Source organism: Aegilops tauschii, chromosome 2, assembly GCF_002575655.3.
Source record: "Aegilops tauschii subsp. strangulata cultivar AL8/78 chromosome 2, Aet v6.0, whole genome shotgun sequence".
NCBI classification, from domain to species: Eukaryota; Viridiplantae; Streptophyta; class Magnoliopsida; order Poales; family Poaceae; genus Aegilops; species Aegilops tauschii.
This window is the reverse complement of record NC_053036.3, coordinates 78170313-78241757: the sequence shown is the minus strand read 5'-3', so window position 1 is coordinate 78241757 and position 71445 is coordinate 78170313. Positions and strand designations below refer to the sequence as shown.

The window sequence follows — 71445 nt, the reverse complement described above, 5'->3', positions numbered from 1 at the left end:
TCGTGGAACATGTGGGAGCCAACATGGGTATCCAGATCCCGCTGTTGGTTATTGACCGGAGAGGCGTCTCGGTCATGTCTGCATGTCTCCCGAACCCGTAGGGTCTACACACTTAAGGTCCGGTGACGCTAGGGTTGTAGAGATATATGTATGCGGAAACCCGAAAGTTGTTCGGAGTCCCGGATGAGATCCCGGACGTCACGAGAGGTTCCGGAATGGTCCGGAGGTAAAGATTTATATATGGGAAGTCTCATTTTGGTCGCCGGAAAAGTTTCGCGCTTTATCGGTATTGTACCGGGAGTGCCGAAAGGGGTCCGGGGGTCCACCAAGGGGGTCCACCAGCCCCGGGGGGCCACATGGGCTGTAAGGGGTGCGCCTTGGCCTATATGGGCCAAGGGCACCAGCCCCAAGAGGCCCATGCGCAAGAGATAAGAAAGAAGGGAGAGTCCTAAAGGGGGAAGGCACCTCCGAGGTGCCTTGGGGGGGAAGGACTCCCCCCTGGCCGCACCCTTCCTTGAAGGAAGGGGCAAGGCTGCGCCCCCCCCTCTCCCTTGGCCCTATATATAGTGGGGGGAAGGGAGGGCAGCAACATCTAAGCCTTGGGCGCCTCCCTCCTCCCCTGCAACACCTCTCTCTCTCTCGCAGAAGCTCGGCGAAGCCCTGCCGGAGACCCGCTACATCCACCACCACGCCGTCGTGCTGTTGGATCTCCATCAACCTCTCCTTCCCCCTTGCTGGATCAAGAAGGAGGAGACGTGCTGCACCGTACGTGTGTTGAACGCGGAGGTGCCGTCCGTTCGGCACTCGGTCATCGGTGATTTGGATCACGGCGAGTACGACTCCGTCATCCACGTTCATTGGAACGCTTCCGCTCGCGATCTACAAGGGTATGTAGATCCACTCCTTTCCCCTCGTTGCTAGTAGACTCCATAGATGCATCTTGGTGAGCGTAGGAAAATTTTAAATTATGCTACGATTCCCAACAGCTCCATGGGCTGAAGTGGGAAGGGAACCAGCCCTTAGTGGGCTGGGACGCCCCCCTTGGGCCTCCCCCTGCGCCAAGGGTTGGAAACCCTAGGGGTGGGGGCGCCCCACTTGGCTTGGGGGGCAAGCCACCCCCCTTGGCCGCCGCCCCCCCTCAGATGGGATCTCCAGGGGGCCGGCGCTCCCAGGGCCCCTATAAATAGTGGGGGGAGGGAGGGCAGCAGGACCACAGCCCCTGGCGCCTCCCTCTCCCCCTGCAACACCTCTCCCTCCTACTTGCGCTTGGCGAAGCCCTGCCGGGATCCCCGCTACTTCCACCACCACGCCGTCGTGCTGCTGGATCTCCATCAACCTCTCCTTCCCCCTTGCTGGATCAAGAAGGAGGATACGTCGCTGCTCCGTACGTGTGTTGAACGCGGAGGTGCCGTCCGTTCGGCACTCGGTCATCGGTGATTTGGATCACGGCGAGTACGACTCCATCAACCCCGTTCACTTGAACGCTTCCGCTCGCGATCTACAAGGGTATGTAGATGCACTCCTTTCCCCTCGTTGCTAGTATACTCCATAGATGGATCTTGGTGATGCGTAGAAAATTTGAAAATTCTGCTACGATCCCCAACAGTGGCATCATGAGCCAGGCCTATGCGTAGTTACTATGCACGAGTAGAACACAAAGCAGTTGTGGGCGTAGATGTTGTCAATTTTTCTTGCCACTACTAGTCTTATCTTGTTTCGGCGGTATTGTGGGATGAAGCGGCCCGGACCGACCTTACACGTACGCTTACGTGAGACAGGTTCCACCGACTGACATGCACTAGTTGCATAAGGTGGCTAGCGGGTGTCTGTCTCTCCCACTTTAGTCGGAACGGATTCGATGAAAAGGGTCCTTATGAAGGGTAAATAGAAATTGGCATATCACGTTGTGGTTTTACGTAGGTAAGAAACGTTCTTGCTAGAAACCTATAGAAGCCACGTAAAAACTTGCAACAACAATTAGAGGACGTCTAACTTGTTTTTGCAGCATGTGCCTTGTGATGTGATATGGCCAGAAGATGTGATGAATGATATATGTGATGTATGAGATTGATCATATTCTTGTAATAGGAATCACGACTTGCATGTCGATGAGTATGACAACCGGCAGGAGCCATAGGAGTTGTCTTTATTTTTTGTATGACCTGCGTGTCATTGAATAACTCCATGTAAATTACTTTACTTTATTGCTAAACGCGTTAGCCATAGAAGTAGAAGTAATCGTTGGCGTGACAACTTCATGAAGACACAATGATGGAGATCATGATGATGGAGATCATGGTGTCATGCCGGTGACGAAGATGATCATGGCGCCCCGAAGATGGAGATCAAAGGAGCAAAATGATATTGGCCATATCATGTCACTATTTGATTACATGTGATGTTTATCATGTTTTGCATCTTATTTGCTTAGAACGATGGTAGTAAGTAAGATGATCCCTTATAATAATTTCAAGAAAGTGTTCCCCCTAACTGTGCACCGTTGCGAAGGTTCGTTGTTTCGAAGCACCACGTGATGATCGGGTGTGATAGATCCTAACGTTCGCATACAACGGGTGTTGACGAGCCTAGCATGTACAGACATGGCCTCGGAACACACGCAATACACTTAGGTTGACTTGACGAGCCTAGCATGTACAGACATGGCCTCGGAACACGGAAGACCGAAAGGTCGAGCATGAGTCGTATAGAAGATACGATCAACATGAAGATGTTCACCGATCTTGACTAGTCTGTCTCACGTGATGATCGGACATGGCCTAGTTAACTCGGATCATGTTTCACTTAGATGACTAGAGGGATGTCTATCTGAGTGGGAGTTCATTGAATAATTTGATTAGATGAACTTAATTATCATGAACTTAGTCTAAAATCTTTACAATATGTCTTGTAGATCAAATGGCCCACGTTGCCTTCAACTTCAACGCGTTCCTAGAGAAAACCAAGCTGAAAGATGATGGCAGCAACTATACGGACTGGGTCCGGAACCTGAGGATCATCCTCATAGCTGCCAAGAAAGATTATGTCCTAGAAGCACCGCTAGGTGATGCACCCATCCCAGAGAACCAAGACGTTATGAACGCTTGGCAATCACGTGCTGATGATTACTCCCTCGTTCAGTGCGGCATGCTTTACAGCTTAGAACCGGGGCTCCAAAAGCGTTTTGAGAAACATGGAGCATATGAGATTTTCGAAGAGCTGAAAATGGTTTTCCAAGCTCATGCCCGGGTCGAGAGATATGAAGTCTCCGACAAGTTCTTCAGTTGTAAAATGGAGGAAAATAGTTCTGTCAGTGAGCACATACTCAGAATGTCTGGGTTACACAACCGCTTGTCTCAGCTGGGAGTTAATCTCCCGGATGACGCGGTCATTGACAGAATCCTTCAGTCGCTTCCACCAAGCTACAAGAGCTTTGTGATGAACTTCAATATGCAGGGGATGGAAAAGACCATCCCTGAGGTATATTCAATGCTGAAATCAGCGGAGGTGGAGATCAGAAAAGAACATCAAGTGTTGATGGTGAATAAAACCACTAAGTTCAAGAAAGGCAACGGTAAGAAGAACTTCAAGAAAGACGGCAAGGGAGTTGCCGCGCCCGGTAAGCCAGTTGCCGGGAAGAAGCCAAGGAATGGACCCAAGCCTGAGACTGAGTGCTTTTATTGCAAGGGAAGTGGACACTGGAAGCGGAACTGCCCCAAATACTTAGCGGACAAGAAGGTCGGCAACACCAAAGGTATATGTGATATACATGTAATTGATGTGTACCTTACCAGTACTCGTAGTAGCTCCTGGGTATTTGATACCGGTGCGGTTGCTCATATTTGTAACTCAAAACAGGAGCTGTGGAATAAGTGGAGACAGGCGAAGGACGAGGTGACGATGCGCGTCGGGAATGGTTCCAAGGTCGATGTGATCGCCGTTGGCACGCTACCTCTGCATTTACCTACGGGATTAGTTTTAAACCTCAATAATTGTTATTTAGTGCCAGCTTTGAGCATGAACATTGTATCTGGATCTCGTTTAATTCGAGATGGCTACTCATTTAAATCCGAGAATAATGGTTGTTCTATTTATATGAGAGTTATGTTTTATGGTCATGCCCCGCTGGTCAATGGTTTATTCTTGATGAATCTCGAACGTGATGTCACACATATTCATAGTGTGAATACCAAAAGATGTAAAGTTGATAACGATAGTCCCACATACTTGTGGCACTGTCGCCTTAGTCACATTGGTGTCAAACGCATGAAGAAGCTCCATGCAGATGGACTTTTGGAGTCTCTTGATTACGAATCATTTGACACGTGCGAACCATGCCTCATGGGTAAGATGACCAAGACTCCGTTCTCCGGAACAATGGAGTGAGCAACCAACTTGTTGGAAATCATACATACTGATGTGTGCGGTCCAATGAGTGTTGAGGCTCGCGGCGGCTATCGTTATGTTCTCACTCTCACTGATGACTTAAGTAGATATGGGTATGTCTACCTAATGAAACACAAGTCTGAAACCTTTGAAAAGTTCAAGGAATTTCAGAGTGAGGTTGAGAATCAACGTGACAGAAAAATAAAGTTCCTGCGATCAGATCGTGGAGGGGAATATTTAAGTCACGAATTTGGCACACACTTAAGGAAATGTGGAATCGTTTCACAACTCACGCCGCCTGGAACACCTCAGCGAAATGGTGTATCCGAACGTCGTAATCGCACTCTATTGGATATGGTGCGATCTATGATGTCTCTTACCGATATACCGCTCTCATTTTGGGGCTATGCTTTAGAGACTGCCGCATTCACTTTAAACAGGGTTCCGTCGAAATCTGTTGAGACGACACCGTATGAATTATGGTTTGGGAAGAAACCTAAGCTGTCGTTTCTAAAAGTTTGGGGATGCGATGCTTATGTCAAGAAACTTCAACCTGAAAAGCTCGAACCCAAGTTGGAAAAATGCGTCTTCATAGGATACCCTAAGGAAACCATTGGGTATACCTTCTACCTCAGATCCGAAGGCAAGATCTTTGTTGCCAATAATGGGTCCTTTCTGGAGAAAGAGTTTCTCTCGAAAGAATTGAGTGGGAGGAAAGTGGAACTTGATGAGGTGATAGTCACCCCTTCTGAACCGGAAAGTAGCGCAGCGCGGGAAGATGTTCCTGTGGTGCCTACACCGACTGGGGAGGAAGTTAATGATGATGATCATGAAGCTTCGGATCAAGTTGCTGCTGAACTTCGTAGGTCCACAAGGACACGTTCCGCACCAGAGTGGTACGGCAACCCTGTCCTGGAAATCATGTTGTTAGACAACGGTGAACCTTCGAACTATGAAGAAGCGATGGCGGGCCCGGATTCCAACAAATGGCTTGAAGCCATGCAATCCGAGATAGGATCCATGTATGAAAACGAAGTATGGACTTTGACTAACTTGCCCGATGATCGGCGAGCCATAGAAAATAAATGGTTCTTTAAGAAGAAGACAGACGCGGATGGTAATGTGACCATCTATAAGGCTCGACTTGTCGCTAAGGGTTATCGACAAGTTCAAGGGGTTGACTACGATGAGACTTTCTCACCCGTAGAGAAGCTGAAGTCCGTCCGAATCATGTTAGCAATTGCCGCATTCTATGATTATGAGATATGGCAAATGGACGTCAAAACGACATTCCTTAATGGCTTTCTTAAGGAAGAATTGTATATGATGCAGCCGGAAGGTTTTGTCGATCCTAAGAATGCTAACAAGGTATGCAAGCTCCAGCGCTCCATCTATGGGCTGGTGCAAGCATCTCGGAGTTGGAACATTCGATTTGATGAGATGATCAAAGCGTTTGGGTTTACACAGACTTATGGAGAAGCCTGTGTTTACAAGAAAGTGGGTGGGAGCTCTGTAGCATTTCTCATATTATATGTGGATGACATACTATTGATGGGAAATGATATAAAATTCTTGGAAAGTATAAAGGCCTACTTGAATAAGTGTTTTTCAATGAAGGACCTTGGAGAAGCTGCTTATATATTAGGCATCAAGATCTATAGAGATAGATCAAGACGCCTCATTGGTCTTTCACAGAGTACGTACCTTTACAAGATATTGAAGAAGTTCAATATGGATCAGTCCAAGAAGGGGTTCTTGCCTGTATTGCAAGGTGTGCAATTGAGCACGGCTCAATGCCCGACCACGGCAGAAGATAGAGAAAAGATGAGTGTCATCCCCTATGCCTCGGCCATAGGGTCTATTATGTATGCCATGCTGTGTACCAGACCTGATGTAAACCTTGCCGTAAGTTTGGTAGGAAGGTACCAAAGTAATCCCGGCATGGAACACTGGACAGCGGTCAAGAATATCCTGAAGTACCTGAAAAGGACTAAGGATATGTTTCTCGTTTATGGAGGTGACGAAGAGCTCGTCGTAAAGGGTTACGTCGACGCTAGCTTCGACACAGATCTGGATGACTCGAAGTCACAAACCGGATACGTGTATATTTTGAATGGAGGGGCAGTAAGCTGGTGCAGTTGCAAGCAAAGCGTCGTGGCGGGATCTACATGTGAAGCGGAGTACATGGCGGCCTCAGAGGCAGCACAAGAAGCAATCTGGATGAAGGAGTTCATTACCGACCTAGGGGTGATTCCCAATGCGTCGAGCCCGATGACTCTCTTCTGTGACAACACTGGAGCTATTGCCCTTGCCAAGGAGCCCAGGTTTCACAGGAAGACCAGGCATATCAAGCGTCGCTTCAACTCCATTCGTGAAAGTGTTCAAAATGGAGACATAGATATTTGTAAAGTACATACGGACCTGAATGTAGCAAATCCGTTGACTAAACCTCTCCCTGGAGCAAAACATGATCAACACCAGAACTCTATGGGTGTTCGATTCATCACAATGTAACTAGATTATTGACTCTAGTGCAAGTGGGAGACTGTTGGAAATATGCCCTAGAGGCAATAATAAATGGTTATTATTATATTTCCTTGTTCATGATAATTGTCTATTGTTCATGCTATAATTGTGTTATCCGGAAATCGTAATACATGTGTGAATACATAGACCACAACATGTCCCTAGTGAGCCTCTAGTTGACTAGCTCGTTGATCAACGGATAGTCATGGTTTCCTGACTATGGACATTGGATGTCATTGATAACGGGATCACATCATTAGGAGAATGATGTGATGGACAAGACCCAATCATAAGCATAGCACAAAGATCGTGTAGTTCGTTTGCTAGAGATTTTTCAATGTCAAGTATCATTTCCTTAGACCATGAGATCGTGCAACTCCCGGATGCCGTAGGAGTGCTTTGGGTGTGCCAAACGTCACAACGTAACTGGGTGACTATAAAGGTGCACTACGGGTATCTCCGAAAGTGTTTGTTGGGTTGGCACGGATCGAGACTGGGATTTGTCACTCCGTATGACGGAGAGGTATCTCTGGGCCCACTCGGTAATGCATCATCATAATGAGCTCAATGTGACTAAGGAGTTATCCACGGGATCATGCATTACGGTACGAGTAAAGTGACTTGCCGGTAACGAGATTGAACAAGGTATTGGGATGCCGACAATCGAATCTCGGGCAAGTAACGTACCGATTGACAAAGGGAATTGTATACGGGATTGATTGAATCCTCGACATAGTGGTTCATCCGATGAGATCATTTTGGAACATGTAGGAGCCAACATGGGTATCCAGATCCCGCTGTTGGTTATTGACCGGAGAGGCGTCTCGGTCATGTCTGCATGTCTCCCGAACCCGTAGGGTCTACACACTTAAGGTTCGGTGACGCTAGGGTTGTAGAGATATTAGTATGCGTAAACCCGAAAGTTGTTCGGAGTCCCGGATGAGATCACGGACGTCACGAGGAGTTCTGGAATGGTCCGGAGGTGAAGAATTATATATAGGAAGTCCAGTTTCGGCCACCGGGAAAGTTTCGGGGGTTATCGGTATTGTACCGGGACCACCGGAAGGGTCCTGGGGGTCCACCAGGTGGGGCCAGCTATCCCGGAGGGCCCCATGGGCTGAAGTGGGAAGGGAACCAGCCCTTAGTGGGCTGGGGCGCCCCCCTTTGGCCTCCCCCTGCGCCTAGTGTCGGAGTAAATGGCCACGGGTAGCCTAACCGACTACCCCTGGTTCTTCAGAAAAAATTATCAGGCCTTTGGGCCTCCCAACGCTCCAAGCATTGGACCCCCTTCCCTGGCCGGCTACCTATGAAGCCGACTCACGGAAGGCGGCCCAGCCTCAAGCGACCTCCCTCCCCAAGACAACCGCGGGGTGGCCGACTCCAAGAAGCCGGCCTCAAAGAGCGCCGACTCCAAGAAGCCGGCCGAGACCACAACCACCAAAGCTACTCCCACATAACGGTGACAAGACGGGGTGTGGCCACAGTGCGGCCCACTACCCCCGAAGCCCGAGGCAGGCAAGGCTACAGGAGGCCGTACGAGACGGCCGTCTCCCGTGCGGCTCGGCACTGTAGCCATGCTAGCCTCAACGTCATCCACGACAGACTCCCGTACGGCCCACGGGCGGCGGGCCCCTTCAGCCAGAGAGAGGCGTGAAGGCGGCCCGGCCTTTCCCAGTCGGCCAAGGGCCTAGCCGGCCCCCAGAAGCCGGCTACTCCCTTCCTCGAAGCAGGAGCCCAATTAAGGAGACAAGACGAGGTAAGGCTACAGTGAGAGCCCCCGAGGCGGCCCACTGTAGCCACGCTTACCTCGACAAAGCCCTCGTCATCAGAGGCGAGGCTACAGTAAGCAGCCGCCGACAAGACCCTAGGCGGTGGGGCCGACCTGTCGACCAAGAAGCCGGCAGCCGGCGGGACCCACCAGTCGGCGGGGCCCAACAGCCGGCGCAGAAGCCGGCGAGCGTAGACACTGACGGCTGGGACCAGTGCCCAGCCGGATTACCATTGTACCCCCGGGGGGTAGGCCTATATAAACCCCCCGGAGCACCCATGCAAAGGGTTGGCTTCTAAGCTTAGCACACACACCATAGATAGAGAGAAGTAAGAGCTAGCCTTGTTCTTCTTCTCCCTTGAACCCAAACAGCTCTAGGAGCGATTGTAGCTACCTTTCCTGATCTAGTGATCATGCGGCGACCCCGCAGAGCAGGACTAGGGGTGTTATCTCCTCGGAGAGCCCCGAACCTGGGTAAGATCCGCCGGCGTGCATGTCTTCGCCTCATCCCGTTTCCAGGCACCGGCGATGTCTTATTGGCACCCACAATGATAAGCCATCCGTTGGCATATGTCGCACCAACCACCCGACACCTAGGGTTGGAAACCCTAGGGGTGGGGGCGCCCCACTTGGCTTGGGGGGCAAGCCACCCCCCTTGGCCGCCGCCCCCCCCCCCTCAGATGGGATCTCCAGGGGGCCGGCGCCCCCCCCCCCCCAGGAACCCTCTTCCTCCCCCGCGAGCGCAGCCAGCCTGCTGCGCCCGATGGCGTTTGCCCCGACGCGCTACAAGGCGTCGACGATGCCTGCGCTGCGAGCTGCCTCGCCGATCTGCTCGGCGAGACTCGCATCTCCGACGAGCCTGCGTCCGACGCAGGCACGGACTACCCCGAGAGCCGTCTCGTCAGCCTCCTCGACCAGCTTCACGTCTCCAGCGAGCCTGCTGCAGACATGGAGTCGGTCGGCTCCACCGACCCGATGCTTGTCGACTCCGACACTGCATCGCTTGACGCCTACCCCTCCGACGTGGTGGTCTTCGACGAACCCCTCCCTCGAGCTGACAGCGGCAGCAGCGCTGTCACCGAAGTGCTGGTCATCAGCCACGTCGCCAACTCGGGCAAGAACGCCCACGACGCCCTGCAAGCGGCAATGCACGACCTCTCCGTCCCCATCTCGGCCGATGCCGACGCCGAGACCCTGGAGGCACGCCGCCTCGCCCTCATCGCGGAGGGCCAGAAGATAGCCTCCATGAGACGCCTCACCGAGGCCCACCAGCGCGAAGTCGACCGCGCCGCCTTCGGTACACCGCCGCCTAGCGGCCCGAGCCGAGCCGGCTTCGTCCAGAAGCGCGGCGCGGCCGTCGCCAGCATGCTGGGGGCAGATCGCCCCGTCTACGCCACCCCGCTGGAGAATTTGCGAGCCGCCTAGGCGGCCGCAGAAGAGCTCAATGGGCTGGGAGCCGACGAGCTCCCCTACATGACAAGACGGATCCAGCAGCTGATCGACGCGGCTGCAGAACGGCACGAAGCCGGCGCCCGTGCTGATAGTCATCCCCCGCGCCGGGAGCACGCCGCGACGTCCCGCTCGCCGACTGCGAGCGGCACACGCCAGAAGAAAGACAAGGAGTCGGCTGCCAGCCGCAGCCGGACTCGCATCACCATCGAGCGCGACGCGGAGGGCCGCCCTCGAGCAGTAGAGCACCAAGGAAATCTGCCTCCTCCCCCGCCTCGAAGAGAAAGACGCCTCACTCCGCCGCCTATCACACAGCCGACTCTTGGCGACCGACTCGGCCGCCGAGAAGGAGTCGGCGAGAACGACGCCCGCCACAGGATCGACCGCCTTGCTCGATCCTTGGCCTTAGAAGAAGAAGACGATGTCGGCCCGCCATGCTTTGGCCCCCGCATCCGCGACGAGCCCTTCCCCAAAGGGTTCTCACTCCCCAGAGACACGCCCAAGTACAACGGCTCAGTGAAGCCGGAAGATTGGCTCATCGACTACTCCACGGCCGTCAGCATAGCCAACGGCAATCGGCGCGTCGCCGTGAAGTACGTCCCCCTCATGCTACAAGGCACGGCGTGCACATGGCTCAACAACCTCAAGCCTTACAGCATCAACAGCTGGCTGGACTTCACGGAAGTCTTTGTCCGCAACTTCACCAGCACCTACAAGCGGCCTCCCAAGCCTCGCCAGCTCTCCCTTTGCGTCCAAGGGCCTAACGAGTCGACCCGCGACTACCTCCCGCGGTGGGCCGAGCTCCGCAACTCCTGCGAGGGGGTGCACAAGGTCCAGGCCATCGAGTACTTCACCGCCGGGTGCCGAGAGGGCACCCTCCTCAAGCACCGACTCCTCTACGACGAGCCGGCTACCCTCGACGAGTTACTGGTCATTGCTGACAAGTACGCCACAGCCGACTCCTCTATGAAGACCGAGCTCCGAGTAGACGCCTCAGGGAAGCTGATTGCTCCGGCTCCCAAGACGCCGGCTAGCGACCCTAATCGGCGCCCCTACCAGAACGACCACAAGCGCAAGGCCCCCATGCCGACTTCCACCAGTCGGCAGGTGGCCACCGTTGAAGATGAGCAGCCCGAAGAACGGCCTGCTCCCAAGAAGAAGGGTGGCCGGCCGCCTTGGCAGCCGGCTTTCTCCTACGAACAGGCTCTTGATGCCCCCTGCAAATTCCACAGCGGCGCGAAGCCGTCCAACCACACAACCCGGAAATGCCATTGGCTCACCCGCATCACCAAGGGCGAGGGGATGTTGCCGCCTCCGCCTCCCGGCCCGCCGCCTCCAGCCCCCCAGCAGCCGGCGGCCCGGCCGGCAGTCGGCGCCATCCAAGACGAATTCCCCGAAGAGCATGCCGCCTACGTCATCTTCACCAGTCAAGCCAACGACAAACGCAACCGACGCCGACAGCATCAAGAAGTGAATGCAGTCGCCTCCAGCACCCCCGAGTTCATGCACTGGTCAGAAAAACCAATCAGCTGGAGCCAGGCCGACCACCCAGAGGTGATGCCATCTCCTGGCTCCTATGCGATGGTCTTGGACGTCACCCTCGCGACGGAGAGGCGAGCTGCCAGATTTCCCCGCGTCCTGATAGACGGCGGAAGCAGTATCAACATACTGTACCGTGATACTATGGAGAAGCTGAACATCAAAGAGAAGCAGCTCATGCCGAGCCGCACCGTCTTCCATGGTATCGTCCCCGGCCTGTCTTGCTCCCCAATCGGCAAGATCAAAATGGATGTTCTCTTCGGAGACAAAGATCATTTCCGCCGAGAAGCAATATGGTTCGAGGTAGTGGATTTGGAGAGCCCCTATCATGCACTGCTTGGCCGACCTGCTCTGGCCAAGTTCATGGTTGTGCCACACTACACCTACCTGAAGATGAAGATGCCGAGCTCGAAGGGGATCATCATGGTAGCCGGCGACTACAAGAAGTCCATCGAGTGCGCCATGGCCAGTAGCCGGCTGGCCGAGTCCCTCGTGGTGGCAGAAGAGAAGAAGATGTTGGAACGGGTTGTGGCCATGGCCGGCAAGCATCCGGCCCTCTCCCCCAACCCCAAGGATTGTGATGCGCAGGGCTCCTTCCAGCCTGCCAAAGAGACAAAGAAGATACCTCTGGACCCGGAGAACCCGGAGAGGTTCGCTGTCATTGGGGCGAACTTGGACAGTAAATAGGAAGGCGAGCTCGTCGACTTCCTCCGTGAGAATCGAGACATCTTTGCATGGTCCCCAAAGGACATGCCGGGTGTCCCGAAGGATTTCCCCGAGCACAAATTACATGTCCGAGCCGACGCGAAGCCGGTCAAGCAACCCCTCCGCCGACTGTCCGAAGAGAAGCGAAGAATCGTGGGAGAAGAGATAGCCCGGCTCCTTGCCGCTGGCTTTATCCTGGAAGTGTTCTTTCCAGAATGGCTGGCCAACCCAGTTCTGGTTCTGAAGAAGAATAACAAGTGGCGCATGTGTATAGACTACACCAGTTTGAACAAGGCCTGCCCAAAGGATCCGTTTGCTCTGCCACAAATTGACCAAGTAATAGACTCCACAGCCGGATGCGAGCTGTTAAGTTTTTTGGATGCGTACTCAGGGTACCATCAGATCAAGTTGGACCCAGCTGACCGCCTGAAGACTGCCTTCATCACACCCTTTGGAGCTTTCTGCTACCTGACTATGACATTCGGCTTGAGAAATGCCGGTGCCACTTTTCAGCGTTGCATGCAGAAATGCCTCTTGAAACAACTCGGCAGAAATGCCCACGTCTATGTAGACGACATTGTGGTGAAGACAGAGCAGCGCAGTACCTTGCTGGAGGACCTGAAAGAAACATTCGCCAACTTGCGCTGATTCCAAATCAAGCTCAACCCTGAGAAGTGCGTGTTCGGAGTGCCAGCCGGCCAGTTGCTAGGTTTCCTGGTCTCCGAACGCGGCATCGAATGCAACCCCGTCAAGATCAAGGCCATCGAGAGGATGGAGATTCCCACCAAGCTGTGAGATGTGCAGAAGTTCACCGGCTGCCTAGCCTCCCTGAATCGTTTTATTAGCCGACTAGGAGAGAAGGCTCTCCCCTTGTACCGACTCATGAAGAAGTCCACTCACTTCGAGTGGAATGATCAAGCCGACCAAGCCTTCCATGAGTTGAAGAAAATGTTGACCACTCCGCCTGTCCTGGCAGCGCCGACTGAGAAGGAGCCCATGCTCCTCTACATCACCGGACTAGCTGAGTTGTCAGCACTGTTGTTGTGGTCCAGCGCCCGGAGGAAGGCCTAGCCCAGCTAGTCCAGAGGCCGGTGTACTATCTCAGCGAAGTACTATCCAGCTCAAAGCAAAATTACCCGCACTACCAGAAGATGTGCTATGGGGTGTACTTCGCTGCCAAGAAACTGAAGCACTACTTCCAAGAGCACCCCATCACGGTCGTGTGCACTGCCCCGCTCGCCGAGATCATAGGCAGCCGGGATGCATCCGGCCTGGTGGCTAAATGGGCCATTGCATTGGCGCCCTACACAATCTTCTATCAACCCCGCACCGCCATCAAGTCGCAAGCATTGGCCGACTTCCTCGTCGACTGGGCCGAGACCCAGTACCTACTGCCGGCTCCCGACTCTACCCATTGGCGGATGCATTTTGACGGGTCCAAGATGCGCACCGGCTTGGGAGCCGGCATTGTCCTCACCTCTCCCAAAGGCGACAAGCTCAAGTACACGCTGCAGATCCACTTCGCCGCCTCCAACAACGTGGCCGAGTACGAGGCGCTCGTACACGGGCTCCGGCTAGCCAAAGAACTCGGCATACGCCGGATCCTGTGCTACGGCGACTCAGACTTGGTGGTCCAGCAATCGTCTGGCGACTGGGATGCCAAGGACGCGAACATGGCGAGCTATCGATTCCTCGTCCAGCAGATAAGCGGATACTTCGAAGGGTGCGAGTTCCTTCACGTGCCAAGGGCCGACAACGACCAAGAAAATGCCCTAGCACGGATCGGCTCCACCCGACAAGCCATACCGACTGGCTTCTCCCTCCAGCACCTCCTCAAGCCGTCCATCAAGCCGTCTCCAGAATCGGATTCCATCTTCATACCGCCTGCGCCAGATACAGCCGGATCCGACTGGAGAAACCCCGCAGGCGGCACGGGGACTTCGACAACTGGCCCGGGGACTGCAGTAGTCGCACCCGGCCCGGGGACTTCAGAACCCGGCCCGGGGACTGCAGCAGTCGGCCCGGGGACTGCAGCAGTCGGCCCGGGGACTGCTACGACACAAGAAGTGGTGGCCGACTCCAATTCAACGCCACCCAACCCACCCACCCGAGTCATGGTGGCCACATTAACAGAAGAAGTCACAGCTCCGTCATGGGCCCAGCCCATCCTCAAGTTCCTAGTCAGCAGAGAGCTGCCGGCTGATGAGATCTCAGCAAGACTAGTGCAACGACGAGCCGCAGCATACACAATAATCAACAGAGAGCTTGTGAAGCGCAGCGTCACTGGAGTCTTCCAGCATTGTGTCGAGCCAGAAAAAGGAGTGGCAATCCTCAAAGACATCCACCAAGGCAAATGCGGCCACCATGCAGCCTCAAGATCACTCGTGGCCAAGGCTTTCCACCATGGTTTCTTCTGGCCGACTGCCTTGGAGGATGCTAAAGAAATAGTCAAGAGCTGCAGAGGATGCCAAGTTTTTAGTTCCAAGCAACACTTGCCGGCTTCTGCCCTCAAGACCATTCCCCTCACCTGGCCTTTTGCCGTCTGGGGACTGGACATGGTGGGCCCTTTCAAGACAGCCCGCGGCGGCTTGACACATCTACTGGTCGTTGTGGACAAGTTCACAAAGTGGATCGAAGCAAAGCCGATCAAGAAGCTGAACGGGCCGACTGCCGTGACATTCATCACCGACATCACCACTCGGTACGGCGTGCCGCACAACATCATCACCGACAACGGCACGAACTTCGCCAAAGGAGCACTGGCACGTTTCTGCGCGACGCAGGGCATCCGACTGGACTTAGCGTCCATTGCCCACCCGCAGTCAAACGGCCAGGTCGAGTGAGCAAATGGACTCATCCTCTCCGACATCAAGCCTCGACTAGTTGTACCACTGGAGCGATCAGCCGGCTGCTGGCTCGAGGAGCTGCCGGCTGTCCTCTGGAGCCTGCGCACTACACCCAACAAGTCAACCGGCTTCACTCCATTTTTCCTCGTGTATGGTGCCGAGGCGGTCATCCCAACAGACATAGAGTTCGACTCGCCTCGGATCACCATGTACACGGAGGAGGAGGCCAAGGAAGCAAGAGAAGACGGTGTCGACCTCCTGGAAGAAGGCCGGCTGTTAGCACTCAGCCGGTCCGCTATCTACCAGCAATGGCTGCGCCGCTACTACAACCGCAAGGTCAAGCCAAGATCCTTCCAAGAGGGCGACCTTGTGCTCCGGCTGATCCAGCGAACAGCCGGCCAACACAAGCTCTCGGCCCCTTGGGAAGGCCCCTTCGTCGTCAGCAAGGCACTCGGCAACGACTCCTACTACTCGATCGACGCGCAAAAACCAAGAGCACGCAAGAGAGACGACTCCGGCAAGGAGTCGGAGCGACCATGGAACGCAAACCTCCTGAGACGATTTTACAGTTGAAAGCAGTATGTATCATGCTACCCCTTTTGTATTAAGTACAAACCAACAGGCCCCCCGAACAGTACTCGGGGACTGCCTTTGTTTATCTATGAATGACAAGTGTCATATCCATGAATGTATTATTACATTTGAATTCTTGTCTGGCACCGGGTTCGACTAGTCGGCCCGGGGACTGGCCGCCTTGAGCTATATTGAAAGTTCTACCTGAAGTCAGAAAAGTAGTGTGCCGGCTCCCGAGTCCTCTCTTGTTGAACGTCGCAGCTCGAAGAACCGACTGTCCGACTAGCAAGAGGCAAGGCAGAAAGGATGCCCACACGAAAAATGGCTAAGGACCAACGAACCTATATAGCAAAGAGACGGCCTCCAAACATGCCTGCCGGCTGTCAAAACAGTCGGCTGGCCGGCTTCCTAAACACTTAGCTCTAGTCCAGCAAAGCTAAAGTACTCCCCCCCAATTGGCCAAGTACTCCTCCAGCTACAGATTGCAGAGCAACTGTTGGACTGGGGAGGCGGCAACCAAGGGAGGGCGGCAAAGGAAACAGCAGAAGGACAAAAAGCAAAATTACAAGGAAAGGCCAAATGCATAAGTTATATATACACATAAAGCCCCCAACAGGCTGGCAACAGACATAAGTTCGAATACACCCAGTGGGTGGAATTGTGCAGACTTAACCAAACATTGTTCCAAAAGTAACTAGACAGGAAAACGAAAGATGGCAGACTAAGGCGTGGTGCGGAGGCCGAGCTGGTCGGTGAAGGCGGCCTCGCCGGCTGAAGGAGTGGCCGCCTAGCGGGTCTCGGCTTGATCACCACCTACGGCAGGCGACGCACTTGCGCGCGACGTGGGGCTGGAGGTGCGGTCAGGCTGAGGCTGGCCGGCTGCTCCACCAGCCGGCTCGGCGTCTTCACCCTCCTCCTCCTCTTCTTCACCTTCGACGCTGGAGTCGATCTCCTCCGCCGAGTCTTCGCCATCCGCCGGGTTCAGACCGAACCACTCCTCTGGCTGGGCGACACCGTTGTCGTCCACCTCGGGGGCGAAGATGCTGGTGTCGGTGTAGTCGGCGATTGCCGAAGCCCGCCGGATGATGGCCGGCCACGCCGGCTCCAGCTCCGTGTCGGCTTGCTGCCGCCAGGTAGCCAGCTGGTCCAGGCTCAGGCCGGGATACCAGGCCTTGATGAACTCCAGCGCCCGCCTGGCACCGGAGCGAGCCACCGAGGCCTTCCAAGCTTCGAAGCGGCCGACTGCCACCTCCAGCCAGTCGGCAGTCCGACTGGGGGTGCGAGGAACCACTTGGCCGGGCCAGAGGGCGGCCAAGACTTGCGCCCCGGCACGCTGAAGCCGGCGGAGCAGTCGGTGAGCCGGCTGGATGCGGGCCTGGATCGCCAGGAGCTGTTCCTCCAGCGAGCGGTCGGCGGTTGGCGAGATCTCAAAGCCAGCCTGCCTTCGCGCTTGGCGACGGGCCTCGATGGTCTGGTTGGCGGCAGTAGAATAGCCAGGGAAATACTCTGCGCAAGAAAGAAGAAGAAAGGAAGAAAAGAACACCAAAATCAGAAAACAAGCCAAAGTGGCAGATGGCAAGAAAGGACGAAGAGGTAGGCGGCTTACCGTCAACCAGATCTTCGATCTGGCCATAGCCAGAGATCAGAGTCTGCCTGGCCTCAGCCCAGCCAGCCACCTCCGTCTCGTACTCGGCCTGGAGAGTGGCTTCGCGGTCCTGCACAGCCTTCAGAGCCGCCTTGTGGCCTTCCTCCTGGTCGGCCAACTTCTTGGCCAGGCGGTCGCGTTCCTGCACCAAGGCGGCGAGCTCGGCGTCCTTGGCACGAAGGGCAGTCTAGGACTCCCCCAGCTGTGCCCTCAGACTGGCGTTGGCCGCTGCAGAGACGGCAGAAGAAGAAAGAATATTAAGAAGAAGTCGTCAAGGAAGATCCGACCCGACTGCTCAGCAGTCGGCCCGAATCTCGGGGACTACATCCAGTGGGTGCGCTGACGCGCCCCCACATGAGACAAAGAACTAAGCACGTACCTCGGTTCTCAGTAAGGTCGGCGGTCTTCTGGGTCAGATCCCGAGCCTGGGAGTTGAAGGCAGCCGCACGAAGATTGTGGTAGTCCTGCAAGATAGATAGAAGATCGGAGTAAGAACAAGAATAGCAAAGACAAATCCTCCAAGAAGTTCCAAGCCGCCTGCTCAGCAGCTGACTCGGAACTCGGGGACTACACCCAGTGGGTGCGCTGACGCGCCCCCACGGAAGAAATCAAGATCAAGAGAAGCTAGATGGGAAGACTAACCCGGATGGCCGCCCGTGTCGCGAGAAACTCATCAGTGAACTGCCTCAGCGCCGCGGCTTGGCCCTGGAGCCGGGTCCGGACGTCCTGCGCAGCCACGTTCATCACGGCCGTCCCTCCGCCTGGCGTCCACCCTGAGGTTGCGCTGGCCGCCTCCGCATCCTGGGCCGACGAGCTGGAGCCCACGGCCGGCTGTGGCTCCGACGCGGCCTTCTGTGGCTCCGACGCGGCCTTCCCCACGCGCCGGCTCGGCGGCATCCGGACCGCCATCTCAGTCCTCGCGGCCGGCTCGCCCCCCGCCGACTGTGTAGGCGGCTGATCAGGCCGGCCGCCTTGAGCCGCCCCAGTTGGCGGGGTCGGCACCGGCGCCCTCTCCAGGATGATGACGTCGTCGTCTCTCCCCAGCCCTGGCTGGTCGCCGCTGGCTCCTTCTGGCGAGGGCTCCATGGACCCCGGCGCCGCAACACGCAGAGGGGTGACCATCAGGACCTCCCCCGCTGCTTCTGCAGCTGTAGCCTCCGCTTGGGCCCTGGCAGCAGCGTCGGCAAGCACCTTCGCCGCCTCCTCCTCCAGCGCCGCCTGGGCGGCGGCCGCCTTCCGTGCCTCCGCCTCTCGCGCCTCCCGTTCCGCCCGCGCCTCCCGCGCGTTCCGTTCTGTCGCCTCCTGAAGGTCGGCCCGGGGGTCCACACGGCGAGTGGTGCTCCCAAACCCCCTCGGCGACTCGACGACGGAGGCGGCAGCCGCCCGCTCAAGCGACAGTGGAGCTCTGATCATTGGAGAAAAAGACAAGGGCTCAAGAACCACCAGAGAAAAGAAAGAAAAAAGAGTATACAAAGAAAATTTCGAACTTACGCCGACACGGTCTACGGTTGCTTCACCGCCTTGCGGAAGCGAGCCGCCTTCGCGGCCGCCTCCTCCCGCCTGGTTGCTGCCGCCCCACCCCTGGGTTTCTTCGTTCAACTGCCGAACATACCCTAGGCGGCGTGACGCTTCTGCCCTCCGCCCCGAGCAGGCGGTGCAGTGGAGGAACCCGCGCCGCGTCCAGAAGCCTGCTGGCGGCACGGGGCGACTTCGGCCTCATCGTCGTCCGGCCAGTCGTCGAAGGTGACTCCGAGCCCGGAGCCGCCTGCTTCGCCGCCGGCTTGGCCGCCACCTGGCTCGATGTTGTCGTCCATGCCGGCCGCCCCCAAGTCGGGGTCCTCCAGATCGTGTTCCGTCCGGTCAGGGACGAATCGACGCTCCATGTCTGACCCACCGGCCGGCCGAAGGAGAGGGCTCTGTCGAAAAAAACAAGCCGACTAAGTTAGAGTCGGCCAAGAGGAACTCGGCAACAAAGATAAGAGAAAAAGGAGAAACAAGGAGAGCATACCGTAGGCGGTGGATTGGCTCGGCTGTATGGCTCCTTGCCGAACTGCCACTCTACGGAGAGTTTGCAGTTCGCAAGGTAGTTCACCATAAAAGCGACCTCCTCGTGTGGCATGTCCTTGGTGCACATCCGCATCGGATCGAGCTGGCCGCTCATCTGACAGATCAGATGAGGACGGCTCTAGAGCGGAAGAACCCGGCGCGTGACGAAGGCGGCCAGAAGGTCGGCCCCCGTCAAACCCTCCGATTGGGTCATCACTCGCACTCGGCCGATGGCTGCGGACCCAGCCGGCGTCAGAGTCACGGCCCGGAAGGACCACTAGGGCCGCCTGCCCGCCGGTGGGCCAGCTACGTAAGCCGGCAGGTTGTTGCAGTCGCCCCGTGGGGCGATGTTCCGCACGTAGAAGTACGACTTCTGCCACTTCTTCACCGATTGGATCAGCGGGATGACGGGGAAGGGGTTGTCGGCGACCGACCTCCGCGACGCGATGAAGGCGCCAGTTTGAGCCGGCACACCCTGCATGCGCGTGCCCAGCTTGGACTGGAAGAACTCCCCCCAGAGCTCGAGGGTGGGGAGGACGACGAGGTAGCCCTCGCACAGGGTGACGAAGGCCGACAGCAGCACCACCGCGTTTGGGGTGAGGTGGTGCGGCTGGAGCTGATAGAATTCGAGTCAGGAGCGGAAGAAGGCGCTCGCTGGAAGGCCGATGCCGCGCAAGAAGTGCGAGCGGAAGACCACCCGCTCGCCCTCCTGCGGCTCCGGCGTGATTTCCTTCGCCGGCGCGAGGCGGACCTCCACCTTGTCCGTGCTGGCCAGCCGCCGCGTGTTGCGGAGGAACTCGACATGATCATCATGGACGTTGGAGCCGTCCCAATCCCCGCCATACTGCTCCGTGGCGGGAGGCATGGCGAAAACGAGCACGGGGGCGGAGGCATGCGTGGTGGAAGAGCGCGGCGGCGAAGCGCTGTCACAAGAAACGGCGAGCGAAGAAGACGGTGAAAGTAGGAGGAGCGTGCGAGGGCCTGCCGCCCTCCACCTCCCCCTACTTATAGCCTCGCGAGGCAAGGCCGGGGAGGCCGAACGTGGGGGGAGTCGTGGGATTAACTGCACCCACTCCCCCCACGCCTCGCGATTATTGCGCATAAGGGCGAGCCGAAACTGCCGCGATAAGGCGTGCGGGCGGTTTCGGGATGCAGACAATCCGCGCCTGGGCCAGGGCGCGGACGTGGCGGGCCCCCTCCCTACGGCGACGTCCCGTCGCACGCGTGGGCTGGCAGGCTTTCCGGCCAAGAGGGGCCACATGGTTCGCAGACGGCCAGTGGCCGGCCCGCGGCCCGGTGCATGCACTGGCGGGCTCCCGCCCTCCGACTTCGGAAGTTTTCGACCCAGGCGGCACGCCAAACCAAAGCCGGCTCCCAGCTGCCGGCTTGCTAAGATGGAAAGCTGATCGAGCTTCTCAACTCCTACTCAACCTCGAAGCCCAATCAGCTTCGGGGACTACTGTCAGAGTAAATGGCCACGGGTAGCCTAACCGACTACCCCTGGTTCTTCAGAAAAAATTATCAGGCCTTTGGGCCTCCCAACGCTCCAAGCATTGGACCCCCTTCCCTGGCCGGCTACCTCTGAAGCCGACTCACGGAAGGCGGCCCAGCCTCAAGCGACCTCCCTCCCCAAGACAACCGCGGGGTGGCCGACTCCAAGAAGCCGGCCTCAAAGAGCACCGACTCCAAGAAGCCGGCCGAGACCACAACCACCAAAGCTACTCCCACATAACGGTGACAAGACGGGGTGTGGCCACAGTGCGGCCCACTACCCCCGAAGCCCGAGGCGGGCATGGCTACAGGAGGCCGTACGGGACGGCCGTCTCCCGTGCGGCTCGGCACTGTAGCCATGCTAGCCTCAACGTCATCCACGACAGACTCCCGTACGGCCCACGGGCGGCGGGCCCCTTCAGCCAGAGAGAGGCGTGAAGGCGGCCCGGCCTTTCCCAGTCGGCCAAGGGCCTAGCCGGCCCCCAGAAGCCGGCTACTCCCTTCCTCGAAGCAGGAGCCCAATTAAGGAGACAAGACGAGGTAAGGCTACAGTGAGAGCCCCCGAGGCGGCCCACTGTAGCCACGCTTACCTCGACAAAGCCCTCGTCATCAGAGGCGAGGCTACAGTAAGCAGCCGCCGACAAGACCCTAGGCGGTGGGGCCGACCTGTCGACCAAGAAGCCGGCAGCCGGCGGGACCCACCAGTCGGCGGGGCCCAAGAGCCGGCGGAGAAGCCAGCGAGCGTAGACACTGACGGCTGGGACCAGTGCCCAGCCGGATTACCATTGTACCCCCGGGGGGTAGGCCTATATAAACCCCCCGGAGCACCCATGCAAAGGGTTGGCTTCTAAGCTTAGCACACACACCATAGATAGAGAGAAGTAAGAGCTAGCCTTGTTCTTCTTCTCCCTTGAACCCAAACAGCTCTAGGAGCGATTGTAGCTACCTTTCCTGATCTAGTGATCATGCGGCGATCCCGCAGAGCAGGACTAGGGGTGTTATCTCCTCGGAGAGCCCCGAACCTGGGTAAGATCCGCCGGCGTGCATGTCTTCGCCTCATCCCGTTTCCAGGCACCGGCGATGTCTTATTGGCACCCACAATGATAAGCCATCCGTTGGCATATGTCGCACCAACCACCCGACACCTAGGGTTGGAAACCCTAGGGGTGGGGGCGCCCCACTTGGCTTGGGGGGCAAGCCACCCCCCTTGGCCGCCGCCCCCCCCCCCCTCAGATGGGATCTCCAGGGGGCCGGCGCCACTATATGTTGTTACAAGATCGTGGATTCGAGATCGGGAAAATCGACCCCACTCTTTTTACTAAGAAGGTCAAAGGGGAGTTGTTTGTGTGCCAACTATATGTTGATGATATTATTTTTGGTTCCCCTAACAAAGCCTTCAATGAAGAATTTGCCGCTCTCATGACCTCAAAGTTCAAGATGTCTATGATGGGAGAGTTGAAGTTCTTTCTCGGATTCAAAATCAAACAAAGAAGAGAAGGAACCTTCATCAACCAAGCCAAATACACTCAAGACATGCTAAAGAGATTCAAGCTAAGTGATGTCAAGCCGGCTTCCACTCCAATGCCCACCAAGTTCCAACTTGACATTGATCCCAATGGTAAAGCGGTGGATCAAAAGGTATATCGCTCCATGATTGGATCCTTGCTTTACCTTTGTGCATCTAGACCGGATATCATGTTGAGTGTGGGAATATGTGCACGGTTTCAAGCCGCACCTAAGGAAAGCCACTTTGTGGCGGTCAAGCGAATCTTTCGATATTTGGCTCATACCCCAAACTTTGGCTTATGGTACCCAAGAGGAGCAAACTTCAAGCTTGTAGGTTATTCGGACTCCGATTGGGCGGGAGACAAAGTGGATAGGAAGTCCACTTCCGGAGGGTGCCAATTTCTTGGTTGCTCTTTGGTAAGTTGGTCTTCTAAAAAGCAAAGTTGTGTGTCTCTCTCGTCCACCGAAGCGGAGTATGTGGCGGCCGGGAGTTGTTGTGCACAACTCTTATGGATGAGGCAAACTTTAAAGGATTACGGTGTCATTTGTGACAAAGTGCCTCTTTGGTGTGACAATGAAAGTGCTATCAAGATTTCTCTCAACCCGGTGCAACACTTCAAGACAAAGCATATTGAGATTCGGTATCACTTCATCCGGGATCATATTAGGCGAGGGGAGATCGAGCTCAACTATGTCAACACTCATGATAACCTTGCAGATATTTTTCACGAAGCCATTGGATGAAGCAAGATTTTGCGAGTTAAGGCATGAGCTAAATATCATTGATTCGAGCAATGTGGTTTGAACCTTTGCACATCCCTCACATTCATCATGCATTCTTGTCTAGGTGTAGGCATGGACTTAGGGGGAGTGTTGTTCTCTCAATGAATTCTTCCTCCCCCCATAATGCATAAACTAATCTCACTCTTTCACATTAGCCATTTTTGATGGTACTTGTGCTTCAAAGACGAGCTTTGGTCATGGGACCAAGGATAATTCTTCGCGGTGCCATACCAATTGACTCAAACATAGGTGGCCTCGGCCACCACCCTCTCGTATAGAGGCGCGTGGTTTTTGTTCTCTTGCTGGTGCTCTTGTTGGTCTTCTTGCCGTCGTCTCCCGTCTTTTGTTTTGTGCCTTAGGTGCTGAGTCTTGTTTTGAGTTGCGCTGGGCGGTACTACCGTTGTGAAGGGGCGGTACTACCGCTGGAGCGGTACTGCCGCTCTACGGTGCGGTACTACCGCTTATGTGGCTAAGCGGTACTACCGCCCATCACCACGGTACTACCGCTGAGGGGCGGGGCCAGGGGGTTAAGTCGTGGGTAGGGGTGGTTTCCTCCACCTCATACCCATTTGCTTCGTCCCCTGGTTCCTCTTCCTCTCTCTCCAGCGCCATCTCGCCGCGGGAGGGCTCCGGCGGCCCTCCGTCTCCGGACCGTTCCTTTCCATTTCCTTCGGTGGAGTCGATCCCCACCTCGTCCTCTTGCCATGGATGCCGGTATTGCCCCCGTTCCTCTTCTCTTCTTGTCTAGTTTTCAGATCTCGCGTTTTAGGGGCAATAGTAGTTGCATCTCTAGATTTTTGGCCAAATCTAGGCTTGAGTAGGTTGGAGAAGGCAACTAGACTCTTTGGATTGATGTTTGGTAGGTTTATTTTTTAATTTGGCATCCCGGTAGTGCCGGATCTGACCACGGCAGTAGGGATCCTCCATGCCCCGTCTCGGGCGGTACTACCGCCCATATGGCGCGGTACTACCGCTGGGCGGGCACGGTACTACCGCTTGTGCGGTACTGCCGCTGTGCAGGCACGGTACTACCGCCGGATGCCCAGTTCCATCATTTCCTACCACATGTTGATCCATATTTGTTGTGTTTATTTGGTTTTGATCGCTCCTTCTGGTTGTTTCTTGTGTCCGTGTGTTTGGTTCCAGGTGATGAACATCCTGAGCAGCAAGTCCGCCGTGTCAACCCCGGGCGTTCAACGTCAAAGTGGTACGGCTCATCTGAGACTGCAGGTGGTTCTTCCAGTGCTCCACCGCCGCCAGTGGGTGCTTCCTCAAGTGCTAATCCTCCTCTCAAGAAGAAGACTGCCAACCGGCCGAAGCCAAGTGGCAAGAAGGTGACTGAGATGTCTAGCAAGGAATTCTGGGAAAGGCGTCGCCGCAACCCATATGAGGAAGACCAAGAACCCAACCTTGTCAATCGCCTGTTCTGGAACCGGTTTCAGTATGCCACCTACTTTGATGTGATCAAGGCTAAGAAGAACCTCTTTGTCAATGTTCATTCCATCAACACGGATGCTATGGAGAAGGACCCTGAGTACTTTGGTGATGCCCTTCAGATGTGCTCTCAGTTGAACATTCTCAGGATCATGGAGTTCAACAAGGACTTTGATGCAGATTTGCTGGCACAGTTCTTTGCCATTGTCCACCTAGGAACTGATGAAGACAGGACTCTGACTTGGATGACTAATGGAAAGTTGCTAGCTGTCAAGTGGCAGGCCTTCATGGGGTTGCTGGAGGTGGAAGATCAAGGGCTCGAGACTCCAGTCGGTTTTCGTCCTCACCAAAATGTTACCTCCACTCACAAGCAAGCCCTCTGGCCCTACTGTACTCGAAAGGTCAACCCTGAGACCAGGAAGGAAACCTATGAGTTGTCTACCTATCTGGACATCCTTCATCGTATCTTCCGCGAGACTCTCTTCCCTCGTATCGGGAATCTGGACATGGTACACTCTTATCTCGTGGACATGCTTCTCTTCTGCCAGCGTGAGAAGGAAGCAAACACTGGCGAGTCCCTGGACATCTCTCATGTCATGTGGTCTGAACTTCTTGCTGCTGTTTCTGAGCGCAAGTGCCCGATTTATGGTCCGTTCATTATGTTGCTCATTGAGAAGGCCTGGAGACGTACCTATCCTGAGGAGCCGCTGGAAACTGGAGAGTTGGTCTCTCATGAGATCAAGCGTCTGCGGAAGAAGGATAATTGGGGCATTCCTAGATCTGGAGTTCCATCTTTTGCTGCTGCCATGGAGACCGAGGGCGAGGCTGATGCTGATGATGACGATGAGGATTATGTGCCTTCTGGGACAGAGCCTTCTGTGGCAGAGCCCTCTTGGGCAAAGAAGCTCAAACACAAGATGAAGAAGCTGTTCTGCATGGAGTCTCACGGTCAGTACATGACTCATGTGGCTGAGAAGAAGGCAAGGGGACGTCACAAGGAGCTTATGCGTCAGTTGGGTGCGACAGTCACCAGCGGCTCTGAGGGTCAGATCACTGAGGAGGAGGAGGAGGAGTGGATCCAGCAGCACTGTCCGTGGACCGATTCAGATGCCGAGCAGTTTCCGGCCGAGGACGGCGGTGCAGATGATCACGCAGCGTCCTGATGTTCGAGATCCTCAGCTTGCTCTCACCTGGAGCCGTAGGTTTGCTCTTTGCCCCTTTTGGTGTCTCGATGCCAAAGGGGGAGAGAGTTTAGGGATTTGCATCGGGATTTGCGTCGTTGTGTTGCGAGTGTGTCGTCTTTGACTTTGTGCTTTCGTTGTGTTTGCTACCTTGTGCTCTGTTTGGTTTTGTGTTCAGTGAGACCTTGGTCTCTAGTCATATGGTGTGAGACATATGCTACCCTATCCTTATCATATCTTTATCTTTGTCTCTAGTCATTTGGTACCTCATGAGTTGCATGCTTTATTATGTTATATATCCTGCTATCTTGTATCTCGCTTAGGTTGTTGGTCTCTAAAATACAGGGGGAGTGTTGATCCTAGTATGTGTGTCGTGCAGTCCAAAGCACTTATCTTGATGGCACACATCTAGGGGAGCCCGTCTATATTTTAGAGACTTGGGGTTTGCTTATGTCCTTTGTCTTTTCCCAGTTGTGCAAATCCCGTATTGTCATCAATCCACCAAAAAGGGGGAGATTGTAAGGGCATATTTATCCCTAAGATGTTTTGGTGATTGATGACAATGCTTTTGCGGACTAATCGTGTGCATTGAGCGTTTTCAGAGATTCATCCTTTTGGCACGAGACGATTCCCTCCCCTCGGAGCTTGAAGCGAAGACGGTGTAGTCCTTTCGAATTAGTTTGGTGGACTAGTTTCATAGGGATCACCGTACTATCAAGAGGGGGTCCGCTTTGGAAAGGCTAGGGCGGAATCATCACGTACACTTCCTTTGCCCCCCCCTCCAAGCCTTTCCGCGTCTATGATGGGCTCGTTCCTCTCTTCAGTGTGCCCTCTCTGGTCCCAGTGGTAGTACCGCGGGCCGGAGCGGTAGTATCGCTTGGGTGCTATAAGCGGTAGTACCGCGCCAGAGCGGTAGTACCGCTGGTAGCCCCCAGCCGTAGTACCGCTGCGGTCTCATGCTAGTACCGCCTCGATTCGAGGGGTCTTTTTCGTGTCGGGTTTTACGGTACTAGCCACGGCAGTGGGGGCCGTAGTACCACTCGTATGCGGTAGTACCGCCCTGCCACCGCGGTAGTACCGCTCTGGGCCCAACGGCAGTACCGCGACGGGGAGCGGTAGTACCGCTTATAGGGGCAAGCGGTAGTACCGCTGGCCAAGCGGTAGTACCGCTCTCTGCGGGGCTGAAGTGGGGGTAACGGTTGGATTGTTCCCCCCACTATATAAGGGGGTCTTCTTCCCCAAAGTTGACTCACCTCTTCCCCCAAAAGCTCCATTGTTGCTCCAAGCTCCATTTTCGCCCGATCTCTCTCCCTAGCCAATCAAACTTGTTGATTTGCTCGGGATTGGTTGAGAAGGCCACGATATACACTTCCACCAAGAGAAATTTGATTCCCCCACTTATCCCTACGGATCTTGTTACTCTTGGGTGTTTGAGCACCCTAGACGGTTGAGGTCACCGCGGAGCCATAGTCCATTGTGGTGAAGCTTTGTGGTGTCGTTGGGAGCCTCCAATTAAGTTGTGGAGATTGCCCCAACCTTGTTTGTAAAGGTCCGGTCGCCGCCTTCAAGGGCACCAATAGTGGAATCACGGCATCTCGCATTGTGTGAGGGCGTGAGGAGAATACGGTGGCCCTTGTGGCTTCTTGGGGAGCATTGTGCCTCCACACCGCTCCAACGGAGACGTACTTCCCCTCAAAAGGAAGGAACTTCGGTAACACATCCTCGTCTTCACCGGCTCCACTCTTGGTTATCTCGTCCCTTTACTTTCGCAAGTTTACTCGTGTTATATCTCTTATTTGCTTGCGTGCTTGTTGTCATTGCATCATATAGGTTGCTCACTTAGTTGCATATCTAGACAACCTATTTTGATGCAAACTTTAATTTGGTAAAGAAAAGCTAAAAATTGTTAGTTGCCTATTGACCCCCCTCTAGTCAACTATATCGATCCTTTCACCTTCTTTTAGATAAGTTGTCTCTAGTCAAACTTTTATTGTTGAGAATAAGCCACAGAAAAACATGTATTTCTGGAGCTACTTTAATCTTCCAAATACATCACCAACATCAGAAGACACACCTCCAAAGTTGATCATCTTATAAACAGATTTAATGGAGTAATTTCTAGAAGGTTCCAACATCCAACTAGGATGGTCATTGAAGAGCAGAAGCATCTTATCTTTTGGAGCACACGACCCGGACCCTCGCGTAGTCTCCCCATGGGCGAACGCTCGTGCCGCCAGAGACCCTCGCGTTGCTGCTTCCCCATCCGCCGCTGCCGCCGACAGGCCCGGCGCTGAAGGAACCGGGATCTAGACGCGACAACGGTCTCCTGGTGCAGCTGGGGCATGGCTGGGAGGGAGTTGCGCGCAGCGGCCAGGGCGGTGCCCCTTGTCGTGCGGCGGATGCGCTACCCTCCATGACCCCCGGGATCCGAGGTCTCCGACGATGGTGGGCTTGGCGGCGGCCGCGGATCTGGATCCCACCTAGATCCGTCGTCAACTCTTCATGTGGATGGTCAGTGGCGCGATGAGGGCTCCAGTGAGGGGATGGTGGATCTCCGCCGGAGAACTGGTGGCGGCATACATCTTCATGGCGATGCTCCGCGCGGTTCCAGCTAGTCGCGAGATCAGGACGACGCGGCTTCCGGTGAAAACCGCGCCTTACTGCGGTCTTGGCGGACGATGGCAGCATCTCTGATGCCGTTTCCTTCTCGAGGCATCGTTGTTGCAGGTCACGTCAACTCGATAGTGATGTTCCGGGGGAAACCCTGGATTTGGGTTTACCGGATTGGACGATGACGACGCCTTCAGTGCCGTTCTCCCTCCCAGGGGCATCATTTTGGAGCAAGTGTGGCTGGAGGGGACAAGAGGAGGAGCGATGTTACATCTACCGCAAGGCCGACGACGGATCCCGGTAGCATAGCGCTACGGAGTTTCGGCGACGAGCGCGTGTGGATGGATACGCGTAGGACGGTGGCATTGTCTGGCGCCATGGTGGCGTCGACGGCAGGCGTGGCAAGGTTGGTGCGTCAGTACATGCTCTGGAGATGGACCGGTGGAAGATGGCGGCGGCCTCAGAGTGCGCCGGACCAGTGTCGGATCTAGTCCCGGCATTGTGGCTTGGCTGGGGCATCCGGTTTTAGATGTTAGGCTTTGGTGCGATGTCTGTTTGGTATTCAGCTCGGACATTTGGCAACCCTTCATCAAGGCATAGGAGTAGCGGCATGTGTTGCCAAGATGATGGCTTCAGACTTACTGGTGTATTACTTCGTAAGGTCTTTGTGATAATTAATAAAATGGCTGCATGCACCATCCAGATGCAGAAGCGGGGGTATATCCTTCTTTTCTAAAAAAAATGGTCATTATCAGAAGAGAGAGTGGTTTTCCTAACAATGCTAGTTTACTGGATCCACCTATTCATGATAGGTTCATCCACACACCTTCTAAAGGTGAGGTGTAGGTTAAAGCCATCCCACACTTCCCTCTAGAAAGAGCCATCCCAGACTTGAGCCACAATACTATTCTGTTAATGGCGGGCTAAAACAACTCTTGGCCACCACTGGAGGGTCTGGAGCCCTGTGTCGTTAAGCTGGAATACATACACCAACCGTACAAGTGCGCAACACAACACACGGGGAATGTCGGCCTCGACGAGGCGGTCAAGGCGTGGTACAGGGCGCATGTCGGCCTCATCCTGGACCAGCTTCCCTCGACGACGCCGCCAACAAGCCCGACCGATGATGCCGCCGAGACTGCCCGCAGCGCAGAAGCCACGCCGCCAAGCACAGAGACCCCGTCAAGCCCGCGCACGCCGACTCCGCCGACGCCGGAGGCCGACCTCGTCATCTGATGCACGTTTCTGTTCTGATTTTTGTACGCTGAACTTTTCATCGATCGCCGATCACCGCTTGATCGCCGGATTGTGGCGTTCATTTTTGGGCGCGGGAATGAACTACGTTTGAATTTGCCAAGGCTGGGGGGCGCCTGGGGCCGTGGCTGGGAGCTAGGCCGCCCCCAGGGGCCGAACTAGCGCCGGCTCGCCCCCAGGGCGCAGTTTTTCGGCGCCTGGGGGGCCGAACGGCTGGAGACGCTCTAAGGTTGACAGAAACTACTTCACGTCTGCTTCATGTTTGTCTATGCAGCATGTGCTGCGCCGCACAGCAGGAGCCACCAAATCGAGTTTCCGAATCGATGAGAGCATCAGGGCTGACACGGCAAAGGTGCTGCACACATTTGTAGAAACGCCGCCGCTTCAAAGATTCAAAGAGAGCGGTACCGAGGGAGTGGTGAAAGGAGTAATGCTATATCTTTATTTATTTTGAAAGGAAGTAACTTTATTAACAAATTTCTCAAAAACTGACTGCAACCCATTTAACCCCCACAAGAGTGTTCGGTAACAAGACACTAAGGCGCGTTATCCTTTCCAGACATCAAATGGTTATTTGTCAAATCGCAAGCCCCAGCTCGGGCCTCGTTCCCGGTTTGAGTCCCGTCGGGCCATCATTTTCTCGATTTAATCTTCCCTTTGTATACTAAAAGGTGGAACCCAACCAACGGTTAGCCGACCTGTCTTGCAAATGCAAAATAATAGAATCTGACTCTTTTTTTGCAAAAAGATGACGGGAACGATCACTGACAATGGGCCTCATGCCATGCTGGCATGATATTTGCATGCCCGTGCCAAGTTTTTGTGCCAGTTGGCTATATTTTACAACTACAAGCACCAAACTAAACCTGCATGAGCATGGCAAGTATCAGTAACAGTGGTGCAATTACCTCACATTTTTGTTAGAAAAAATCCCATGGATAATGCGCTTCCCGGACCAATTTGGTACGTGCTAGCCATTGTATTTATGAAAAAAGAAAGTCAAATGGACCAATCTGACTCAAAATCCTGGGCAGCCACTCTTGGTCACCAATGGAGCCTTGCTTGCCACGTCGAAACTGGAATACACACACCGGCCGTGAAAGTGCGCAACACATGACAGAAGACACGGGGAATGGAACGCTACGGTCGATAGGAGCTACTACTACTACTGTACCTCATGCTCGTCTACTCCGGAGCTGAAAAGAATGGCGAGGGAGCAAGCATGCGTTGTGCAGCACAGCCGATCGATGAAAGTCGTCCAGTGCTGGCGCGGCAATGTCCAGTTTCCAAATCGATGAAAGTCGTCCAGTGCTGGCGCGGCAATGTCCAGTTTCCAAATCGATGAAAGCGTCCAGTGCTGGCGCGGCAATGGTGCTGCGCACACATTTGTAGAAACGCCACTGCTTCAGTGGGGAGGGGTACTGGCAGGCATTTCTACTTCTCTACGTACCTATCCTTTTCAGCTAGCTCGATCATTAAGGATTGTTGTCATAAAAAGCGACAGACACTCGCAAACACTTGTCCTCCTAGATACTAGTCTACTACTACTTGCAAGCTATACTGGCATTCTTATGCGCTAAATCTGGCTGAACTCTATTATCTCCTCAATCTCGATAGATGCATGGAAAGCATCATGTGTAGTCTACGTCGCGCGTCTCCCAGAGGTCGTGTAGCTGTCCATCTCTTTTGCTGGCCACTCTTCAAGCTAGCATAGCATCTCTAGCCGATGCGACGCCCCTAAAAAAAATAGAGGAGTAAATCATCGAGTAAAGCTTAGTGAAGTATTTTTTTACTCTACTAATTTTTGGTTGGTTCTGGCTGATTCTCTAAACTTAGCATAGTAAATTTTTATTTATGCAAAATTCATTTCATTTTCAGCCACCGAAATAAACTTCACTCTTTTTTTTATTTTATTGAACGGCATTTTGATACACCAAAGTACACACTTAACCAATTCTTCGCTAAGAGAACCGATCCAAAGAAAACTATTAAAACAATTAGGCGCTTTAAGCCATAACTGCTCCCACTTGTTTTTTTAATACTTTCTCTATGTCTTCGTTCCCACGTTGTTGCGGTTCTTTATCGGCTTCTTGAGCTTGCACACTTAATTGTTCTCCGTCTTCGTACAATTGGAGATTGGATCGTCTCTAGTACCAACTCTAGCAAGTAGTGCACTAATATCTATTTCTTTATAGCTTTTTAGGGATCGGTACGCACATTCCCGTTGTAGCGAAACACCTCATCTTTGACCCATCTTCGCGGCTGTCCCCACACCCCACCCAACGTTCTCCAGTTTGCAAACGGAATTGCAAAAAGAAACAGAATTGCAAAAAGAAAGAAGAGAGACGGCGTGGAGAGACAAGAGCTCACTGGAATTCTACGTCACAAAAGCAGAGCAACACATCACAAAGCTGCTCACGGGAGGCTGCAGCTGCTCGCCGTCGCCGTCACGGACGAGGCGGGATGGGGTCGACGATCTCCAGATGTGGACGCGGAGGAGAGGGACCGGCTCACGCGGAGGAGGCCGGTGGGTGTTGGGCGCGGAGGAGCTCCGGCGGTGGAGGGGGCGGACGGGTCGGCGGCTGGGCGGAAGAGCTCCGGCGGTGGAGGAATACGGCGGCCCGTCGGCTGGGGGGAGGAGCTCCGGCGGTGGAGGAGGACGACGGCCGGCGGCTGGGCGGAGGAGCTACGGCGGTGGAGGAGTTCGACGGACGGCGGAGCGGTGGAGGCGTCCCAAGGAGGCCGACGGACGGCGGCAGGGTGGATGCGTCCCGCGGCCGGGATTCGCGGGTTCACGGCCACGGCGAGCTCTTCTACTGTCCCATGTGCATGGAGCTGGTGCCCATCAACCTCAAATCCAGCCTCGGCCCGTGCGGCCACGCCTTCTGCTCCAGCTGTGTCACCACGTACGTCGCCGTGAAGCAGCGCGAGCGCGAGGACGCTGCCCGCGTCAAGTGCCCCGACTGCAAGAACGGCGTCCCCGTGTTCGTTACCGAGGGCGGTGGAGATTTGCCGGCGGACGGCCACGGCGAGCCCTTCGAGTGCGCCATCTGCATGGAGACCGTGCCCGGCGCCCTCAAGTTCAGCGTCAGCCCGTGCGGCCACCCCTTCTGCCGGAGCTGCGTCGCCCGGTACGTGGCCGCGAAGCTGGACGACAAGGTCGCTGGCGTGGCATGCCCTCACCCAGGCTGCGAGGCCGGCGCCGTCGAGCCGTCGAGCTGCCGCGGCGTCATCCCCCCGGACCTCCTCGACAGGTGGGGCTTCCTGCTGTGCGAACTCGCGGTCGGCGCTAAGAGGGTGTACTGCCCGTACCAAGACTGCTCGGCGCTCCTGCTCGCCGACGCCGACGCGAAGGCCATCGCGGAGGCGGAGTGCCCGCACTGCCACCGGCTCTTCTGCGCCCGGTGCGGCGTGCCATGGCACGACGGCCTGGGGTGCGAGGAGTTCCAGAAGCTCGGGCAGGACGAGCGCGGCCGGAACGAGCTCCTGCTCCGGCGCCTCGTGGGCAGGAAGGGGTGGCAGCGGTGCCCCAAGTGCCGGATGTTCGTGGAGAAATCGGAGGGCTGCAATTACATGAAATGCAGGTACCTACAACAACAAGTTGGATCCATTCATCCTGAACGTGAAATTACCTGAGAGCTCCTCCCATGCCAAGGTTGCTTGATGCTCCATTAATCTGATTTCCTCCGCTTGTAGGTGTGGAAACAGTTTCTGCTACCGATGTGCATCCAAGTTGTCAGCGGAAAACCATTACTGCAAAAAGTGCAAGCGCTAACGATTTGGTTGTTTGGTTGTGGAGGGAGGGGCTCTTGCCAGGCCACTGCAAACACATGGGTTCATCTTGGCCATGTTAATTAATTTCCTGAAGCACGAAATGAAAATCTAGGCATGAAACAAACCTTAATTAGTTTTGTTGTACATAACCATTAAAATACAATCTCCTTGACTCAAATCATTTCTTGTTACTACGCAGCTTCCTCAGTTTTACTTCTATGTATGTATGTGGTGTTAGGGCATCTCCAACGCTGGCCTCCAAATCGGACACTTTATTCAACCCTTAATCATAGATGCGGGAGGGAGGAAGCCACCCAACCCTTAATCACAAAAAATTCTCATTTGTGTGGTTGGGTGCAAAGAGGAGACCCATTTATGTGATTGCTTTTGGTGGATATGTATGTGGTGTGCCATTGGGAGGAGAGAGAGAAAAGAGAGGAGGACCACGAAGTTGCTTTTTGTTGGTGATGTTCGGGACCGATAAGGTCACCATTGGATGATTTTTTAAATAAAAGTGACGTGGACACTACAATCGAAACCTATACCGAAGCTTTGAGGTTCTCATATGGAGATGCCCTCGCCTAGGCATTTTTGTTTTTTTTTTCTTCGAAGAAACTTTCAATCTATTCAAAAGTGCCAACTACTTTTGAATCATGGAGACACACGACCACAGAGGCAAGCCGACAAACACACCCCACAGTTATTAATGCCTCTCCCCAACACATGGGGCTCAACATGCAAAGGAAACCCCATTAAGTCACTGCAACTTGAAAGAGACAAATCGACAAAGTCAACAGACACAACCGAGCCTCTGCTTCCAACCAATAAACCTGAGAACCATCAATCATGGAACCACCCGTGCATTCCCTTTTGCACCACCCTTATTGCTTTCGCTCCTCCTAGATTTCTTCTTGAGGATGTCGGGTCGAGGATTAGCACCATCCTTCTTGCATTTCTCCCTCAAAGCTTTTTTCCTTCAAGAGGCAACCAATCGTTGTTTCAGAATTTAATCTTGGCCGCGAAGAGGGCCCCGGAATTTGGCACATCCACACCAGCCACAACAATATCCTCACCTACAGGAACCAACGTGTCGATGGGCTTCGGCAAGTGCATATCAAACAATATCCTCACCTACAGGAACCATCGTGTCGATGAGCTTCGGCAAGTGCATATCACTAGCATCAAGACAACCCCTCTGCTTTTCTCAAAAAAAAAAAGACAACCCCTCTCTTCATATACATATGCTTGCCTAGGCTCCGGTGTGGTCGGAGCGGGAGCCAGAGTCATAATCAAGGGCACGAGAGAGCACGGTGCCCAGGGAAGAGTCATCTGCAGCATCTATCGTGGAGCCGACGTCAGACGACGCGAGCCATGCCTTGCAGCACCTTCTGTCAACCCCCGCCCGTGCTCGCCTCGTGCTGCACGTACAACCTGTTGGAGTCAATGGCTTTGGTGGCAGCTAGCGGATTCTGGGGAGCCACCTCCACTTCGTTGCCTTGTCGGCAGCCTCCTTGTCAAACTAACCACTCGGTTCTAATTACAACCGTCAACTTCGAAACCGTTCAAAAAAATAAATGAAAATACACCCCCGACTTACCACAGACTCAAAAAACAACCGGGCTGAATTTGTATTTTTCTTGTAATTTTTAATCGGCTTGCCAAAAAATATTGAAAATTTCCCAGAACGATCAGCATATTAGTGTTCATTTTTTAGATTGTTTTCAGTTTTTTCTGGACAATTTTCTTTCGGTTTAAATTTCGGCCAAAATTTGGTTGAAAATGACAAAATCGATGTATCTCTCAATATCTGCTACTCCAAACTCGGTGGAATTTGAAATGCTGGATTGGCCGGTTTCAGTAAGGCGAAGGAGCTAATTTCAGGGATTTGAAATTCAGGACCAGTTCAAACTTCAAACCTTTTATAAAGTAGATTTTTCTCGGCCGTCAGGCGTCAGCAGCTATAAATACCTTCTCCCATCTCCGTCCGTTCTCCGGCCCCTAGAAAACGGAGCGAAACCCCCCGAAATCGAAAGCAGAGCACCCTCGCCCACCTGCTGCCCCCCACCCCGCCTCGCCAGTCGCCGCCCATCGCCGGCGGGCCCCCTTCGCCGGATCTCCTCGGCCGCGCGGAACGACCTCGCGCGCGTCCGAGATGAGGTTCCTCCCCCAACTTTTCGCCGCTGTTTTTGCTGTGGTGATTATCCGCGACAGGCTCATGGATGGGAACCCTTCCTAAGATGCTTTGATTCTGCTTAGATGTTTCTTCGTTTCGTACCTGGTTTTGCTGTGGATCGTGTGAGGGCTCGAGGCATTTTCGGCCGGGGGAGAGGGGCGTGGTCCGTTTCGTGGGGGACTGGGTGGTGCTGGGGTGGACGAAATGTCGGGCTCTGGCTTTGCGCCGCTACGAGATGTCAGAAGTCAGAACTCTTCAGAATTGACGAATGGTGGCAGTTGAATCCAGTTGGTTTCGGATTTGTGCCGATGCTCTGCTGATTAATTCGTGGGAAGTGAGGGGTAAAATCGGTTTGATCAAGGGGAAGGATACGCTGGGTGCCACTGTGTCCTGTGTGCAGATCAGTCAGATTTACTTGCGAATGTTTCATGGAACCGGACGGATTTTGGTGGTTCAGGGATTTTATTACGGGTTTGCGTTAACTACGTAGTAGTCTATTTTCCTTCCAGTTTGATTTGAAGTGAATTTGCGGCTTGGAAAGTGATCAGTCTGTCAAAGTCTGCAAGTCTTCGTTGTAGATAACACTTCAACTAAGTACTGATCATCATGCTCAACTGAATTTTCTCTGTGCTGCCAGGTGATGTCAGACTCAGAGATGACAGTGCAAAACCCGAGCAAGGCCCCCAGGTGGATCTGAAAACTGGCACAAAATGGACAACCCACTGAACCTCCCTCCTGGTTCAGTGCGGTCAAACTTCGGCTCGGCCTTCTACGCCCGCAAGCCAGGAAGTGCTCCAACAGCGGCATCGCTCTCCCACGCGCTGCCACTGTGGCCTCCGGTGCCATGGCCTACACTAATGGTTGGAAAGCACCACATGCCGTTCCCTACTCAACCCGCAGCTAAGAAGCTGCAGGTGCGGCGGCTTTCACCTGTGCTGTCGCAAGATTTACCATTGCTGGAGGCATTGCAAGTTGCAGAGCTGCCACCACCAAGGGTACAACTGCGCCCATTGCAACAGGCACCCCCAGTTCTGAAACAGTCGTTGCCCAAGACGGAGGTGCCGGTGGTGCTGCCAATGCGTGCAACCTCTGTAGACGTGTGAGCTCTCTCTCCCTGCTATGTAATTTGGGAATAGTAATGTTTGTTTAGACTCCATGGCATATAATTTGGTGGGATGTTTGGTTGAAGGAATTGAAATTGGTAACTACCTACTAGGACATTGAATTTGTTTCTTCTTCTATATAGAATATAGTTACAGCTGGTATTCTGTGTTTCAAAGTTAGTTGAGAAATCGTGTCCAGGTCCCCCCCCCCCGCCCTTTATCCTCCGAGAGCAAGGAAGAGTTGGCTGGAAACTATTTTTGTTGATTGTTGCAAATTTTCCTATCTCCAGGAGATGGAATGCTCGATATCCGTGGAATGAGACATCATGCGAATCCACAGACAGGACATCAACGAGGAAACAATGCAAGTGCAAGAACTCGAAATGTCTGAAAAAGTAATTTCCCTTGTAATTTATTCAAACAATATGCAGCATATGGGTTTTTTACTACTGAATTTTCTTTTAGGTTAATATTTTATCCCTCAAGTCATTTCACAACCCTTTAAGATTAGTGCTTATTTACTGTATATTGCTTGCTGTGGAAAATCTCACTGCCGTTGTACGTGCATAACGTGTGTGAATGCCTGTATTGCTTTCTGTAATGTACTGCTGGTCAGTCGCCAAAGGGGCACAATGCAAACAAGCAAACGATTGTATATTAAACCTCCAAATGAAACCTGATACAGTTGTTATTTCTTCGTAGTATTTTCTTTCATAATTTGATGCTATTGTTCGTGTTCTATGCTTTGTGGTTAAACAGTTTCTTTGCCAGGCTCCATCTTTAGAGTACTTATTAGAATAGAAAATATGAAAGTAAATAGAACAAATAATTGTTGATTTTTGTGGTCATTCATTTGCGTCTTGCACTATCAGGATAATTAATCACTGAATTTTCAAAAATGTAATCTGAAATAGTGCCAAAGTTATAAGAAAAACAAGTCCTCCCTCCACTCCAAATTGATTGAGGTTCTAGTTTTGCCCTAAGTCAAACTTTATCTTTGACCAAGTCTATAAAAATGTTCTAATATCTACAACATTAATAAGATTTTGCCTTCTTTCTGAACACTTGCATTGTTGATGAACTCCATTTGTTCTTTCAAGTCAGTTTGATAGCCCTTACTTTTTTAATAGCTAGGCAACGACTTGGATTGTTTTTAGATCATAAAGTTCTACTGATTGGTCTTTGGATTGAATGCATTTCCAGGTATTGTGAGTGTTTTGCATCAGGTGGATACTGCAATGATTGCAACTGCAAAAACTGTTATAATAATGTTGGTCATGAGGCTGCAAGGCAGGATGCTATCGATGCTGCAATGGAAAGGAATCCTATGGCCTTTATGCCCAAAATTGGGAACATCCCTCCACATGCAGCCCAGAACCGCGAGGTAGAGCACAATGTATATTTTCCAAGAATGACTTGTGTTTTCCTCCAGTTCTCTAGTTGCTGAAGGGCTTGTCTATCTATGTCATCTTAAAACCTTATTTGCTTGCTTGCTTGTTTTATTGTCTGTATGGAAAATTTAACCACGATGAAGAAACACATGAAGTGGCCTAAACGGCGTACATAATATCATTTGACTAAGTGTCACATCTTTATTTATTATATGTGCAATAGTTGCCGGATTTTGTCTTTCATGCTATGTTAACCAAGATCGGTGCAGCAACAATGACAGAAAACTCAAATCCCCCTTTTGTCATCTAAAAGTTGTCTTTCCAATGTCAGAAATTAATCATGGATTGCCATTACCTGACTTCCTTTTGGGCACATTGCTTAAAATTGACAAATTTGACCTTTGGCGTTCTGCTAGCACTTAATAATCATGGACTCTGAGCCCATACCATGAGTCAATTGCTATATGAGAGACAAGCCAAATTCCGAGTTGTATTCCAATATGTTTGCCTTACCATGTCATGTATGAAATCCATTCCCTTTACATCCCAGTTTAAAGTAGCAGAAGGCCCTCTTGTGGGTAAGCACATGAAGGGGTGCCACTGCAAGAGATCCGAGTGCCTGAAGAGATACTGTGAGTGCTTTCGATCTAATATCCTCTGTTCAGAGAACTGCAAATGTATGGATTGCAAGAACTATGAGAGCAATGAAGATAGGAAAGCAATACGCCGTATCACCCGGCACCAGCAGCACCTTGTCTATGCACATCATATGCAGAATCCTGCTGCAATGGGTATTACTGGACCATATGCGGCTCTTTCTCCTGCAGCAGAAAAGCTCTCCAATCTTGCAGTGGCTTCTTCAGGCAGAGATCAGCTCATCAGCAACAATGATTCTTCACAAGTAATTATTTTACAGCATACCTTCCATTATATTCATGACTTCGGCTTTCGTTATGTTGACTTTTTTTCATTATGTTGACTTAGAAAACAATTTAAGGTATATACTCTAGCAGCCAAGAACATGTGGTGTTTTATAATCTATAAATGACTGACTGAATATTTATGATCAGTAGCTCAAATGCTAGAACATATCATTTGGATGAAATAAAAGGTAAAAAAAGTTGAAATTCTGGTTATTGACATATACTTTTGGTTTTTATCCCATTTCAGGTGACTTCGTCTTTGCTCACTCCTGTTCCTAGAGAAGGCACTAAAAGTGCCGTCAAAGTCGAACCGCATGGAGTTGCTTACAGGTGACATTCTGTCCATGGTTATAACCAATTTCTCATTTGAACTCATTTGATTGTGTTGTCTAATATATGTTTCTTATCTTCTTAAGGCCACTTTTAGCTGATGTTATCCAGATAGAGAATGTCAATGAGCTCTGTAAAGTATTGCTTCTAGTATCAAGGCAAGCTGCTGGAGCATCCATAGGTATTGTTCTCTCCAAAAAAACAATCGTAGATGTGATCCTAATATGTGATTCATTATGCTGAATTGTTTTGTGTTTGCTTGCTCACATTCTTCTATGGCCATGCGGAGATTTTATATTGCTGGTTTTCCATCAACTATTGGGAAGTACAGCGTAGAGCACAGTGACATTGTTACATTCAGTTCGGAGGGATTGCTTTGTTACTCCACCTAAAGAAAAATTTCACATACCTTAAAAGTAGAACTCACTATCAGGTGTATTTTAAGGATATTTTCTCTGAAATCTCATTACTGTTTCATTTTCAGGTGTTAAGGAGAACACTAACGGAAGAAAATTAGATCGAGCTGATAGTTGCCTTTCTTCCATAAACCATGAGACGGAAGCAGTTGAGAAACAGCGCGATGAACAAGCTTGCTCAACAGAAAACAGTTTAACCGCAGTTCCTGTTTCTGAAGTAAGGTCAGGAACGCCAAGATCCGACCCTTCTGATACATGGAAGTATGGCAGAAGACCGGTGTCCCCTGAAACCCAGAAACTGATGTGTAACGAGCAAGATCGACTTTTCCTGACACCAAGCGTTGCAGCTGTAATTCCCTCGGCCACCAAACAGAGACTGCCAGACACTTACAAAGAGCAAGAGAAGCGTATTCTTAAAACCTTGCATGACTACCTTGGTGAGCTTGTGAACTGCGGAAGGCTTCATGGTGAGTGCTAATGGCGCCATGGCGTTCATCAAGTTCTGTAGATGCAATAGTAGCCATTATCCTAAATCCTAATACGAGACGCCGAAACCATCTAAACCTGTAGTAGTTTTATTACTTGGCTCTGTATCAGCACTGTTGCAAATAAGTATCCAGATTTAACGGCTCTTGGTTTCGTTTCTGCAGAAGAGAAGATCTCTTCGATGTCATCGAAGTTCTTCCACGAGCGAACCTCTGTCGGCAGCAGCTGCGGTTCGTCCATATCGAGGGTCGCAGAGGTTGCTAGGGTTGGACAAACAATCAGGCAGGCGCTCCATTCTCCAGCAAGTGTCAAGTCACCAGGTCTGTAGGCGATTCGAGAAGTGGGATGAGCACCATGAGCATTACATTGCCCGCGCAAAATGGCCGCCGACAATGGCATATAGCAAACCTAGGGTGCTAACCTAGAGAACCTGATGGGTGGATTTCAGGATTTGGTTTGAGCATGACTCAATCCTTAGATGCTAACCTTCTCCGAGTATTATCACTCATCCCTTTTGTACTAGACACATGAATTGCCTTACCAATTGAAGTTTCGCGTACGTCCTGGACATGAGTGAATAATATCTCGCCCGTGATCACCTGAGAAAGCAAGCTCTTTTGCTGAGATTGTGACATATATTACTCCCTCTGTAAAGAAATGTAACATCATACAGAGCGTGGCCGTCCCCGTTAGGGGGCATGCACCATAGAGGCTGGCGTCGCGAGCACAGGCACAGCAGACGGCGTCTCCGCGCCGTTAGGGCCGGGCTGCTTCTGAAATTGACAGCTGGAACTTGCAGTTCCCGAAGTGATAGATTAGCCGCAGCCCTGGTGCGGTGCCCCTGGTTCTTTGGACGGGGACCTGAACCTTGCCCCTGCCTGGCCAGATCGCAGTGCATGCGAGGCAGGAAGCCCCTGAGCAGTCAACCGAAAGCCCCGACCTTTTTTCAGGGGTAATTGTTAGAGTAGTCATTATGGTATACGACTTTCAGTCCAAGTCAGTTTTGTACCCCTACCCCAAGTCGGTTTGTACCCTCTTATATACTCTTGTATGCCGCACCAAATCATCAATATAAGCAACAGTTTTATTCGGCTTTCATGGTATCAGATACCGGTCCCAGGGTTTAGGGTATGGCTCCGCCAACGGCGGTGCCCGGCTACTTCGAGCGCCGGGCCGCACTCATCGCTAAGGCTGCCAACGCCGCGGCCGCTTCTCTCTCGGCCCTCACCATAGCTCCACAAAACTACCCTGCACCCATCCTCGCCGCACCAATATCTGTTGCTGACACAATCTCCGACGTCAGCCCCTACATCCCCATAGTTCTTGATCTCGCCGCCCACAACTACTACCATTGGAGACATCTCTTCGATCTCCACCTCGGCCGCTGCAACCTGCGCCTCGCATGTCGCCGCCAACTGTCTTCCCCGCCCCGACGATCCGCAATGGTTGAAAGACGATCTCGCGATCGTCCAGTGGTTCTACACCCGCATCACCACCGAGATCTTCAACATGCTCGATCACGACGGCGCCACCGCTGCCAACATCTGGCACTCCCTCCGTCAGCTCTTCCAAAGCAACACCGACGCTCGGAAAAACGCTCTCCACACCGAGCTTCGCAATATGGTGCAAGGAGACGCCCCGGTGAACCTGTTCTGCCAGCGCGTTAAGACCATTGGTGATGAGCTCCGCGAACTCGGCGATACAGTTAGCGACTCACAGCTAATAAATATCGTCGTCGTCGGCCTCAGCGAAGACTTTGACAAGCAAGCCTCGTTCATACCAATGATACGGCCCCCTCCTACCTTCGCTGAAGTTCGTTCCTTGCTACAACTCGCAGCGGAAACACAAGCTCGCAAGGACTCTCGCCCCAAGGTCTTTCATGCTGCGGCTCGTCCTCCTCTGTCGTCTACACCAGCGCCGCCTTCCAGGCCGGCTCCCGCCGCCGGGCCGTCCGCATCGTCATCTGTTGAACCGCCCCCAGGCTGGCGTCCTAGTCCGAACTACCGCGGCAAAAACCCTATCTACAGGCCGCCGTCGACTCGTTCGGTTCCGCCTACGACATCACCAGCACCGAGTCCTGCACCACCCACCAGTGCTCCATCTGCGGTTGCATGGCGGCCTCCTCATGATCCTTGGACGGGGCTTGTTCAAGCATGGCCCATGCCCTGGTCCGCTCCGTCCACCCTCGGTGCTCCGCCGGCATACTCAGGTGCCTGGCAACCCGGCCTTCGGCCGCCTACTGGTGCTCCCGGGGTTCTCAACCCCCGACAGCCGGCCAATGCCTATCACGCCGCCCCGACGTATGCTCCTTATGGTCATTACAGCACCGACGGCGGCGCCTACTACACACCTCAGCCGGCCCTGCTCCCGACGCCAACCCCACCACAGCCGGCCAATGCCTACTACACTCCCCAGCCGGCCCTACTGCCTTCACCATCGTATCCGCCGGCACCGCTTCCGACGCCACCCTCACCTGCGACGCCGAGCTGGGATCAAGCTGCCTTTCTCCAGGCCATGAATAACTTCGCTGCACAAGGAAACTCATGTACGGATTGGATCTTTGATTCAGGGGCCTCTAGTCATATGTCTGCATCTAGTAATTGGTTATCTTCTTGCACTAAATCTCCTTTCCCTTCCATTATCCTTGGAGATGGATCATCTATTCCTATATATTGTGTTGGTCAGGCTCAACTTCCCTCTTCCACCAAACCTCTTTTACTTCGCGATGTTCTAGTTGCATCCGCCCTCATTAAAAATCTTATCTCTGTTCGCCAATTTACTTGCGACAATCTAGTTTCGGCTGAATTTGACCCTTTTGGTTTATCTGTGAAAGATTACCTGACCAAGACCGAGATCGCTCGCTTCAATAGCTCCGGTGATCTTTATTCTCTTAATGGAGTTCCTACCGCCACCCCTCCAACATCCATGTTGGCCTCCGTCGATCTCTGGCATCGTCGCTTGGGCCATCCCAACCCCGCCGTCTTAGCTTCTATGCTTAGTGAATTTACCATACCATGTAATAGGGACTCTCATAATTCTGTGTTTTGCGAGTCTTGTCAATTAGGCAAACATGTGCGTCTTCCCTTTAGTTCCTCTAGTTCTTGTAGCACTTATCCCTTTGAATTAATACATTGTGATTTATGGACCTCTCCCATTGCAAGTGTTTCGGGTTTTAAATACTACCTTGTTATCCTAGATGATTTCACCCACTTTGTATGGACTTTTCCTCTACGCAACAAATCCGAGGTCCATTCTCTTTTCCTTAATTTTCAACGCTATGTGTCTGTTCACTTCTTCCTCCCAATTCGCTTTATCCAATGTGACAATGGTCGCGAGTTTGATAACATTAAAAATCGTACTTTCTTCTTACAACATGGCATCCTGCTTAGGTTCTCATGTCCCTACACCTCCCCTCAAAATGGTAAAGCAGAACGCTCTCTTCGCACCCTCAATGATATAGTTCGCACTCTCCTCATTCAATCATCTATGCCTCCCAAGTTTTGGGCTGAAGCCCTACACATGGCCACCTTCCTTCTAAATATTCGACCTTCTAAAACTAAACCCAACACTACTCCCTATTATTCCCTCTTTCTTTCCCACCCCGACTACTCCGCAGTTCGTGTTTTCGGCTGTCTCTGTTTTCCCAATGCCTACGCCACTTCTGCAAATAAATTGTCACCACGCTCTATCCCATGTGCTTTTCTCGGCTTCTCTGACGAGCACAAAGGCTATCGCTGTCTCGACCTTCACACCGGACACGTTCATGTCTCTCGTCATGTCACGTTTGCTGAGCACATTTTTCCTTTCTCACAACGCACTACTACACCATCCAACACCCCTAGCTCCGCAAACACCCCCTCTCCCCGTCCTTTCCAACTATATACTCCCCTACCTGCCGAACACAACTTATCACCACCACCATTAACACCCACCATAGCCAATCCCAACCATACACTCACCCCACCCGAGACGTCTCCAACACCCCCGACCCCTGCTTCCTCCCCTCCACCACCCAGCCCTGCTCCCACTCCACCACCCAGCCCTACTCCTTCGTCCGACTCTTCCGCTGCGCCGGACTCACCAGTACCCACCTTACCCCCTCGTGCTATTCCTACAGCAGCCCCGATTAATGATCATCGCATGCGTACTAGGGCCAAATCAGGATTTCATCAACCCCAAGACCGCCTAAACCTTCATACCTCCGTATCTCTCACTTCTCTTCCAAAGAATTACAAAACTGCTCTACTTGATCCCAATTGGGCCGCTGCCATGCAAGAAGAATATAATGCTTTACTTCAAAACAACACCTGGCAACTTGTTCCTCGTCCTCCCAATACAAATATTGTTTCTGGCAAATGGATTTTTCGCCAAAAGTTCCACTCCGATGGGAGCCTCTCACGATATAAAGCCAGGTGGGTTTGTCGTGGCTTTTCTCAGCAACAAGGAATTGATTACGAAGAAACCTTCTCTCCTGTTGTTAAACCTAGCACCATTCGCACCGTTCTTAGTGTTGTTGTCTCCTCTTCATGGCCCATTCACCAACTTGATGTTAAAAATGCTTTCCTCCATGGTTCCCTTCAAGAAACTGTCTACTGCCAGCAACCTCTGGGTTTTGAAAATCCATCCTTTCCAACTCATGTATGTCTTCTTCAGAAATCTCTCTACGGTCTTAAACAGGCCCCACGAGCTTGGTTTCAACGCTTCTCCTCCTTCATTCAAACAATAGCCTTCACTCCATCTCTCTCCGACACCTCTCTTTTTGTGTATCATCAAACTTCTGACACTGCCTATTTACTTCTCTATGTAGATGATATCATTCTTACCGTCTCCTCTCAAAAGTTCTTAGATCATATTGTCTCTCTTCTTAGATCTGAATTTTCTATGACTGACCTAGGACTCCTTCATCATTTCTTAGGCATTGCTGTTGTTCGAGATTCCTCCAGCCTTTTTCTTTCCCAACGCCAGTATATTCTTGATCTTCTTAATCGTGCTGGTATGTTTGACTGTCAATCATCTCGCACTCCTGTCGATACTAGTTTTAAACTTTCGGCTACCGGTGAACCCTTTTCCGATCCTACTCTCTATCGTAGCCTAACAGGTGCTCTCCAATATCTCACCATTACTCGTCCTGAAATCTCTTTTGCTGTTCAACAAGCATGTCTCTATATGCATGATCCCCGGGTTCCTCACTATAATCATGTTAAACGCATTCTTCGGTATTTAAAAGGAACTCTCAATCATGGTCTCCACCTCAATAATTCTTCTCCAAACTCGCTTACCGCATACTCTGATGCAGACTGGGCTGGTTGTCCTGACACTCGAAGGTCCACTTTCGGTTTTTGTGTTTTTCTGGTAACAATTTGATTTCTTGGTCTTCGAAAAGACAGGTTACAGTCTCACATTCGTCGGCCGAGGCTGAGTATCGCGCTGTGGCACATGCCGTTGCAGATACCATCTGGATTCGGCAGTTACTCTCCGAGCTACACAGGCCTATTGAGCAGGCCACTATTGTCTACTGTGACAACATATCAGCAGTCTACATGACCAGCAATCCAGTTCAACACCGACGCACAAAGCATATTGAGATTGATATTCATTTTGTTCGTGAAAAGGTTGCTCTTGGTCAGGTTCGGGTGCTTCATGTTCCCTCTACGGCTCAGTTTGCTGACATTTTCACCAAGGCACTGCCTACTAAGCCGTTTCAAGATATCTGTTTCAGTCTCAACGTCGTCGAGCCTGCCGTTGATACTGCGGGGGGATGTTAGAGTAGTCATTATGGTATACGACTTCTAGTCCAAGTCAGTTTTGTACCCCTACCCCAAGTCGGTTTGTACCCTCTTATATACTCTTGTATGCCGCACCAAATCATCAATATAAGCATCAGTTTTATTCAGCTTTCAGTAATAGCCAAATTTATTATTCATCAAACATCACGTCACAGAGTGTGGGTTGGTCAGACCAGACGTGGAGCCTGGACCTAGCGAAAGTGAGAACTTGGCAAGACTATATGTGCTTCAAAGTTGACAACACAACTCTCAAAAGTAAAATTACAATGAAAATGAGCTACCTTAAGATATGCATATATCAAGGTTTGAGATTGCTAACCGGCTTTGCCACCCGGTAAGCTACCTTAAGATTAACCTCACTAACTTTTTTTTGAGGGAAAAAGCCAAGTTTATTCATCAAACGCCACAAGATGTGGGATACAGTTCGGATCAATGGGGTTGGCTCAACCAAATGTGTCGACCCTGACCAAGAGTAAGTGAATACTTGGCTAACCTATGTGCATCAACATTGACTGCACGACCTTCGAAAGTAAAGTGACAATGAAATAAAGATGCTCTAAGCGAGATTTCATGAACTATGGATCCATTCCTCCCTCTTGTGCCCTGATTGATGTCAGCTACTGTTTGCTTGGAGTCTGAAGCAATGACAAAATTCTGCAAATTGAGGTCTTCTGCTAACGCCAACCCTTCTCTGCATGCAATAGTCTCTAAAATGGAAGGATCATCAAGACCTGCAACCACTAGTGCCGAGCTTCCCAGGTAGTTGCCTTGCCTGTCCCGGCACACAGCAACAACAGAACCCCGTCTGCTCGCTCCCACACCCGCGTCAACATGGATTTTTGCGAAGCCTCCATGCCTGGGAACTGGTTGCTTATCATTAATTACCTGTAACTCTGATATGAATTTTTTGACAAAAAGGTTTGTTGCTTGTGGTGTTTGGAAAATCCCTTCATGTATGGCCTTGCGTCGAGCTGTCCAGATCGCCCAGAGGGTGACCACGAGCTTCACGAATTGATCATGTGATAACCGCTCCATCATAGCAAATAACCATTGCTTAGCTTTTGGCTTCGTGGTTGACACTAGGTTCTGCGCAAGATCCTCATCAACCAATGCCCAAGATCCGTGGTTGACACTAGCCACAGAGGGTTCGACAGCAGAGCCAAAGCGGAAACTAGTTACTTGAGGTGGACGCTCCGGCAAGAGCGGGGACGGGACCGCTGGTGCCTCAAGTACTACATAGTTGCGCTCTTGCTCATGCTGATCGCTCTTCTCTTCTACATCATGGTTTAGATAGAGATGATGAAACTTGTGTGTGTGCCATGACCATGCAGTTGCACTTATTCGAGACATGACATGACTTGTGTATCGCTATTTTCGAGATGTGATGATATTTGTGTTGAATGATGATGATGATGGTATGACGAGACTATTGTATGTCTATGATATGATGAGAATAGTGTATGTTTAGTATGATCTGATGAAACTACTGTATAGAGCCTGTATAAATACATCACAAATACGTAGAGGGGGTGTAAATCTGTGAAAGCAGGAATACTAGCAGTAGCGCTGGAAAGCATCTACTAGCAGCGCTGGATTAGCAGCAGCGCTTCGTTTGTTCAAGCGCTACAGAGAGTTGGCAGTAGCGCTGGTCAGGGCAGGGCTACTGCTAACCATACTTACCAGTAGCACTGCCCATACCAGCGCTACTGCTACAACTTAGCTGTAGTGCGGTAGCAGTAGCGCTGGACCCAGCTCTACTGCTATGTATATTTCAAGCGCTGCTACTAGGGTTTTCCCTAGTAGTGCTCCAAAGTGCAAATTCTTCGCATGGTTAATTCTTCGGAACCGAGTTTGGACGATTGATCGGCTGATGTGAAGGGGATGATGTCCTAACTATGGCCTTTGCCCTCTCTGCAATCAAGTGCAAGAGTCTACAGCCCACCTGTTATTTCAGTGTCCTTTCTCTGTTCGAGTCTGGAACGAGATCACCGTCTGGCTTGGCATTCACGATCACACACCAATGTCTTGGCGGAATGAGATTCGGTTCGAGCTTGGTGGCATGCATGAACATTTTGTTAGTTAAATTTGATCAAAATTTGACACAAAATACAGTGGAGACCAATAAATTAGGACGGAGGTAGTACACGAGACGATGGTCCTCCTCCTCAGTTCCAAAAACACACGAGGACCGAGGCCTCAAGTTTCGCTTGGTTAGCTTTGCATATTAGGTATGAGCTAGACACATGCCTTCCAGATCGTTTGTCTGCAACTCATCAAGTTCACCTCAAATTCGGCGAACACACCACATATTCAATTGAAATCCCTTAATGATATATTTCCATATGAGCAGGATTAGGGCATCACGTGAGGGGGTCAAACCTGGGTAAAATCCATGCCCCGTGTCCTCATCTAATAACCTGAGGTTATGTCCCACTGTTATAGAAGTACAAAATAAGGGACGGTCCCCGCATCGCCATTAGGTATTTGACAATGAGTCATTTTATAGTGCATTCGGACGATATGGACCGTCCGTCGGAGCGAATTCGACGGTCCAGATCTGATGCAATACGCTGATGTCACGTGTATTATATCAGACCCTGAGGGGCATTTTCGGGAGAAAAAATATTTCGAACTGATCTGATTTTCCCTCCCAAATATTTCGAGGGTATTTTCGGTACGAATTTCAGGGCTATTTTCAGTTCGATTTTTATCCCGTTCGCTAGGGTTTATTCCTCGCCGCCGCTAGGGTTTTAATCCTCGCTGGCAGGATCTAGCCGCTCGTCGCGGCCGGCCCCTCCCTCCCTCGTCGCCGGAAGGATCAAGCCGCGCGTCGCGGCCCCTCCCTTCCTCCACCCCAATTCCCTCGCGATCTCGCATCACCTTTTCAACGAACACGAGAGGAGGCCCACTGCCCTCCCCGCGGTGGCCGCCGGCTAAGAGTCGGCGCCATCCCACCTCCCAGTCCTCCATGCGGGTGCCTATAGCCACAAGGTTATAGGCAACCTCTTTCCCACACCCCAATTGGTTGTTTGCGTCCTCTACATATCATTTCTCAGCCATGGCTGCAGCTTTGATCTGGCCATGCATCTCGTCCGATGGCAAGGTGGTTGGGTATGGATCATGTTCTGCGGGACTAGATGAAGCCGGCCGCCGGCCTCGACGGCCAGCCCCATTCGTCCAACCCCGACTGCATGATCTACGAACGTTCAATCGTTGCATTCAACATGTATTCTTTCAATTTGGCTGATAGGTGAGATTTGGAGATCAATAGAGATGATAAGCTATTACTTTTGGAATGTACTATAAACAATTCATAGCTTATGTTGCTCAATATTTATGATGCTCGCTTCTTCTTGTGCAATTGCTGGACTGGGATCAACAGACTTGGCATGTGCTTTATATGAAAAATTAGATTCACATGGGATATCCACCTTTTCAAGATTGCTGTTAATTCTTATTATGATGTTTTAGCCTTGTTAAAGGGAGAGTAATGGTCCTCGCAAAAAGCAGAGAGAAAGGAATGAGCATTCAATTCTTCCATATGTTGCATTTCATTCTTCCGTGTTTAGTTATCTCCAACATTTGTTACATGCACACACTTGACAAGGTTAGTACAAGTAGTAATTTTCCTCTGTTTTGCAGGGCTATGACAGAACATGCTATGTGATTCCCTGAGGCAGGATGGATGTACCATGGCCACACCACTGTGCTCCTGAAGGTGATCACTTCAATTCAGCGTTGCAGCACCTGCAGAGGCCCCCTATGGTACGTGCTTTTACTCTTGTTATCCTATGCTCTATTTTTTTGGCTTTGCGGCCTGCCTACAAGACATAGCTGGGATTGCGTGTTGAATCAGGCAGTATTTTTGACTTCTGTTGTGAGGCTATGCTCATGCTCGTACCTTTTTCTCTCATATGAAAATAGACATATCATAATCCATTATTCTTCTAGGGTTGCCCCAGGCACCATTACTGTCACATGGTAGTAAAAAGCAAATATAGATTTCTATGAGATCCCGTAGAGACCAAATTTATTTTAAGCAAAATATAGTAACCAATATTATTGAAGTTTTACAACTTGATTCATGTGCAATGGACTAAGAACACGGCTAGGAAACCTTCTTCGGAACTAAAACCCAACCACACCCTACTCTATCGCTTTATGGCCAAGTGTACACTCCACATGTAAGAATGAACCACAATGCTGGACTAACTGCTTGCATCCTCGTCGTCTTCAACCGCAGCTGCATCCGATTGCCTAGCATGGTACTGCTTGAACCTACTCCTGTATTTCATTTTGTTGTAGGGTGAATCGACAAGCACAACAGGTAGCTATCTTCTGAATTTGTCGATGTTGCATGCGAGGATATGTTAGTATCATTCCATATGTTTCAGAAAATGACAGAATTTTAGGTGTTACTCTACGTACTTCGTCATATTGCAACCTCAGTTTTACTCCCATAAATAATTCGATGTTCTTCAGCATGTATAGTGCACAACAAGAACTGCAACATTTTATGTTGTTAGATCAGCATTTCAGGTATTAACAATCTAAAACAAAAACAAAAGCTAATATTGTTGACTGACGTCTCATCGGGTTTTGGCACATTAATATTCCGTACTGGCCATTGCATCACGTTAATGTCTTCCCATGCATTGCTTTCAATCCCATTGACTCGCATCGCTGCTCTCAGATGTGCTTCCATCCCACGTACCTGCAAGCCCAATGGGATGAGAAGTTGCCTACGACTAATACTTACATACGATGTTAAATCCTTTCTTATAATTAAATATGTTGAAATTCTCACCACGTTATTTACTTCTCTGGGTATCATACAGTGGAAAAGTGAATCAAGAACCTGAATCTCCTTCCTTCTGGGGTTTACGACCACAAGGAACCAGTGGGTGTTTAAACTATTCGTAGGTAGGAAAACCTGGAGTGCACAGATAATTAGATCAACGTGCATAGTAATAAAAAAATATGTTCTACGTCAGGTTAAAATACCATATCATGTTTTAGGTAGGTGGTGCCTTGTGTTGTTCCAGGAATGCCTGCCAAAGCGTCCTCGTAGCACTCCTCTATCCTACCATCTCTTTCGAGCTTAGCGACGCCGGCCAACCTCTCAATGTAAACCGGTTGGTCGTCCCTTGTGTCAATTGGTTGATCATGACGCATGAGCTGGATCGCAGCATCAACCACCTACAACAATAATCAAGTTAATTGTATTGTACAAAAATGAAACTTCATAAACTAATTTGTGAAATACTATCTTACTTCGTCACCCAACCATACGCCATCTTCAGATTCATCTTTATGGGTGAGGCATTGCAAATGCTTTGATAGCACGACAATGTCATCAACTAAGACCATTTGTTTTTCACGATTTGTAGTGTTGATCAGTGACGCCACGAAATCCTGTCGAACCACGTCTAGCTGGTCCCTCTGGGTTTCAGGAACTTCTGACCTCTTTTTTAAGTTGCTAGAGCCGATTTTCCTCTTTTTATTGTTCGTGTCCTCGGAATTATTTGTACACTCTGATGGAGTCTTGTTTTTCCTTTTTTTCTTCTCAGTATCGTACGAAGCATACTCGTCATTCTTAAATAATTGCAATACCACCCTTTTCTTTTCGCCCCCATGATTTGGTGGCGTCGATTCAACCACACTTACTTGTTGCTGCTTTTGAAAGGATTCATCATGGCTGTCATCATCTGTGAAGGCACGGGGCTCTTCAGGATCTCGCGATCCCGTAGCCTTCACAGAGTGCTGCTTACTCCGTCTGTTGAACGGATTCTGTCAGACGAAATAAACCGCGTGTTAGCCTTTAGCAGATTCTTGCTCAATTATAGGTAAAATGTGCATCACCTGGAAATCTTCAAGGCTTGTGGTGGCTTTGGAATGCATTTTCTTATCAAAACTAGGAGCTCCCTGGATATCATCCACCTCTTTCAAAAGCTTATAAACACCACTGAGATCCTGTTTGATTTTTACAGCAACTCTTTCGAATGCTTCATTCTGTACGTGGAAGATCACATGTTATTTCTGAAACAACAATGATTGTTTCATAATTAAGTTAACATGCGTACATCAAAATCTTCATCAAGGTTCTTCATGGGGGGCTCCATGTCATCATTTTTTATTCCCTGCTTACAATCATGCTTAGCAGCGACCTCCGTGACATCCTTTTGTTTCCCCTAGTCAGAAGCCTGCTCAGCATTCTCAACAGAGGCCTCCATTGGGTGTGAAGGTGCCCTGAGGTCAGATAGATGTATGTCCTCCACTCTTGGAAATATTCCATCGTGTTTTTTCTTTAAAAAATACATGTTAGTCTGGGGTGTTTTCATAGTAAACTAAACTAGAAAAAAACTTGTACACGTAAATTTCCAATTATATATACTAATCTCATAATTCTAGGCTTACGTTCAATTCTTTGATGAGGTCCTCCGCGAGCTTGCCATTTGTACGGGCACGCCTAAGGCACTCATCCATTTTCTTTTCAAGGGTGCACATCCTATGGACTTGTTTTGCACCGACCTCCCGCACGAGGGAGGCAACTTCTTGCAAATCAGTCAATACACGTCCGACGAGTACCTTAATCTGAGACTTTGAAACAGTTAGAATCATATAACTTCATACTAGTTGGAATGTTACAATATATATCTGTGCCTGATGTAACTCATTTACCTGAGCGCCAGTCTTCGGTTTGGCCAGCGTACCATCTAGTGCTGGAATGAAAGGCCTCATCAGGTCCTCAACATACTGCAGTTTAGTGTCGTTAGTATGATTTAGAAAATATATATGTTACATAATCCAGGCAATGTGCTGACATTTTACCTCTCCAACTCCCAGATAATTATTCTGGATTATATTATCAACATTTTTTGCCTTCTCCTCGCTCCAGTTCTGGATCAGCGGCCTTAACCTTGATTCATACGAGATGCTAGAGTCCAATTGGTGCACTCTGAACTTCTCGTAGTACCATGTCTGCATGACAACAAAAGCAGTTTACAAACATTCTCGTACATTATGCAATGTATGTTAGGTAACTAATAATTGTAATACTACGAATTACCTGCAGCAGTGGTAGATTCCCCTCCAGAATTGCCTCACCATTTACAAAATTCTTCACGCTATCCATAAGATAGTCAAGCGTTAGCTGTCCAAGATTTGTGCCCTTTATCGTCTCAACGTTTTTAACAATCCCAATATATTTGTTATCCACATACTCCTCTTTTGTTCGGCATACATATTTTCCTATGGTGTACAAGACAAATGGCCTGACAAAATTTGGTGTGCTGTCGACTTTCATCTTGGCTAGCAATCCTTTGAAAGTTATTTTGGTGTCATTATGGTCTTTCAGTTTCTTCCACAACTCCATATTATCATCAAGATTTGAAGGGACGTGCTTCTTCCCATGGCAGGGCTGTTGGGGATCGTAGCAGAAATTTAAAATTTTCTACGCATCACCAAGATCAATCTATGGAGTCATCTAGCAACGAGAGAGATGAGTGCATCTACATACCCTTGTAGATCGCGAGCGGAAGCGTTCAAGAGAACGGGGTTGATGGAGTCGTACTCGTCGTGATCCAAATCACCGATGATCCTAGCGCCGAACGGGCGGCACCTCCGCGTTCAACACACGTACGGTTGGGAGAGACGTCTCCTCCTTCTTGATCCAGCAAGGGGAAAGGAGAGGTTGATGGAGATCCAGCAGCACGACGGCGTGGTGGTGGAAGCAGCGGGGATCTCGGCAGGGCTTCGCCAAGGTCAGCGAGAGGGAGAGGTGTTACGGGGGGAGAGGGAGGCGCCAGGGGCTTAGGTGCGCAGCCCTCCCTCCCCCCTTTATATAGGGGCCCTGTGGGGGCGCCGACCCCTGGAGATCCCATCTCAAGGGGGGGGGGCGGCCAAGGGGGGACTTGCCCCCCAAGTCAGGTGGGGCGCCCCCACCCCCAGGGTTTCCAACCCTAGGCGCAGGGGAGGCCCATGGGGGGGGGCGCACCAGCCCACCAGGGGCTGGTTCCATTCCCACTTCAGCCCATGGGGCCCTCCGGGATAGGTTGCCCCACCCGATAGACCCCCGGGACCCTTCCGGTGGTCCCGGTACAATACCGGTGACCCCCGAAACTTTCCCGGTGGCCGAAAATGGACTTCCTATATACAAATCTTCACCTCCGGACCATTCCGGAACTCCTCGTGATGTCCGGGATCTCATCCGGGACTCCGAACAACTTTCGGGTTACCGCATACTAATATCTCTACAACCCTAGCGTCACCGAACCTTAAGTGTGTAGACCCTACGGGTTCGGGAGACACGCAGACATGACCGAGACGACTCTCCGGTCAATAACCAACAGCGGGATCTGGATACCCATGTTGGCTCCCACATGCTCCTCGATGATCTCATCGGATGAACCACGATGTCGAGGATTCAAGTAATCCCGTATACAATTCCCTTTGTCAATCGGTACGTTACTTGCCCGAGATTCGATCGTCGGTATCCCAATACCTCGTTCAATCTCGTTACCGGCAAGTCACTTTACTCGTTTCGTAATGCATGATCCCATGACCAACCTCTTGGTCACATTGAGCTCATTATGATGATGCATTACCGAGTGGGCCCAGAGATACCTCTCCGTCATGCGGAGTGACAAATCCCAGTCTCGATCTGAGCCAACCCAACAGACACTTTCGGAGATACCTGTAGTGCACCTTTATAGCCACCCAGTTACGTTGTGACGTTTGGCACACCCAAAGCATTCCTACGGTATCCGGGAGTTGCACGATCTCATGGTCTAAGGAAATGATACTTGACATTAGAAAAGCCTCAGCAAACGAACTACACGATCTAGTGCTATGCTTAGGATTGGGTCTTGTCCATCACATCAATCTCCTAATGATGTGATCCCGTTATCAATGACATCCAATGTCCATGGTCAGGAAACCGTAACCATATATTGATCAACGAGCTAGTCAACTAGAGGCTCACTAGGGACATGTTATGGTCTATGTGTTCACACATGTATTACGATTTCCGGATAACACAATTATAGCATGAACAATAGACAATTATCATGAACAAGGAAATATAATAATAACCATTTTATTATTGCCTCTAGGGCATATTTCCAACAGTCTCCCACTTGCACTAGAGTCAATAATCTAGTTACATTGTGATGAATCGTACACCCATAGAGTTCTGGTGTTGATCATGTTTTGCCCGTGGAAGAGGTTTAGTCAACGGATCTGCGACATTCAAATCCGTGTGTACTTTACAAATATCTATGTCTCCATTTTGAACATTTTCACGAATGGAGTTGAAGTGGCGCTTGATGTGTCTGGTCTTCTTGTGAAACCTGGGCTCCTTGGCAAGGGCAATAGCTCGAGTGTTGTCACAGAAGAGAGTCATCGGCCCCGATGCATTGGGAATAACTCCTAGGTCGGCAATGAACTCCTTCATCCAGATTGCTTCATGTGCTGCCTCCGAGGCTGCCATGTACTCCGCTTCACATGTAGATCCCGCCACGACGCTTTGCTTGCAACTGCACCAGCTGACTGCCCCACCATTCAAAATATACACGTATCCGGTTTGTGACTTAGAGTCATCCAGATCTGTGTCGAAGCTAGCATCGACGTAACCCTTTACGACGAGCTCTTCGTCACCTCCATAAACGAGAAACATATCCTTAGTCCTTTTCAGGTACTTCAGGATGTTCTTGACCGCTGTCCAGTGTTCCATGCCGGGATTACTTTGGTACCTTCCTACCAAACTCACGGCAAGGTTTACATCAGGTCTGGTACACAGCATGGCATACATAATAGACCCTATGGCCGAGGCATAGGGGACGACACTCATCTTTTCTCTATCTTCTGCCGTGGTCGGGCATTGAGCCGTGCTCAATCTCACACCTTGCAATACAGGCAAGAACCCCTTCTTGGACTGATCCATATTGAACTTCTTCAATATCTTGTCAAGGTATGTGCTTTGTGAAAGACCTATGAGGCGTCTCGATCTATCTCTATAGATCTTGATGCCTAATATGTAAGCAGCTTCTCCAAGGTCCTTCATTGAAAAACACTTATTCAAGTAGGCCTTTATACTTTCCAAGAAATCTATATCATTTCCCATCAATAGTATGTCATCCACATATAATATGAGAAATGCTACAGAGCTCCCACTCACTTTCTTGTAAACACAGGCTTCTCCATAAGTCTGTGTAAACCCAAACGCTTTGATCATCTCATCAAAGCGAATGTTCCAACTCCGAGATGCCTGCACCAGCCCATAGATTGAGCGCTGGAGCTTGCATACTTTGTGAGCATTCTTAGGATCGACAAAACCTTCCGTCTGCATCATATACAATTCTTCCTTAAGGAAGCCGTTAAGGAATGCCGTTTTGACGTCCATTTGCCATATTTCATAATCGTAGAATGCGGCAATTGCTAACATGATTCGGACGGACTTCAGCTTCGCTACGGGTGAGAAGGTCTCATCGTAGTCAACTCCTTGAACTTGTCGATAACCCTTAGCGACAAGTCGAGCTTTATAGATGGTAACATTTCCATCCGCGTCTGTCTTCTTCTTAAAGATCCATTTATTTTCTATCGCTCGCCGATCATCGGGCAAGTCTGTCAAAGTCCTCACTTTGTTTTCATACATGGATCCTATCTCGGATTGCATGGCTTCAAGTCATTTGTTGGAATCTGGACCCGCCATTGCTTCTTCATAGTTCGAAGGTTCACCGTTGTCCAACAACATGATTTCCAAGACAGGGTTGTCGTACCACTCTGGTGCGGAACGTGTCCTTGTGAACCTACGAAGTTCAGTGGCAACTTGATCATAATCGTCATCATTAACTTCCTCTCTAGTCGGTGCAGGCACCACAGAAACATCTTCTTGTGCTCCGCTACTTTCCGGTTCGAGAGGGGTCATCTCATCAAGTTCCACTTTCCTCCCACTTACTTCTTTCGAGAGAAACTTTTTCTCCAGAAAGGACCCGTTCTTGGCAATGAAGATCTTGCCTTCGGATCTGAGGTAGAAGGTATACCCAATGGTTTCCTTAGGGTATCCTATGAAGACGCATTTTTTCGACTTGGGTTCGAGCTTTTCAGGTTGAAGTTTCTTGACATAAGCATCGCATCCCCAAACTTTAAGAAACGACAGCTTAGGTTTCTTTCCAAACCATAATTCATACGGTGTCGTCTCAACGGATTTTGACGGAGCCCTATTTAAAGTGAATGCGGCAGTCTCTAAAGCATAGCCCCAGAATGATAGCGGTAGATCGGTAAGAGACATCATAGATCGCACCATATCCAATAGAGTGCGATTACGACGTTCGGACACACCATTACACTGAGGTGTTCCAGGCGGCGTGAGTTGTGAAACAATTCCACATTTCCTTAAGTGTGTGCCAAATTCGTGACTCAAATATTCCCCTCCACGATCTGATCGTAAGAACTTTATTTTCCTGTCACGTTGATTCTCAACCTCACTCTGAAATTCCTTGAACTTTTCAAAGGTCTCAGACTTGTGTTTCATTAAGTAGACATACCCATATCTACTCAAGTCATCAGTGAGGGTGAGAACATAACGATAGCCACCGCGAGCCTCAACGCTCATTGGACCGCACACATCAGTATGTATGATTTCCAATAAGTTGGTTGCTCGCTCCATTGTTCCGGAGAATGGAGTCTTGGTCATTTTGCCCATGAGGCATGGTTCGCACGTGTCAAATGATTCATAATCAAGAGACTCCAAAAGTCCATCTGCATGGAGTTTCTTCATGCATTTGACACCAATGTGACCAAGGCGGCAGTGCCACAAGTATGTGGGACTATCATTATCAACCTTATATTTCTTGGTATTCACACTATGAATATGTCTAACATCACGTTCGAGATTCATTAAGAATAAACCATTGACCAGCGGAGCATGACCATAAAACATATCTCTCATATAAATAGAACAACCATTATTCTCGGATTTAAATGAGTAGCCATCTCGCATTAAACGAGATCCAGATACAATGTTCATGCTCAAAGCTGACACTAAATAACAATTATTGAGGTTTAAAACTAATCCCGTAGGTAAATGTAGAGGTAGCGTGCCGACGGCGATCACATCGACCTTGGAACCATTCCCGACGCGCATCGTCACCTCGTCCTTCGCCAGTCTCCGCTTATTCCGCAGCTCCTGCTTTGAGTTACAAATATGAGCAACCGCACCGATATCAAATACCCAGGAGCTACTACGAGCGCTGGTTAGGTACACATCAATAACATGTATATCACATATACCTTTGGTATTGCCGGCCTTCTTATCCGCTAAGTATTTGGGGCAGTTCCGCTTCTAGTGACCGTTTCCCTTGCAATAAAAGCACTCAGTCTCAGGCTTAGGTCCATTCTTTGTCTTCTTCCCGGCAGCTTGCTTACCGGGCGCGGCAACTCCCTTGCCGTCTTTCTTGAAGTTCTTCTTACCCTTGCCTTTCTTGAACTTAGTGGTTTTATTCACCATCAACTTGATGTTCCTTTTTGATCTCCACCTCCGCTGATTTCAGCATTGAATATACCTCAGGAATGGTCTTTTCCATCCCCTGCATATTGAAGTTCATCACAAAGCTCTTGTAGCTAGGTGGGAGCGACTGAAGGATTCTGTCAACGACCGCGTCATCCAGGAGATTAACTCCCAGCTGAGACAAGCGGTTGTGCAACCCAGACGTTTTGAGTATGTGTTCGCTGACGGAACTATTCTCCTCCATCTTACAACTGTAGAACTTGTCGGAGACTTCATATCTCTCGACCCGGGCATGAGCTTGGAAAACCATTTTCAGCTCTTGGAACATCTCATATGCTCCGTGCTGCTCAAAATGCTTTTGGAGCCCCGGTTCTAAGCTGTAAAGCATGCCGCACTGAACCAGGGAGTAATCATCACTACGCGACTGCCAGGCGTTCAGAACGTCTTGAGTTCTGGGAAAATAGGTGCATCACCTAGCGGTGCTTCAAGGACATATGCTTTCTTGGGAGCTATGAGGATAATCCTCAGGTTACGGACCCAGTCCGTGTAGTTGCTACCATCGTCTTTCAGCTTGGTTTTCTCTAGGAACGCGTTGAAGTTGAGGGCAACATTAGCGTGGGCCATTTGATCTACAAGACATATTGTAAAGATTTTTAGACTAAGTTCATGATAATAAAGTTCATCTAATCAAATTATTAACGAACTCCCACTCAGACAGACATCCCTCTAGTCATCTAAGTGTTACATGATCCGAGTCAACTAGGCCGTGTCCGATCATCACGTGAGATGGACTAGTCATCATCGGTAAACATCTTCATGTTGATCGTATCTGCTATACGACTCATGTTTGACCTTTCGGTCTCTTCTGTTCCGAGGCCATGTCTGTACATGCTAGGCTCGTCAAGTCAACCTAAGTGTATTGCGTGTGTAAATCTAGCTTACACCCGTTGTATGCGAACGTTAGAACCTATCACACCCGATCATCACGTGGTGCTTTGGAACAACGAACCTTCGCAACAGTGCACAGTTAGGGGGAACACTTTCTTGAAATTTTAGCGAGGGATCATCTTATTTATGCTACCGTCGTTCTAAGCAAATAAGATGTAAAACATGATAAACATAACATGCAATCAAATAGTGACATGATATGGCCAATATCATTTTGCTCCTTTTGATCTCCATCTTCGGGGCGCCATGTTCATCATCGTCACCGGCATGACACCATGATCTCCATCATCGTGTCTTCATGAAGTTGTCTCGCCAATTATTACTTCTACTACTATGGCTAATGGTTAGCAATAAAGTAAAGTAATTACATGGCGTTTCAGTTGACATGCAGGTCATAAATAAATTAAGACAACTCCTAGGCTCCTGCCGGTTGTCATACTCATCGACATGCAAGTCGTGATTCCTATTACAAGAACATGATCAATCTCATACATCACATATATCATTCATCACATCCTTCTGTCCATATCACATCACATGACACTTGCTGCAAAAACAAGTTAGACGTCCTCTAATTGTTGTTGCAAACTTTTACGTGGCTGCTATAGGTTTCTAGCAAGAACGATTCTTACCTACACCAAAACCACAACGTGATATGCCAATTTCTATTTACCCTTCATAAGGACCCTTTTCATCGAATCCGATCCGACTAAAGTGGGAGAGATAGACACCCGCTAGCCACCTTATGCAACTAGTGCATGTCAGTCGGTGCAACCTGTCTCACGTAAGCGTACGTGTAAGGTCGGTCCGGGCCGCTTCATCCCACGATGCCGCCGAATCAAGATAAGACTAGTAACGGCAAGTAAATTGACAAAATCAACGCCCACAACAACTTGTGTTCTACTCATGCATAGAAACTACACATAGACCTAGCTCATGATGCCACTGTTGGGGATCGTAGCAGAAATTTAAAATTTTCTACGCATCACCAAGATCAATCTATGGAGTCATCTAGCAACGAGAGAGATGAGTGCATCTACATACCCTTGTAGATCGCGAGCGGAAGCGTTCAAGAGAACGGGGTTGATGGAGTCGTACTCGTCGTGATCCAAATCACCGATGATCCTAGCGCCGAACGGACGGCACCTCTGCGTTCAACACACGTACGGTTGGGAGAGACGTCTCCTCCTTCTTGATCCAGCAAGGGGGAAGGAGAGGTTGATGGAGATCCAGCAACACGACGGCGTGGTGGTGGAAGCAGCGGGGATCTCGGCAGGGCTTCGCCAAGCTCAGCGAGAGGAAGAGGTGTTACGGGGGGAGAGGGAGGCGCCAGGGGCTTAGGTGCGCAGCCCTCCCTCCCCCCTTTATATAGGGGCCCTGGGGGGCGCCGGCCCCTGGAGATCCCATCTCAAGGGGGGGGGCGGCGGCCAAGGGGGGGACTTGCCCCCCAAGTCAGGTGGGGCGCCCCCCACCCCCAGGGTTTCCAACCCTAGGCGTAGGGGAGGCCCATGGGGGGCGCACCAGCCCACCAGGGGCTGGTTCCCTTCCCACTTCAGCCCATGGGGCCCTCCGGGATAGGTGGCCCCACCCGGTGGACCCCCGGGACCCTTCCGGTGGTCCCGGTACAATACCGGTGACCCCCGAAACTTTCCCGGTGGCCGAAACTGGACTTCCTATATACAAATCTTCACCTCCGGACCATTCCGGAACTCCTCGTGATGTCCGGGATCTCATCCGGGACTCCGAACAACTTTCGGGTTACCGCATACTAATATCTCTACAACCCTAGCGTCATCGAACCTTAAGTGTGTAGACCCTACGGGTTCGGGAGACACGCAGACATGACCGAGACGACTCTCCGGTCAATAACCAACATCGGGATCTGGATACCCATGTTGGCTCCCACATGCTCCTCGATGATCTCATCGGATGAACCACGATGTCGAGGATTCAAGTAATCCCGTATACAATTCCCTTTGTAATCGGTACGTTACTTGCCCGAGATTCGATCGTCGGTATCCCAATACCTCGTTCAATCTCGTTACCGGCAAGTCACTTTACTCATTTCGTAATGCATGATCCCGTGACCAACCTCTTGGTCACATTGAGCTCATTATGATGATGCATTACCGGGTGGGCCCAGAGATACCTCTCCGTCATACGGAGTGACAAATCCCAGTCTCGATCCGAGCCAACCCAACAGACACTTTCGGAGATACCTGTAGTGCACCTTTATAGCCACCCAGTTACGTTGTGACGTTTGGCACACCCAAAGCATTCCTACGGTATCCGGGAGTTGCACGATCTCATGGTCTAAGGAAATGATACTTGACATTAGAAAAGCCTCAGCAAACGAACTACACGATCTAGTGCTATGCTTAGGATTGGGTCTTGTCCATCACATCATTCTCCTAATGATGTGATCCCGTTATCAATGACATCCAATGTCCATGGTCAGGAAACCGTAACCATCTATTGATCAACGAGCTAGTGAACTAGAGGCTCACTAGGGACATGTTATGGTCTATGTGTTCACACATGTATTACGATTTCCGGATAACACAATTATAGCATGAACAATAGACAATTATCATGAACAAGGAAATATAATAATAACCATTTTATTATTGCCTCTAGGGCATATTTCCAACAAGGGCATGCCTGTTATATGTGCTACATCTTCTAGTGTGATCCTACATGGTCTCCCATTGATGATAAAGGCATCCTGCTCTGCATCATATGAATTTGCGATGGCCAGGCAGAGTACACGTCTAATTTTGATGCTAGGTTTCTTGAGAAGTCCACCCAGTCCTATCAACTGGATGTACATCCTTTGCTGCGTGTTTAATCCGTTTATGAACTCCTCATATGGCGGCAAAGAACCATCCTGGGTTCAATGGATGTGCAAGTGTGATTAGATTCAGCATGGTATACAATTTAAACACTCATACAGACGAATACAGCTTATATATACCAACATAAAAATTTTGCTCTACGCTACTGCATGAGGTACAAGCATGCTGAGTTCCATGAATGTGCAAATACTATCATTAGATTGAGCTTGGTTACGTTTGAACGGTCATATAAGGTAATCTCCATTGCAAGGCACTTATCTGAAACAAAATAAAGATTGGAAAATAATAAACTATCCAACCGTGGCCTCCTCAACTCTAGGCGCTAATCATGGTCAGTAGTATGGAATTAAAACATGGGCCATCGGTGCCTTCCATAACTCGTGCGGAAGGAAAAAAGAAGGCAAGCGCCCGCTGCACTAATTGGCATCGACAAGACCAGACGCTAAGATTTAGCCTGGAATTAATCAATGAACTACCAATCTGGTAGGAAACAAATCCTAGCGCCCTCCCCTAATGCCCCCCAACTTAATTTGTTTAAAAACATGTTGAGTTACATGAATATGCAAACAATCTAGTGGGGTTGCAGCAAGAGATCATGGGAGGAAGATCGTGCCACGAAAAATAGCAGCGGCTGCAGCAGGAGATCGTGGGGAGTTACCAGAGGATTCATGTTTGGCTCCGTCGTTCGGTCTTGCTGGATTCCTGGGTTGCTCCGTCCTTCGGTCTTGCTAGTTTGGGTGGCGCAAAAGGACGAACTATGATCTACGAGGTTTCAAAGGATCCCTATTTATAGGGATCGTAACAACCCGGGCATATATCTACGTATAGATTTCTTCGGTTGGAGGAAATCAAGGGAGGGGACCCACCTGGTTGAATATTAGGGGGGACGTGGAGAGTTTAGCAAAGGTAAGTTATGGTTAAAAAAACAAGGTAAGTTGCGTAACAACACGTAGGTCTCCTGAGAATCACGATCATCAAAAAGATATAGTTCCTGTTTCTTTGAAAATCAGCCAAAAGAACTGGACCGCTTTTATTTTTTGTTATAAGTAGTTCACTGGACCTCTTTTAGGATGAAAACTGGTTCTAAAGTCAACTAGGACTGAGTCTTCACACGTGAAGTATTTTACTCTCTTGTGAAGCTATTTTATTGCCCATCCGATCTTGCATGCTCATGCTCATACCTTTTTTCCTCGTATATGTGAGACCAAATTTTGTTAATAATACTGAATCATGTCTGGTGCTGCTCAAGATGGCACGACACCATGGTTTTCACTTTGGTGAGATTTCAATGAAATAACTGAACTTCATTCATTTCAGCACCCACTGCAATATTTGCCTTTCAGCCAAAATATTTCAGCCTCACTGAATTTTGGCCAAAATATTTCAGCACTTGCTGAAATTTTTCTGAAACTTCTAACTAGCGATGTTAAAAAAGTTCTGAAACTTCTAACTAGCGATGTAATTGTTCTGAATCTTGTCCAGACTCCGACGAAACTTAAATATAAATTTAAGAATTCAGTTAACCTTCCTAAGCTTCAAAAGTCCTGGTTGTAAAAAGCAAATATATGTTTCAGCGTCTCCCATGCAGAGCAAATTTATTTCAAGAATAGTATTTGGAACCAGTACTGTGAAATATTACAACTTGATTAATCCGCACTGGACTAGGTACATGGCTAGGAAACCTTCTTCGGGACTAAAACCAAACCACACCCTACTCTACCGCTTCATAACCAAGTGTACACTCCAGATCTAAGAATCAACCACTGCTGGACTAACTGCTTGCATCTTCATGATCTTCAATCGCAGCTGCATCCGATAGGCTAGCGTTGTACGTCTTCAACCTTTTCATGGACTTCAATTTGTTGTAGGGCGAATTAAGAAGGACAGCAGGCAGCTCTCTTCTATAATTGTCAATGTATGCCTGCATGGGAGGATATGTTAGTATCGTTCCATATGTTTACAAAATTGACAGAATTTTAGGTGTTACTCTACGTACTTGGTCATAACGGAGCGTAAGATCTTCTCCCGTAAAGAATTCGATGTTCTTCAGCATGTACAGTGCACAAGAAGAACTACAAGAATTAATTCTGTTAGCACCATTTCACGTATTAACAATGAAAAACATATTTAGAAGCTAATACTGTTGACCGACTTGTCATCTTGTCTTGGCACAGGAACATGCTTACCGTCCATTGGGTCACGTTAATGTCTTGCCATGCATGGCTTTGTGGTCCATTGATTCGCAGCGATGCTCTCAGATGTGCTTCCACCCCACGTATCTGCCAAAGTCCATGGTATAAGAAGTTGCTCAAGGTTCATGGTTAGGTATGATGCTAAATCCTGTGTTATATTGAAAGACATTTAAAATCTCACCACGTGAACCAGTTGTGTTACTACGTAGCTGAAAAGTGAATCAAGAATCTGAATCTCCCTCCTTCTGGGGTTTACGACCACAAGGAAGCAGTGGGTGTTCGCCATGTTCGTAGGTAGAAAAACCTGGACAGCAAAGATGATTACATCAACATGCATAATGATTAGAAAAATAAATGTGTTTATGTCATGGTTAGATGGTACCAGATCATGTCTGAGGTAGTTGTCTCCTTTTGTTGTTCCATGACTACCCGCCAAAGCGGCCTCGTGGCAGTTCTCTACCTTACCATCTCTTTCGAGCATAGCGACGCCGGCCACCCTCTCAATGTAAACCAGTTGCCCATCCCTTATGTCCTTAGGATGATCATGACGCATGATCTGAATCACAACATCAACCAACTAAAACAAAATTCAAGTTAATTGTACTATGCAAAAGAAAATTGATAAAATAATTTGGCAAATATCTTAATTCGTCACCCAACCATTTGTCATCTAAAACTCCATCTGTCATGGTGAGGCATTGCAAATGCTTCTGTAGCAGAACAATGTCATCAATTACCACCAATTGTTTATCAAGATCTGAGGTGTTGACAATTTCGGCCACGTAATTCTGTCGAAACTTGTCAAGGTCGGTCTCCAGCCTCGAAGCACCTGTGTCTGTATCTTTAAAAATGCTTGCACGGTTTTTCCTCTTTGTATTCTTTGTGTCCTTGGAATCGTTGGTAGACTCCGATGGAGTCCTGTTTTTCTTTCTCTTCTTATCACTATCGTATAGAACATAATCTTCATTGCACAATAATGAAGATGCCACTCTTTTCCGGATGCTCGCACGAGTTGGTAGCATGGAATCAACCACACTATCTTGTCGCTGCTTTGCTAAAGAATCATCATAGTTGTCCTCATCAACTGGGAAGACATGGGTCTCTTCCGGCTCCCTTATTGCCTTAGCCTTGGCAGACCGGTGTTTTCTTTTGGTACCTGCCTCTCCCCCACCTCAATACTGACATCTTCATCATCTTGATCTCTTCTTTCTTCAGCCTTTCGCACATTCTCATTGTGCCTCAAATTCAGAGGATCCTGTGATTCGAAATAAAGCACTTGTTAGCTTGCAATCTGCGCGAAATAAAAAAACAAAACCAGTTAACTGTAAAATGTGCATCACCAGGAAAGCTTCAAGGCTTGTGGTGGCTTTGGAATGCTTTCGTGAATCCAAACTCGGAGCACCCTATGAAGCATCCAGCTATTTATAAAGCTGTGAAACATTCTTGAGACTCTCCTTGCAAGCTGCAGCAACAACTCTGTCTTCTTCATCCTGAACGTGGAAGATCATATGTTAGCTACAAATCTGCATTAACTTAAAACAAAATCAGTTAGATGTGAAATGTGTATCACCATGAAAGCTTCAAGGCTTGTGGTGGTTTTTGAATGCTTTCGCGATTGCAAACTAGGAGCAGGCTGCAAATCTTAAGTTACGTTCTTCATGGGGGCATCCATGTTATCTTTTTGTATTCCCTTAGCAGAAATGCCTTTGGCAATGACCTCCGTGTCTTTTTTCTGTTTTTGCTGGTGAGTAGTATTCTCTCCTGGGACCTCCATTGGGTCCGCAGGTACTCCCAGGTTAGATAGCTGTATGTCCTCTACTCTTGGGCGATCAGCATCAAACATTCCATAGCGGTGGTTCTTTAAAAAAATGTGTTAGTGTGGAGAGTATTGATAGTAAAAATATTTATAGAAACTCATAATGGTATACTTACATTGAATTCTGTGATGAGGTCGTCCGTGCGTCTGCCGTTCGCAAGTGTACGCCTAAGGCACTCGTCCATTTTTTTTCAAGGGTGCTCATCCTATCAAATTGTTGTGCACTGGCTTCCCGCACAATGGAGGCAACTTCTTTCAAATCAGCCAATACACGGCCCATGAGTGCCTTATCCTGCAAATTACAAGCAGTTAGAAGCATATGACTTCGATTGTACTTGCAAAGTTACAATATATATTTGTGCCTGATGTTCATCATTTATCTGACCGTCAGTCTTTGGTTTGACCGGCGTCCCAACTGGTGGCGGATTGAAAGGCCGCAGCAGGTCATCGACATACTGTATGTTAGTGTCGTTAGTATCATTCAAAACATATGGTAGATAATCCAGGCACACAGTACTAACACTTTACCTCTCCAACCCCTATATATTTTTTGTTGATTATGTTGTCAACCTTCTGTGCCTTCTCGTCACTCCAGTTTTAGATCAACGGCCTTAACCTTGATGCATACGAGATGGTAGAGTCCAATTGGTGCACCCTCCACTTCTCGTAGTACCACGTCTGCATTACAACAAAAACAGCTTAGAAAATTTTCCATAAAATTAAATGTATGGTATGTTAATAATGATTGTATTACTTGCAGCAGTGGTAGGTTGCCCTCTAGATTTGCTCCACCATTTACAAATTTCCTGATGCTAGCCATAAGATGGTCAAGTGTAAGCTGTCCAAAATTGGTGCTCTTTATTGTCTCAACGTTTCTAACAATCCCAAGGTATCTGTTGTCCACATACTACTGTGTTGTCGGGCATACATATTTGCCTATGGTGTACAAGACAAATGGCCTGACAAAATTAGGTGTGCTGTCGCCTTTCATCTTGGCTAGCAATCCTTTCAAAGTTACTTTTGTGTCATTGGGGTCTTTCAGTTCCTTCCACAACTCCAAAGTATCGTTGTGATTTGAAGAGACGTGATTCTTCCCCATGCAGGGCAGGCCTGTTATATGCTCCACATCTTTTAGTGTGATCCTACATGGTCTCCCATTAATTATAAAGGCATCCTGCTCTGCATCATATGAATAAGCGATGGCCTGGCACAGTAGACGTCTCATTCTCATGCCAGGAGTCTTGAGAAGTTCACCCAGTCCAATCAACTTGATGTACGTCAGTTGCTGTGCGTTTAATTCTTTTATGAACTTCTCGTATTGCAGCAATGAAGCAACCTGAGTTCCCTGAATGTACAAATAGTGTGATTAGATTCTGTATGGTATTCATTTAAACACGCATAAAACCGACTAGATCTAATCTATGCCAATATCAAAATTGTGCTCTACAGTACTGCATGAAATTATAGAGCTTCTAGGCCATATAATGAACACCAGACATAGAAAAACAAGCTATCTCTGTCGGCAAATTGACTGATAATAGTATAGATTTTTAGTAGAAAGAGCAGACTTTGGTCTATGTACACTACTAAAGTTTCAGGCGTCACGCTTACGAAAATAATTGCATACATGATCAGAAGATCAATAGTTTATAGATAATCACCATATTAGGAATGTAACATGTGATCCTACTGTCCATCTTTCTCTTTAGTTTTCTCATTTCTTTCTCGTCAACCTAAAATTTAATATAGTACATACATTTGATGTTCTCAATGCCAAATAAGTGAGGCGTGCAACTTACGTACAAAACTAGTTTGTATTCTGTCTACTGCGTATTTGATCAGGCATTTAGGAGTACTAAGATTATTTTGTTGATTCGGTTGCTGGTTTTAAACAAAGTTGAATTACTAGTCCTTCCTTTCCATATCGTTGCACGTAGAACTTTCCAACACGAAAATTAGCGCAAGTTTCATTACAGAGAGAGGCATTCACGACTAAAAACTAAGAGAGGAAGGTATCCATGGTCTCCCTTAAGTTTAGCTAAAGCACATCTAGATGTGCTCTAAGTATTGCTTATCTAAGTCCTATGTCATTGATTTTATGCTAAGATTCGTGCAAGCCTTTCTAGACACACCCATCTCCCTTCGATAAAATAGGGATAGGTCGTTATGGCTGTAACTAAACGAGATCAAAAGGAAGTGCACCGTAAATAATGGGATTGCATGCAAACTTGGGAAGGAGGGTGTATACAGAATACAAGGATCTCGATCGTTACTGGAGGATTCTCTCGATGGAGACCGGCTCCATTGCCGTTCGCTTTCATCTTTTGATTCGCCGGCTTCTCCGACGTGCCCTTCTCTTTCGTCGGCTTCTCTGACGTGCCCTTCTCTTTCATCTCAGGATTCGCCGACACAGGCTTTGAAGATGACGGCTTCGTCGGCTTCACCGATCTGGGAGCTACTTTGGGCGGCGTGGGGTGGTAATTCGGTGTGGTCATGGAAGGCTAGGTATGGGAGGCGTGGGGTGGAAGTATATGATCTATGCCGTGAAAAGCTTCGTATTTATAGGGGATTCTCTAACAACCGATCACAAGGAAATATTGGGAATTTGGGATCTCACGAAGAGGTAGTTTTAGATCACGTAATGTTTATTTATAGGGGATTCTCTAACAACCGACCACAAGGAAATATTGGGAATTTGGGATCTCACGAAGAGGTAGTTTAGATCACGTAATGTTTTTTTAGCTAGTTTTTTTATTTTGAGAATTTTTTAGCAAGTTTAGATCAGTAATCTCAACCGTGAAGCGTTTGGGCTTCTTGTGCTTTCTTATACGGGCCTATGGGATGAGCCCATTTTAAATGTGAACATGAGAAAGGAAGCGAGGATTCCAACAGGCGCGACGAGCCCCGTCCCAATTATTTAGGACGGGCATGCGCGAGGGCGCTGCGTCCTCACTGCCACGACTCTCCAAAAACGGTTCCTCTGCCTCTGCGTCCTCTCGATTCCCTCTTCCTCTGCGTCGCCCAATCTCCCAACAATCTGGCTTCTGGAATGGTGAGTTCTCCTTCCTATCAATTTTGTTAGTAGTTCTCTAGTAGCAGCACATACGATGGCCTTCTTCTTGTCAATTTCTTGTTCTCCTGCTTCTTTATTTTGTGTGCATAGATTCATCTGCCTGCAACATGTAGTCCGTTGCCTTATGAATTTTGCACACAAATTCATCTGCATGCAACATCTAGTCCGTTGTCTTGTCAATTTCTTGTTTTTCTCCTGCTTCTTTAGTTTGTACACACAGTTTCATCTGCATGGACGATGAACAATTCATAGATACATGTTTATTCTTGATTGTTGATGCAGTTGTTTAGATAAATATTTCAAGAGCGTAAATTTTGATTGTTAAGTCGCATATACTCCCTCTGCAGGGAAATATAACAACTTTTGGTTCACTACTTTAGTGATTTCTTTACAGAGGGAGTACTTGTTTAGTTTAAATTGTTCATGCACTTGTTTACATAAACTTTCAATAGCGCCAGAATTACTATACTATCTGCCGTCATATTCATCTCGGCTTATTGTTATCATGTTATTGTCATGCTTCATGTCTTATACTGGTTTCATCAATTACAGTCCTTCGGCATGGCGTTCGAGAAAGATTATGCTACTGGGGCAGATGGAAATACCGAAATTTTTGTGAAGTACACGAACAAGGCTAGTTGTGTTGAGTACTGCATTGGCAGATTCAAATACTGGCTGCGGAACGACGACCAGAAGATAGTTGCACTGGATGTGGAGTTCACCTGGCCCCGTGGTCCGACACAGATGGCTGCCGTGGTCCAGTTATGCGTTGGCATCTACGTCCTCGTTTACCACATAAGCGTTGCTGATGAGCACTGCGGCCTGCTTGCCGCCTTCCTGCTCGACGAGGAGTACACCTTTGTTGGGGTGGACATCAACAATGACGAGAAAAAACTCGAGCGTGTTGGTCTGGTGGTACGAAACTTTGTGGATATCCAGAATATGTGGAGAGTGCCTGATCCAGTGATGATTAAGCCAAAGTATGGCTTGGCTGACTACGCTGGTTCCATCATCCACCATAGCTACAACAAGATGAAGGATGCTATCACAGAAGATGACCACCATATATGGGCAGAAGCACCCTTGCCCTTGAAGAACATCTATTATGCTTCCAGGGACGCGTATGCCACCTACGATGTATACAAGCGCTTGGTGAACTTCCAGAAGGGGTTCGCGAGTCTGTGCAAGCATCTCGCCAAACCATCTAGGCGGTCGAGGAAGTCCGGAAGGAAGAATGAATCAACCTAAAATGTTTCTTCTATTTATCTAGCTGATAGTTTGTAAACTTTATTATACTGCTAGTAAGTCCTAAGTTCAAATTTCCTGCAAGTTGAAGCGTCCTTTATTCTAGCTGTCTTGCCTAATTTGGTCCACGTTCACGAGATATTATACTTAAGACGTTTATTTTGTTTCGGTTTCGCTAGCTATGATACAGAATGCGATAGCCATTTTTACAAAAAGATTATTTCAGATTTATAATGAATATTTTTCTCAACTGGGTTTGAATAGAGAAATTTTATTTTTTTAATTGCATAGAGAAAGTTCATTTTTTTAATCAAAAGAAGGGTCACCCCCTCTGATTTTCCATTAACAGAAACCACATGGTCTTTCAAGACCCTGATACAAACTACAGCTAGATACTAAAGTAATCAACTAGCAGCACAAATCATACATGGTAGCAAGCCCAACCAGACTTAACATGAAGGTCCAAAAAATAAAACTATGGCAGAGATGCGCAGGCGACACCGCAGTACCCTATGACTCCACACTTGCGATGAACTGTACAATTCACCTGCTACATGCTCTAGCCTGTGCATATAGACCATCAGCACCTCTTTGTTTACCACCTTCATCTGCAATATAGACCATCCCATGATCCACAAGCAAATTAGCTAAACAAGAATCATAAGATCACTATACCATTTATTTTGT

At 49.8% G+C, this 71445-nt stretch overlaps 3 protein-coding genes across 4 annotated transcripts; all 3 read left to right on the top strand.

Moving 5' to 3' along the window:
• The first annotated feature begins 31645 nt into the window (after nt 1-31645).
• On the top strand, nt 31646-33704 carry LOC109784445 (uncharacterized). Its single transcript, XM_020343042.3, has 2 exons — nt 31646-33323; nt 33436-33704. Exons 1-2 carry the CDS (start codon nt 32203-32205, stop codon nt 33512-33514), a joined length of 1200 nt encoding a protein of 399 aa, XP_020198631.1. The 5' UTR covers nt 31646-32202; the 3' UTR covers nt 33515-33704.
• A 1801-nt stretch (nt 33705-35505) lies between these two features.
• Nucleotides 35506-40894, top strand: LOC109784449 (protein tesmin/TSO1-like CXC 7). 2 transcript variants are annotated; one of them, XM_020343045.4, is made up of 9 exons: nt 35506-35670; nt 36324-36785; nt 37080-37184; nt 37993-38173; nt 38731-39081; nt 39351-39433; nt 39520-39614; nt 39918-40316; nt 40500-40894. In XM_020343045.4, exons 2-9 carry the CDS (start codon nt 36397-36399, stop codon nt 40661-40663), a joined length of 1767 nt encoding a protein of 588 aa, XP_020198634.1. In that variant the 5' UTR covers nt 35506-35670; nt 36324-36396; the 3' UTR covers nt 40664-40894. The 2 variants fall into 2 exon arrangements, with proteins under 2 accessions (XP_020198634.1, XP_045088556.1); XM_045232621.2 differs by having other exon boundaries at nt 35530-35707.
• A 29180-nt stretch (nt 40895-70074) lies between these two features.
• Nucleotides 70075-70761, top strand: LOC109784447 (uncharacterized). The gene has a single exon (XM_020343044.1). The coding sequence runs from the start codon at nt 70075-70077 to the stop codon at nt 70759-70761; it is 687 nt and encodes a 228-aa protein (XP_020198633.1).
• Nucleotides 70762-71445: the final 684 nt, after the last annotated feature.

Excerpts from the sequence above, each read along its gene's own strand:
- LOC109784447 (XM_020343044.1), top strand. The coding sequence starts at position 70,075 with ATGGCGTTCGAGAAAGATTATGCTACTGGGGCAGATGGAAATACCGAA.
- LOC109784449 (XM_020343045.4), top strand. The coding sequence starts at position 36,397 with ATGGACAACCCACTGAACCTCCCTCCTGGTTCAGTGCGGTCAAACTTC. Across the intron at positions 37,185-37,992 it reads AACTCGAAATGTCTGAAAAA|GTATTGTGAGTGTTTTGCAT; the intron begins GTAATTTCCCTT and ends ATGCATTTCCAG. Across the intron at positions 38,174-38,730 it reads ATGCAGCCCAGAACCGCGAG|TTTAAAGTAGCAGAAGGCCC; the intron begins GTAGAGCACAAT and ends TTTACATCCCAG.
- LOC109784445 (XM_020343042.3), top strand. The coding sequence starts at position 32,203 with ATGGGGTCGACGATCTCCAGATGTGGACGCGGAGGAGAGGGACCGGCT. Across the intron at positions 33,324-33,435 it reads TGCAATTACATGAAATGCAG|GTGTGGAAACAGTTTCTGCT; the intron begins GTACCTACAACA and ends CTCCGCTTGTAG.